Here is a 72,089-nt window from a genome sequence, read left to right on the forward strand (position 1 = left end):
GGATAATGGTACGTTTGACAGACAGCGCAATCAAGGCATGAGCCTGCGCATCTCTACCATCCCAACGAATCTGCTCTGCTGAAAGTGGTGGTTCCCGAACAGCTGCTACAGCACTTGTGCCTGCACCATCATCAACAGTACCTGTTTCTGATGTGTTTGCAGCATTCCCAGCCACAATAGGACGTGCATCAATACCCTGCACAATATTCCATAACCCCTTTGCTACCAATACATGTCGCATCATATATGCCCACAATGGATAGTTGGTGCCATCCAACTTATCCTCAGCAGCCAACATGCGGAATACATCATTGTTGTCAGCCATGGCCAATGACTGTACTACTAGATGTAAATGCTGTCTGCAAGAGGTAAACCTGTATAAAATCGACCTGTGCTATATAGCACAGCCCAAAACAGACGAATGGGCACCTGTCCTGCAGATTTTAATCTTGACAGAAAATCTGCACAGTAGGACGATTTTGCCTGCGCAGTACTTGGAATGCAAAAACGGAGGGCGAAATGACTTCAGATCAAAATTCTGAAACCTGCAGACGCTCGTGAAACCTCGTTGCAATCGGAGGAGATGAAGCGGCAGGTGCCGGTGATGCTGCCCGGGAGGAGGAAGCCTATTCTGATACCAATTGTTGGAATTAGGGTTGCAGGAATGCACACACAACTTCAAGAAGATGAGGAAGCTTGAGCACAACACAGTAGTGTATTATGAGTGCCAAAAATGAAAGATTACTAGCCCTAGAAGATAATGGGCGTATATACAATGCACGGGGGAAAAAACCTCCTAGTGAGGGAAAAAGTGCCCCGGCGGTCCTAAGTGTGTTCACACACATCACTACTATAATATGGTAACATCATGATAGGGTGCCACACATCTATCCTCTCAATGCTCGCATTTACCATTTGGACTCCTATATAGATATGTGTATATACATCAACCCTCTTTGCCTCAAAAGCCTTGAAAGTCCATGTTAATGACTATGATTGTGCTATCAGCACCTTGGCATATTGTTATGTGACCCTTAATAATCATGCACAAACACACCCCCCCCCAGTGTAGGTCTTCACACGACCTTTGCTTTGTTAGAGTGGAGACAAAGGTAGGTTGTAACCACGTCAATGATGGAATCACCAGGCTTTGTAAATGTCTGGATTATCCACCTATCAAAACACGACCATATAAAGATTAATAAAAGGGCTTCACGAACACCAAAAAATCTCCTTCATTATGTGAGTATAGAGTACTATCTTGTAGAGAACCTTATATGTGTAGATACTCTGACCTCTCTACCCCTTGCGTATATATCTATCCCCCACTTTTGTCTATTCCTCAGCATGTTTATGATTGTACTCCATGTGCAAAGATGTAACCAAAACAATTAGGAAGATAAAGAAATATATACCACCCCTCATCCATGGGGAAGTCAAACCATGACACCACCTTAGACACTGGGATAGTGATTATATTCCACTTTGGACATCATGTGCTACTACTATCTTTGATCTCTGCCAAACCTACGGGAAAATTTGCATAAACAAATTTTACCACAGTAGGACATATTGTAGTCGATGTATATTGCAATGGAGGTCTTGAATGGCTTGTACTCTTTGCTAAGCCCATTCAATCAGACACTCACTAAATCATTATCTTCCACCAATACATTGATAAACCCAAGGGATTCAATAATTCCCTTGATCTTTAAAGCATAAAAATTTATAGACATGCTTTTCTTTTCCACTATATGCAGCTCTTCTTTTAGCTATAGTTTCCTTGCCTTTGTTTTAGTTTGGAACATCTGCACCAGGTTCTTCCATGTAACTGCTAGAGTGTTGGCATCATGTATCATTGTGTCTCTGACACTGATCAAAAGCCAATTTATGACTTTCCTTGCACCCTGATTCTAGTCCTTGAATGCCTTTATAGTAGCTGCTGGAGTGGCATTCTCTTCAGACAACTCTGGAGGCTCCTCATTGTCTCCTTCTTCAACATAGTCCCAAAATCCTTTACCCATTAGAAAATTGGTCATTCAAAACTTCCAAGCATGAAAGTTTTTCTTGTCTAGATTCTCACTTACAATCTGATTGATTCTATCAGAATGTTTACCTACAGCAATCATAAACCTACAAATATACATTTTTTGTATGCAACCTGTAACATAGCAGTATCATCTGTAACTGTTGCAACAGTACTTTAGTACAACATGTATGTCACCAGATCTGACCAAAGTACATGTATATACACCCAATATCAACAATACATGTGCAAACACTGTCGGTACTCCCAAAACGCACTATTACACTACAATAACCAAATTTTGACTAGAGAGATCTCTACCTGAACTTCTCGAAACTGCCAAAAATACCTTTCAGTGACTAAACGAAAACCAAAACACTCTCGAAAACCAAAACACTCTCGAAACGCAAATATAAACGTTAAACTTTAGTATAAATTACTACGTACCACATGTATGTCACCCGATCTGACCAAAGTACATGTGTGTACACCCAATATCAACAATGCATGTGTGTACACCCAATATCAACAATACATGTGTGTACACCCAATATCAACAATACATGTGCAAATATTGTCGGCACTCCCAAAACGCACTACTACACTACAATAACCAAATTTCGACCAGAGACAGATCTCTACCTGAACTTCTCGAAACTACCAAAAATATTGTTCAATGACTGAACAAAAACCAAAACGCAAATATAGGCGCTAAAATTTAGTATAAATTACTACGTACCACATAGGCACTTCCAAGTCTGTGAAAACTCCTCAATCGAAGATGTGTAGCTCCCAGAGCTACCGAGGGGATGTTGTACCTAAACAAGAAGAGAAGAGAATCTAATAATGATGCTCTTACCCACATACTAGTTCCTTCCTTTCTTGTTCTTGCCTTTTGCTTGCCTCCTTAGGTCTCACACAAACCGGAGCTCTGATACCATAAAGAGAATGCAGGGGAGAGAGATATCTTGAGTTCCTTGCAAGCACACACACACACACACACACACACACACACACACAAAGAGAGTGCAAGAAGACACAAGAGAGAGAGAGAGAGAGATGGCTGAATTTTCTTCTATCTTCTTCTCTTCTCTACAACCATATAACTAAAACATAAGAGTACATACATAAAATGGAAAGTGCTCTCCTATAATAACATACAATGGTTGGTCTATAGTGTGAAGCTGCCTATATTAGCTGGCGCTATAACTATGCTATAACTCTAATACTCCAAAGTGACTGTCACACATCACGTCATCCCCCACTAGTGGCATATCAACCATAATCTCACCAACCATGCCAGTGGTATAAGTACGAAAGCTATCACCTAGGTGGGTCATCAATATCTGCCCCGCAGCACTAGTTGAGCTCGATATCCCAACACCCTCCACAATTTCTCTTTTGTCGTACAATGCCAAGGAACTTTACATGGGTGTAGAAATGCCCATAATAACCATTTGAGGACCCCTCCAAAATTTATCTTTCATACAACGCTAAGAAACTTCACATGGGTCTCCATAGGTTTAGTCCAAAAATGCATGTCTCCAAACATTGGCAACTTATCTATAGTACCAATGCATGGAAGTTCAATTGCTATAATTATGTTGTACAACTCCTCGATTTCAAGAAGCTTTTCCACATTTATGTAACCCATTACCATTTGTCTATTATATACTTGTTTATCTCTTATGTAACAACCATTCACATATTCTCTTCTACAATTGTTGTAGGAGGTGGTATACTTGTATCAATAGTAAGATCTATTATGTCAAAACCATTTCACATATACTATTCTCTTCTATTGTAGAAGCTATTGTACTTGCGTTAATAGGAAGATTAGTATAGTCTTTTCTATGGTTAGCCTTCTTAATGCTTCTCCCTCTTTAATGGAAATGAGTGCCAAGTAAAATGTTGAAACATCTTTGTCCAACACTATTTGGATCTAGCCATATCAAACATAACAATGCGGTGATCTTTACCCACCATTGACTTTTTCCACACCTACAATATCTTTTAACTCAAATACTTTGACAACCAAAATTTGGCCTTTGGCGCTAATCTTCCATGGTGTTAATGTTCAAATCATAATGGGTTTTCTCCATGGTGATGTGTGTGTGTGTGTGTGTGTGTGTGTGTGTGTGTGTGCACGGGCGTGCGCGTGCACGTGCGTGTGTGTGTATATATGTATGTATATATAGATGTATAACATACATACCTATGTATATATATATGTATTTATGTGTGTGTGTGTGTGTGTGTGTGTGTGTGTGCGTGTGTGTGTGTGTGTAACGTACATACATACATATGTGTGTGTGTGTTTTTGTGTGTGTTTTTGTGTGTGTATGTGTGTGTGTGTGTGTGTGTGTGTGTGTGTGTGTGTGTGTGTAACATACATACACACATGTGTGTGTGTGTGTGTTTTTGTGTGTTTTTGTGTGTGTGTGTGTGTGTGTGTGTGTGTGTGTGTTTAAAACATATACAATATCCACAGATGAATAGAAAAAACTATTCATGAAGCCATACCATCTTGATTTAAAGAAATGTTATACATGAAACAAGTTCAACTATGAGTCATGTATATTTTCGGGTTAATAATGACAAGTTGCATCTAGTGGAAATAAAATTAAAATAGCAGGGGAAGCTTGTTTAAAATTAACCACAAGAGAAGAGAAGGTAAGTCATGTTACCTGGGCAGAAGGTAGGTCCTATTACCCCATGTAGAGGCAAGGGTGAGGTAGTGGTAGTGGTCAGCTGAGAGTAAGTTGGGGTTAGTTTAGGTCAGTAGGTTATCAGAGAAGGTCGGCTGAGGAGGAGATAGGGTTGAAGACCAGGGTTGTTTAGAGTCATGTCTGACCTAAGAAGACATTTTAGAGAATCAACTGATTCAAGTTGAGAAGGGTAAGGTGTCGGATTATATCAACAGAGATTCAGAAGATAGCTAAAGGTCAACTAAAGTGAGGTAAGAGACTCTAATGTTCAATCTTTGTAGGATCTGAAGTGTTTGAAGTTATGTGAGTGCCAAAGGACACGGACGTAAGGAGATCTGAAACAGCTGAATGATCAGAAACAGTTTAGTGAGACGACCTGAGTCAAATAAGAGTCAGTAGAGGACAACTGACATATTCAGTAGTGTCCTACAGCCAAAGATTTGAGGATTGCAGATTGCTGGTTCTTGAGAAAAATTTGAGGTTCTGGAGGACAAGAATCTGACAGAGGTCAGCACCAGCTAGTTGAATCAGATTACAGTCAGGTAGTTGTCAGCTGAGAGTCAACTGGAGTCAATTTAGGTTAGTAGGTTGTTAGAGAAGGTCAACTGAGGAGATAGGGTTGAAGATTAGGGTTGTTTAGAGTCACATCTAACCTCACAAGATATTTTAAGAGGATGAGCTGATTCAAGTTGAGGAGAGTAAGGGTCGAACTGTATCAGCGACACTCTTTCATTTTTACCATGTAGAACAGTTAAAACAAAGCTTTGATCCAGCAATATTCAGAGCTAAAACATATAATGATGCCCATGAACATAGTTCCATAGATTAGTTTAATTATTTACAAAATCTCAACTTATTTAGGTATGAAAAAAATACAGTTATTATTCGTAAGTACTTGTGTACCTGGGCAGAAGGATCCCCTACAAAGGCAAGGATGAGAGACATCGTGTAATGCTCAATATAAGAAAGCAGACAGGTACTTGTGTACCTGGGCAGAAGGATCCCCTACTACAAAGGCAAGGATGAGAGACATCGTGTAATGCTCAATATAAGAAAGTAGACAAGCTAAGTGAGTAAAAGAACCCACCTCCATTCTAATATATGGGTCACGACTGAGGCAAAGCGGAGGAATCTTCCATCTTCATCATAGCAACAGGTGCCGCAAGAACGTTACTACTCACCACCATCCCTTGTAATATTATGATGAACAATCATGTACAGAGGCGCAGCATAGTCGTAACAACCCATAGGCAGCAAGTGTCACAAAAACGTAACTGCCCACCACCATCCCTTGTAGGGTTATGATGAACATTTGTGTACAAAGGCGCGACAGAGTCACAACCCCCCATAGGTGCAATGTGAAAGAGTTGCAGAAGTAAAGAACCCTAGTAAAGTAGGGTATCAAGCAATTTGTGCCATTACATGTGTCATATGAACACAAATGGAGTAAGTGAGTATAACAAAAAGTTTCTTAGTAATTCTAGTTACCTTCGACATGGCATCATCTTCATGAGTCTATCCATCTCCTACGTATATACATACATACATACATATGTGCGTGTAACAAAAAGTTTCTTTGTAATTCGACTTACCCGTGGCATGGCATCACAGTCATCGGTCTATTTGTCTCCTGCATATGCTCCTTCCCATTGCGAGGACCCGTATCGTTTGGAGCAATAGACAGCTTCTCGATGGGCGGCTCTGGGCAGCACCTCTTGCTGCCTACCTCTGGTGATCGGCCTGTCATGCATAGAACTCCATAAACTATCAAATTTGATCATGCAGATTTGAGAGTTTATTGAGTCGAGTACTAGACTGGTAGTAAATGCACTCCTTTTTTTATTAGTAAAAGTCTAAGGTTTATTATTGTTTATAGTGTCGCTAAGCGACACATAAATATTGCTAATTGACACCAGTAAGTTTTGTCACTAAGGTTGTGCCTTTGATCATGTATTAATTTAGTTTACTGCCATCAATTAGTGCTCACAAGTGAGCACTAATTAATTAATTGATAATTAATTGATAAGGCTAAGGTTAACGGTGGTTATATATATATATATATATATATATATATATATATATATATATATATATATGAAACTTATTGATGTAGTTGGCATAACGGCATGTAAGGAACCCAATTTCCCGTTCTACCATCCAAGCTCGTCAAACATCTCTTCTTTTAAGAAGCAATATCTATTATTCCTCCTTAAAATCAATATCTATTTTTCCCTCAAATTTATTATCTAAGCTCCCATAATTTGTGGTCTAAGCTGGGCATACAACCACAAGCAGCTGTCTGTGATATACACTTTAGTGGTGGTAAACACGCTCTATTTTTAATCTTCTTCTTTTATGCAATCCAAGCATCACCTTGTGTCTGGAAAGATCCTTTGTTTGTGTAGCAAAAACTTGCTTTATATCACACTATTTTTATAAAGCAATAACCTATATTTGAGAACTTGTATGAAAGCTTTTGAAGCTTTTTGCTTACATGGGTGCTTTTTTAAGATTTGGACCTTTGATATTTATCACACTATGTTTATATGCATCATAATTATGACTTCCATAAATCCTTGCACACATGACAACCTAGAGAAAGGAAATCCTGACAGAGAGCTTGCTCTACAACAGTGTGCAAGCAGTACAATAAGAACCCCACTAATGGACGACGACTAGACATCGTGCCTAGAGTAACATATCATTTGGCTTTTTAATGCATAAATAATTTTTTGAAAATATTTGCCCGTTTATGATTTTTCCTTTTTCATGAGTTGTTTTTGAGCATGCTAGAGTTGGAATTTTGGAGAACTTTATAAGAGAGAGGTCTAAACCTTTAACAACTCCTCCTTGGTGTTTCGAATATAATACTCTTGCAGGTCCAATGTGAAAGAACAAATGAAGGAACTCACACCATGTGCGTGAGGAACAAGTTTTTAGAGTTTTCAACTCCTAGACAAGACCATTTCCTCATCCTTCTCTCTCCAAAAGTGGACTTTTGGATGTATGTGCATGGACACACGTTAATCAGGTAGACCGTCCAAAGAATGTAAATTTACAGATTTTTGTCCATGAGGTAAATGTTGATAGTTGGGGGTTTGTTCTTAATCATGATTAGCAAATTTGATTAGGGATTGGGCGTGACTTTTGGATATTTGTAATCAAAATCAAACCTTTGCAAAGAGGAGATCATGCAAGTCATGTGATTTAATTGTGATTCGAGAGTGAGTGACATGCTCGGGGTGGCCAGGGGGATCAAGCTCCACCAGGAGCATCTTGGTGTTTTCTGCAATATTTGTGATATTATGCAATGTCTGCAATTGTGGTAAGATGATTTGAGGCCCCATGGATGTAATCTTTGTTATCTAGAGGATTTCATGTCTTATTGTGCACGTGGGTGAACAGCGGCCTTGCATCATATGCAACCACTCTGCTTTTTAATAGCTACCAAAACCTGGAGGGAAGAAAAATAAGCTGCATGGTGTCCTTATCTTGTGCCAAAAAGGAATGCTGTCCATTGCAGGCAAATCTCTGCCCAGGCTCAGAAACTACCTTCTTCACATATTCTTTGTTATTAGCAGCAGTCGTCACAAGAACATGCCCCATCCTGAAACCCGATGTAGGCGATCTGCATCTGATACTAAGATTTCTCGCATTTCAATATGGATACAGATTTCATACACATGGCAATCAGCACACCTTCACAGGTTCCTTGCCATTTGTAAAGTTGCACATCGCGGTGTAATGGATAATCCAAAAAGCTATGGCCTGTTTCCCAGAATGTCCACACAAAGCATCCGCCTTGCTCTGTTCAGAAAGTGAACCCAGTACTAAATCCAAGTGTGGTATAAATTTCTTGTACTGTGGCTGGACTTTGACTCCTGCAATAGAAGTCATGCACTTTTGGCTGTCTACTTCAATCACAGTCTTCTTCCAACCATTTGCATACCTTCTAAACTGTTCTATTTGCTCTGCATCTCTGCACAGGCTCAGAAAACTGCCGTTAGGCAGGTTCTTTTCTGTTATTAGTAGTGATCGTCACAAGAACATGCCCCATCCTGAAACCGATGTATGCGATATGCATCTATTACTATAATTTCTCGCATTTCAATTTGGGATAAGGATTTTGTGAACAAGTGGCAATCAGCACACATTCGAAGGTTCTTCGCTACTCGTAAAGTTGCACCTCGTGGCGTGCGGATAAGCCCGAAAGCTATGGCCAGTTTCTCAGAATGTCCACACAAAACTTCTGCCTTGTTCTCCTCAGAAAGTGAACCCAGAACTAGATCCAGACGTGGCTTATACCCCTTAAGCTTCATTTCCCTGCTTAATGAGTTGAGCTTGCTAAAAATTTCTTTACTCTGTGGGTGGACTTCGTCTCCTACAATAAAGTCATGCACTTGGGTGTCTACTTCAATAAAAGCCTTGCCTGGCTTCTTCCAACCATTTGCATACCTTCTCAACTGTTCTATTTGCTCTGCATCATCCTGCATGCCAGCATGTGTGTACATATTTGACAAAAGCACATATGCAGCAGAACCTCCTTGATAGAAGACCTGGTTGAAGCATCGTCTTCCTAGCTCTAAATTCATGTGGCCTCTGCAAGAGCTGAGCAAAGATGTCCACCCCACAACATTATGGCCAAATGGTATTGTTTCGAGCAAATCTTCTGCTTCATTCAAGCAATCCACATGGCGGAAAAGATCGACCAGTGAGTTATAGTGTTCACATGTTGGTGGAATGCCATGTTCCTCCATCATCGATTTCAAGGCCAAGCATCCCTCTTGCACCAAACCCATGCGACTGCACGCAGTAAGCAGACACAAAAAAGTAACATCATCTGGCTTCAAACCTGCTTCTTGCATTCCCTTGAAATGATGCAATGCTGATGGGTAATCACCATCCTGGCCAAAACCCGCAATCAATGCACTCCATGTAACAACATCTCTTCTAGGAATTCTTTCAAAGACTGCAAATGCATCTTCCAAAGATGCCATCTTACTATACATGTCTATAAGGGCACTGCCAACAAAGGAATCGGATTCTAAGCCTTTTTGGATAATGAGGGCATGAATACACCTTCCCTGCTCCAGAGCTGCCATGTTGGAGCACGCTTTTAGTACATATGCAAATGTAACCTCATCTGCTTCAATGCCCTTTTCTCGCATTCTCTTGAAGAGTTGGAGAGCCTCCTGACCATTTCCATGCTGGGCGTACCCTCCAATCAGTGCACTCCAAGCTACGATGTTTTTCCTTGGCAATCTATCAAATACTGCATGTGCATCATCAAGGCTCTCGCATTTCACATACATGTCAATGAGGGAACTGCCCACGAACAAGTCCAATGCAAACCCACTTTTAATGAAGTAGCCATAAATATATCTACCCTTCTCTAGGCATCTGACGCTGGAACATGCTTTGAGGATGCTAGCAAATGTGATAGGGTTTGGATTCATCCCCTCCTTTTGCATTTGCTCAAACAGCTTCAGAGCCTCCTGGACAAGCCCTTGCCGTACATATCCTGAAATTAGCGCACTCCACATCACTACGTTTTGATCAGGCAACCTGTCAAACACCACGTTTGCAATGTCAAATTTCCCATATTTTGCATACATGTCAATCAAGGTGCCACCAACTAACATGTCAGATTCAAAACCACTTTCAACAGCTAGGCAATGAACCTGCCAGCTTTGCTCTAAATCTGCCATGCTGGAGCATGCTTTCAACATGGAAATGAAAGTCACCTGATCGGGCTCAACCCCTGCCTCCTGCATTTGATCAAAAAGGAGAAGCACCTCTTGAGCGGGCCACCTTGATATCAACACATTCCAAGACACAAGATCTTGTTCAAGTGATCGATTGAATACCAGTTGAGCATCCTCGAAGCTCCCACATTTCGCATACATGTCAATGAGAGTGTTGGCAACAAACAAGGCCCACTCCAGGCCATTAATCAACATGTAGGCATGAATCCACCTTCCCAGATTTATGGCCTGTATAGAAGAGCATGCTTTTAGCATGCATAAAAGAGTAACACGGTTTGGATTGATTTCCTCATGAAGCATTTGTGAAAAAATATTAAAAGCCTCCAAACTACTGCCCTGCTTGATATGGCCTGCAATCAACTTATTCCATGTCATCACATTCCGGTCTAATGATTTCCCAAGCACTACGTGTGCATTGTCAACACTGTGATTTTTAATGTGTGTGTTAAAACGCTTGGTGCTGGGCAGTAGGCCCTGCTCAATCTTCCCATGCTTGGCATGTTCTTGAATGATGGCATTCAAATCAGAGACTATTTGCTTGTCCAGTTCATCCACAGTTGGCAATGCCTTGATAAGCTGTGGTACACCCCTTGAGCAAATAGGGGTCGTAAAATACTGTCCATCCTGCACAAATAAAAACTAGGAAAAGAGTGACTGTGTGTACTAGACATCCTAAGACTAAAGCTACATATGTTGTTAGAAAAGTTCACATGGAAACGATCAAAACCTCATGCTTAGAAGGAGACCTTCGAAAGTTCGAATTGGATCCTGCAAAGTCAGAAGTAAAATGTACTAGCTCCTTGGTTCCCTGATCTGAAGCTGGTAGCTCTGACACTATCCATAGAGGGCTCCAAATATCACTATCCATTAAGCCATCCTTTGAACTGCTATTCACAAAGCTTAGATTTCTTGTGTTTCTCTGCAATAGCCAACAAGTGTTAAGAGAAGACCTAGTCCTTTCAATAATTTATCGCAACAATCACAACGCTTCAGTAAGAATGGCATTCTCATCTACAACCACATGAAAATTGGCACGATTGCACAATGGTTCAAGGACCAATGTTCAATTGCCCCCCAAGTGCCTCATCCAGAATAAAGTGAAACACAAATAGCATCATGGTTAACTCTAGACGCCATCATATGCATGAAAACCAAGTAACGACCACGCCTAAAACAAGTCATATGCACATTTTCAATGTCCAAGCATCATGCAAAAACAACATAAACCAAGGAAAATAATTTAAGGTTTGCTAGGGATAAACTAGATTCGCATAGGTCAAATATTTCTATATTCTTCACAAAAAGGACAAGGGATTACACATCCTTATGAGCAACCATTTGTGCATTTATGCCCTTAATTAATAAAGCAATTCTAAGAGGTTCTCTTACTAAAATTTGCATAATTACTATTCTAGCTTGCTAATTAAAAATCAACTATTCTAAAGCCATTCTAAGAGTCTCATCCTTGCACCTTTTTATGCATACAAAAAAGGCTATGAGGCTAAATTGTACATGTGTACTAATCCTAGGTTTATTTGTTAATTAATTTTCCATGTCTTAATCATTTTAGACCTTTGGAATCTTTGTTTGGGAATTTGTACATAAATCTAAATTAGTCTATTCTTCCCCAAATAAATAATAAAATATCATAGCTTTACTAAGTTTAATTTAAATTGACATCCCTCAAGGAAAAAGAGATCTAAATAAGTTAATTGGACCTTGCAGGTCTTTAAAAAATTCTATGCTAAGGTAATATTAGCCTCTGTCTAGGATACTGTGCAGTAATTTAACAAAAAATTATTCATTTATATATATATACCTAGATGAATCCAAGAACATGCCCAAACTCATCTTTTAAGAACGTGCATGTCATATACTCATGGTAGTCAACCCACAAGACTATACAACTATCAACTCCATTATGCATAGTATGGACTAGATACTACGACATCCCCACTAACATCATCAGTGCCCAATAGTGGGTGTAGAACTCTCTATCAAGATATGCTCTCACACACGCACTCCACACACACACACACACACACAAGAGCATATATTCACACAAAGCCCTTCGTATTGCACACAAAGCCCTTCGTATTGAGTTTCCATCAAACCTCCAGAGATGCAAAACAGACTCAGTCATAATGAAGCCAAGCACTAAGAGAAGTAGCAAATAGAAAGAATTAGTACATATTTAACTCAAAAGAAAATGATTTAAACCATTGATTTACAATCACAAACAAGAAAATGCATAAATTTGAATATTTGTACACGTTGTACCTTTATGGCCTAGCTTTGGGATTGATGGAGATGCTAAAATAGTTTATGGTAATACTCCCTTGCTCTCAAAAAAAAACACACATTTTTTAGCTCTCTAGTGTGTAGCAACAATCCCCAAGTGCACAGATAATGATGTAGATGAAGTACCTTATGGACACTCTATGCACTAGACTTATACGAAACCTAGTCTACACACTAATTTTGATGCAAAATATACTCTCTAGTCCTCGAAAAAAAACTCGTTGGAAAAATGGAGTAGAGGCCTTTTTATAGCTCAATAATAATGGCTAGGTACTAACAATAGACCCCCACTTAACTAATGCATTTAGCCCATAATATCTAGTGCAACTAGACCTTATTCTACATGTAGCCAACCAATTTTCATGCAACTAACCAATTCCTCATGTAACTAGATCTTACACCAGTCGACTCCCTCTCTCATGCACAATCTGAGTTTACAAGCTTATCTCTTATTTTGATATTTATTTCATCCCAAAAAAATTGGGCTTTGCACCCTTATCCATTCAACCTCTACACTCTCCCATTTACAAGTGCCAAGGTGTAACATGCAGCAAAATTATGCGTAGATGAAGGATCCTGTCACACAAAGTCTCACACCGCCTTCTTTATCCTGAGTTTCACAAGTCTTTAGCAATCCACTTTATCACTTCACAATTTAAGAGATGAGAGAAAGAGAGATTCACCTTATTGGGTCCCAAATTACCCACTGAAAGGCCCCCTCCTATTGCTAGGAGTATTTGCTTTTATTACTTTAAAGAGAATGATTATATGACTCACTTTGGACTGTAAATAAACCAAAGACAAAACCTTAGAAAGACCAAGAGTCGGGCTGAACTGTACACGGTTGTAGAAGCACCAACGATGACCGATCTCAATGCCAATGCACACTTCCAAGGGAATGTAGTAAGGCTGCAAACTGAGGTTGAGAGATGGGCTGCTTTGAGACTCTTCTCGCTGAGAATACGCACTATGAATGAATGAACATACTCTGTTTACCTTCACCTTGATGGCTAGAGCGAACAATGAGATGGATGAATGCTAAAATCTGCTGTAGGCTGAAAAACGCAAGGGCTGAAGCGCTTTCCTCCTTGGCTGATTGTAGATGAAGCGTTTGTTGATGATGAATGCCTATATGCTCAAGCGATGATGCTCCCAAGTGATGAGGACTGAATTGCTTATCTTTGAATGATGAGATATGATGGAATGACGTAAAGTGATACTATTTATATGGGTTAGATGTTGGTCGGCTGGCTACAAAGCTGGTTGACTGCATCATAAATGCTACACAACTTGTTATCATGCGATAAATCCTAGAATAATGATAATAATGCTGAAATGTTGTGTATAAAATGCTAGAAAATATGGTAAAAATGTGAAATAATGCTGAATAATATTCTAATTTCTAATGCTTCTGCGATGGTCTATATACATATGGGATGAATGCCATGCAAATGCATCCATGCTCTGATGCAAACCCTAGGGCTTCTACTAACTCTACATGCATGAATGATTCTTTCCAAGTGGGTTAAGGGACTTGACTGACTGATTGACACTCTAAGGCTGAGGAATGACCTACGTGACTCGTGCCTGACATATCCTGGACTGAGGATTACAATGGGGCCACGGCATATGACAATATCATATCCTAAAGGGTCCTACTATTGTACAATGAAGCACTGACGATGAGCCATCTTGTCACCATGCACTACAGTGCAGAGTGCATGTGACACAAGGCTAATGCTTTTACACCTAAGCACATGCTTAATTTGAATTTGTAACGGGATTACTTTTATTAATTATTTTTCTTGGATTTACTCATTTATTTATGTCACCTAAGCACATGCTTAATTTAAATTTGTAACGGGATTACTTTTATTAATTATTTTTCTTGGATTTACTCATTTATTTATGTCACAATATTTAGTAATGGCATTTTCCTCTTTCTAACCCTAATATGTGCTGGAAGATGCACATGTGCACATGGAGGGTCACTAGCTTGGTCCAATTTGCATAAAAATAACCTAAATTATTTATTTGATTTTATTTTCTTAAGCTATCAAGTTTTTCTCATTAAATGCATACCTTTTCTTTTTAAATTTGTATTCAAACTAGAATGTGTTCCTTAGAAGTTAGAAAACAATATATAACTAATTGGCCCTCCTAGCTTCATTTCACATGATGGAACCCATGCCCAAACACCAGACACGTGAAAGAAGACATGCCAACACGGACCATAAGGTTTGTTCAAGAAAAAGCACCAGTCTTAGTCAAAAAGCAAGAAAAAGCAGAAAGTCAAACTGGGTTGACCACCAACCAAGGACACCATTGGAAAGAGGAGATTGATCCGGACCAAAAAGCTAAAAGCCGCTTTTCCAAAAAGCAACTCCCTCCATCCTTCTGCAAACTGCTCGTCGTCTTCTATTTTGCTGTGCGTTTTGCTTCCATAGTTTCTCCGGCTGCAGATCAGCATATGCAATGGCTGCGTTTCACTGCCTCGCTGCGTTTTCTGGTCCAGCCAGCCCTCTTGCTGCTGTCAGCCAGCCCTACAGGCTGCGCTTTGCTCTTCAGAAGCAAGTTGTGGAGTTATTGGCTGCGTTTTCTAGTTCAGCATCAGTTGTGGTGAGCTTGTGCATGTGGTGTGGCCAGACAAGTGGTTGTACATCTTCTTCCTCCACAAGTCCCTACCCTTCCTGTAGGAGGTTCCCGGTGGTTTTGTGAATTGTTTTGCGGAACACTATGGACAGCCATACAGTGAATGTTGGAGATGCGAACACAAGAGGCGAGGACAATGAAAATTGCATGCCTCCAATGCTTTACAGGATGAACGAACTCATGTGGTGCACAATAGGGAACATGAATATGTGGGACAGCCTTCCCGTGGCAAAGAGAAGATGCAGGAAGAAGAGTCCATAGTCTTGAGGGCTGAACTTCCTCGTATACAGGCTCTTCTCCATGCACAACAAGAAGAATTGAATCTCTACCGCCATGGATCCATTGGTACATGACCGTTTGAAAGCCAAGAAAGCTGAATCTTATATGGATCATGCAATGGCAATGATTGCTCAAGAGTTGCACATGCAACCAAGGGATACAGCACGTGCATACTTGGCTCGTACTGAGGATGCCTATGCAGAAAAGGCAACCATCCCGCATGTCTTGGAATCCCCACAGGTGCCCGAACAAGAACCTTTTTTTTTTTCCCGACAAAAGATCCTTTCATTAGTTATATAAAAACGCCCGTAGGGCTACAAAAGATCTCTCCTGCTCATAAGAGAAACAGAGCAGTGAAAACAGCATGGCAGCCCGGGAGACTCTCCCTAGGTGCTGCAAAATACATGCATCAGTACAAAGGACTGAGAGGCTAAATCATACAATAGGGGGGGGGGGGGGGGGGGGGGGGGGAAGAGCCAAACAGGTGGCCTGTAGTGCCAACGGGGAGATCCCGTGTGTAAGGTGTAGAAGGGGCCACAACGCCAAGTGGTGTGAAAGGCCTGGCGCCGCAAGATCGCCTCATCCGAGTCTCCCCGGATGCGGTCGTACTGTCCTCGCAGGGTGTGGATCAAATCCTGCCAAATTCCCCGTACAGTCTCTGCTGGTGGCTCCAATCTCCCCTCAAAGGCCGTAAAGCACCGGGCCCTCCAGGTGAACCAGATGGTGAGGCTGCTGAGGAGCTCCCATCGTAAATCCCGCTCCTGTGTCCAGCTGGCGGACGAGAAATCCGGTGCCGGAACCAGGCGAGGCTGGCCCCTAATAAATCTGATGGCCTGACTGCCCTGCTCCATCTCATAGCCCATAGCAGGTCCTGACGAAGTCGACCAAGCAGCGGCACCCCACGTAAACATACCCTCTGGAGAGGGGGGAGCCAGAATATGCAGCATCCGCAGCCAAATCTGCTGCGCCTGAGGGCAATCCCAAAGGCAGTGTCTCTGTGTCTCCATAGGGTGGCCGCATCGGACGCAGGCCGCCGGAAGACCGCTGTAAACAAGCCAAGTGCCAACTGCTGAGCCCCTGTGGGCGACCAGCCACTGAAAAGTCGAGATCCTGCGGGCCTGTCGACTAGCCCAGAGCCGAGCCCAAAAATCCTCCAGGAACTCCTGTGAGAGTCCCTGTAGCCGCCAATGCCCCGCTGCCGCTGGAGAGACCGTCCTCCTCGCCGTCAAAATATGCCGTCCCAGCCGAACAGTATACTGGAAAAAGGTAATCTCTGTGGCCTCAAGGGATGCATAAGGATCATGCCACTTATACTCCCCGGGGTCCCACTGTAGCCGGGCCAAGGGGCGCGCTGCATATGCCCATATGCGCCAATCCGGGAGCACATCAGCAGGATCGGGGTCTATATGCCACTTCCGAGAAGCGGCGGCCACTACCCGAATCCTCTAAAAGGTGCACTCTGCAACCAAAGGCGACTCCACCTCCACTCGCTGGAGTCTGCCCTCATCCTGAATCTCATAGTAGAGGCAACTGCCATCCTCAGTGCAAGCTCTGACAGCAATCAGGATCTCCAACTGTGTAAAGGCTCCCATCCACCGTGGGGTCACTGGCTCGAGAGGCATGAACCACTCCTCTGTGAGTGCCTCCTGAATATCATCTCTCATAATCAACCCCTCTCTGAAGTGACTCAGCCTCTCCACCTGGATCTCCTCTGGGAGACTGCAGAAGGCGTGCCAGTCTCCAAAACTACGAGCTGGGCCTGCCGCTAAAGGCCCCCAGGCTAAACGAGGCCGAGAACCCAGCATATGACCTTGCTCTGTGCGAACCGCTGGGCTCCAGATGAGCGGCTGTCTGGCCCGCTCCTCAACACAAGAAGGAGGTCGCTGAGAGAGCCCCGGTCTCAGCAGCTCCCAAGCTCTCAGGATACTCAAAGCAAATATGTCCTCCCATCCTCTACTGAGGCCTGTCCTCCTCATCTCTATGAAGATCCAGCGAATCTCTGGTGCCCAAGTGCCCCCTGCTAGGGGCGCCCGAGCCTGCAGCCGCTGCAAGAGGAGCTCTTTCCAAGGCTCAGCGCTTGGAAGCAACCCCCGAACAATAAGCTTCCCCAATAAGGCTCTGCTCTGATCGACTGGATCTATAATGCCCAAACCTCCCTGAGCCAGCGGAAGTGTAATAACTGCCCATGCAACCTTTGCCCGAGCTGGCTGACCACCCGCCCAGACCACAGAAAGTTCCTGATCAGCCTCTGTACTTGGCTGATGCAAGAGCTCGAGAAGATCCAGCAAGACGTAATGTACCACATGGTCGCTAACAGCACCTGATTTGCCACCACCACCCTCCCAGCCAAGGATAGTCGAGCTGTACTCCAATACAAAAGCTTCTTCCGAATGCTCAGAAGAAGCGGGCAATCTGCTGCTCAGGTGACAAATCTAGGCCAATCTGGCATCCCAAATACCGCACTGCTGTGCCTGGAGGAATCCATCTAAAACCGGGGTCCGGGCTCCATGCCGGAGTGGGAGCACTACTGATCCAAAAGGCCACTGTCTTGCGCCAATTGATCAATGCTCCCGAAGCTGCACAAAAAACCTGGAGCGACTGCTCTGCCCGAAGAAGATTGGCCTCTTGGCCATGCAAAAATAAGCCTGTGTCGTCTGCAAACTCAGCATCAAGCAAGTCCTCCCCCCGGACTGGGAGCTAAAGTCCTCTCAAACCAACCTCCTCTGCCGTCAAATACATGCTCATAGCCTCCGCAAAGAAGAGAAAAAGAAAGGGAGCGAGGGGACACCCCTGACGGACTGATCTGGTCAGCTCAAAACTCGGCCCCCGTCCTCCTGCAATCAACACCTGGCTGCGAGCTGTGGAATACAGAGCCGCCACCCCTCTGATCCATCCTGGCTCAAAGCCCAGGCGAAGCATAGTGCCCTCTAAGAAACCCCAATCAACTCTATCGTATGCCTTCTCAAAATCGAGAAGCATCACGACCAAGTCCTCGCCAAGAAATCTAGCTCTGGCCATCGCCTCCCAGAAAGTAAAGATGTTGTCAAGGATACTGCGCTCCTTGACAAATCCTGTCTGAGTAGCATGAATCAACTCCCCCAGGAAGGGCTGGATCCTCAAACTCAAGGCCTTTGCTAAGACCTTGTAGACAGTATTGAGGATCGTAATAGGCCTCCAATGCCGAATATCATCTGATACTCCCTCCCCCTTGGGGATAAGATAGATCAAGCCCTCTGAAAAGCTCTGCGGCATCACCCCAGTATCCAAAACATGCTGAAAGCCCCTGCGGAGGCCTGGCCCCAAAAGGTCCCAATAGCGCATAAAAAAGACCGGCTTCAGTTTGGGCAACTATGTCGCGGCAGGACCCTCAAGGCCTCGGCAAGCTCAATCTCTGAAAGAGGCGCACCAAGAACTGAACGCATACGATCTGTGACCCTCCTCTGCACATGGGCCCACACAGTCTGTCTGCAAGCATCTCTATCCTCAGTGGCTGGCTCCGCTGAAAGCAGGTCTCTATAAAATGCAGTGGCAATGGCTCTGATCTCCCCGGGCTCAGTAGCTACCGAACCATCCGGTCTACCAAGCTGACGGACTCTTGCCGGAGCATGGCGGGGTCCAGTGATCTCAAAAAACTCACCAGTCACTCTATCACCAAGCTGCGTCCACTGAGAGGCCTGACGACGATAGTAAAACTCATGCCTCTGCTCCTCTGCCTCTCTAACCTCCTGGCGTGCCTGGCTCAGCTGGGACGCCAACCACTCACATGCCGGCTGCTGCTCCTGGAGGCGCTGTAACGAGGCAAGGCTGCGTCTCAGCCGATGCTCCCTCTCGCGAATCTCTCCCAGCCGTGTCAAAGCTGCAGCGTGCAGAAAAGAGCTAAGCTCGATGAGTCCCTGGGCACACTGGCCTGCTGCATCCTGGTCAGAGCACTGACTATCATGCCAGATACTCTCAATGTCCTCGGCGAGACTGGGATCTGTAAGTACCCTCTCTGGGATCCTCAACTGCAAGCTGGGCTCCCGTGTCCTCTCCTCCCATGTCAGGATAACTGGCGCATGATCTGAAAATGAGGTGCCAGCGACGGAGCCCCCTCGCTCCCCTAACCAGTCGCCCACATAAAAGCGATCAATCCGTGATAGATTAGTCCCTCCCTGTCGGCGATCCGACCGAGAGAAACTAAGACTGTCCTGAGAACGAGAGAAGGCCCCATGCTGCCATGCATCAGTGATCCTCAGTGTCATGCAAAACCGGTCCCAAGCTGCAAGCTCCGTGCCGTGCACTGTAACATGACTGCCTCCCACCCTATCGGCCGGGTCCTCAAGCATGTTGAAATCTCCCCCGACACACCAATGTGCGGCCTCTGGCAATGCATCCGTAACCTGGGTCCAGAACTCTGCTCTGGCGCTAGCATGATTAGGCGCATAGACGTTGAGCACGCCCAATAGCTCATCATGCATCCTCAGAATGACATACTGTGCTCTACCAGGCACAATGATCCCTCGATCCACAATGGCCTGCCGCCATACATCTGCAATGACCATGCAAACTCCTCCCTGTCCACCCAAAGGACCAAACCCTGCAGACCAAAAGGTATCCCATCTACCAGGCATCACCGAACCATATCTCTGGATCCTGCTCTCACCCAAGTGGTGCTCCTGCATCATCAAAATATCAATGCTGCCACCAACCAGGCATCTCTGAAGCTCCTGCCTCAAGCAACCTCGATAGCGTATAAAATGTGCTCCGCCCAGGCCCTGTACATTCCATGAGATGATCCTCATGGATGACCTGCTGAGGTAGATGCTGTCTCAACCGTGTGGCGGGCCTTCGCAAGCGGCTTGGATGGAGAGTAGTCCCCATCCGAGCGGCTGCGAATCTGCCCACCCGGTGTACTGCAAGAATCCCGGATCAGGCGCCAGTGGCTGTGGCCCATGGCGACTGCCTCCCGCTCTGACAGAGCAACCTCGTGTATACATACATATCCAGGGTCGCGTGCTAAGTCTGCCACTATACGCACGACCAAATGACGAATCCCTGAGGCATCCACACTCCCGGGATCCAAGAAAAAATGAGCCAACTCCCAGAGCCGGCCTATCACATCTGTCATCTCCAGGTCGCTCACATGATGAGAAAACTCAACTGCCTGAGTCTTCAAAGTGCTAATAGCGAGCTCTAGAGTCCACTCCCGGTCGCAAGGGCCACAGAGAGGGAACGAGAAGGCCACTGCTGAATCAAGTGCCTCCTCCCCGCGGGCCGGAGGTATCACTACATGAACTCGGATGGGTGCTGGCTCATGGGGGCCCTCTGCTCCAAAAAGCCGAGTGAAGGCGTAACCGAAAGCCTCCGATCGCTGTCTAACACCGAGGCGACTCAGCCGACTGCGGATAGATGATATCCGTGAAGCCCGGATCGGCATGGTAGGTCTCCTCTGTGGTGCTCGAGCGAGGTCGGTGCTCAGCGCCCTCCGGACTGCGGGCGAGCGCTAGGGGACTGCCAAGGTCTCCCGGGACGGCGAGGCGGGTGGGGGGGGAGGGGAGGGGCGAGGGCAGCGGAGAGGGAGCCGCTGCCGAGACCGGAGCGGGGGCGGGAGGAGGCGAAGGTGGAAGCGAGGCAGTGGGAGGGGATGGGGGTGGGGGTGGGGGTGGGGGGGGTGAAGGAGGGGGTGCTGGCATCTCCTGGTCCTCAGTCGCTGCAGGGGTCTCCTCCTGGAGGGAAGCAAAACTGTTCCTCACGGGAACCCAGTGAGGCTGAGACTGTGGCTGCTGCTGCAGCGGTCTCTGTGCGTGCTGCTGTGACTGTCTCCCTCGGCGGCGCCCCTGTCCAGGCTGCCACTCCGAGGTCTCTATGGCCTAAGCAGGTGTCCCGGAGGCAGCCTGCCGTGCCGCATCTGTGGGCGGGCCATCAGGGGCCTGCTACTGTGGTGAGGGTCGAGGTCTCCTGCAAGGGCAGGCCTTGGCCAGATGGCCGACCTGCCTGCATATGAAGCACTGGTTCGGGAGCCTCGAGAACTCCACTCTCTGATCAATCCATCCCCCCCCTATCCTAGGTAGCTGAATGACCTTAGGAAGGGAGGAGATGTCAGACACCAAAACTCTGACGGAGGGTAGCCCAGCTGCTCTGGCCACCACTGAAGCTGCTGTGGGGCCAGTCTCGAGTACCGAGCCCACCAATGCTCCTAGCCGAGAGAGAAGCGGAAGATACTCCCGGCGGAGTCCAGGGAAGCAGACTGTAACGTGAAAAAGGCGCTCTCCTTGCTCAGCCGCTACTGGATCAAAGCCATGCTGCCAAGGTCTGAAGAAAGCCCGAGCACCCCTGATGTCAAGGGGACTCATGGCAAGGACCTTGGCCACACTCTGGGCGGTCTCAAACTCGATCTGATAATGTCCCCGGCCCAGAAGCTGTACGTCCAGGATCTTGCCCACATCTGCAAGAAGGCGGGCCTGGAGAAGATCCCGGATCTCCCCTCTACTGGGGCGAGTGCCGACTATACGGCAGATGGTGGAATGGGCCTGAAGGCGTTCCACCTCTGCGGTGAGGCTCGCTTCCTCTTCGGGCGAAAGAGAAAGCCTGATGGGGGTGTCCTCGGGGGCGGGCGAGGGGGCTGCGCATGAGTCCCTCTGAGGCGAGGCGGGAGGAGTCTCCATCAGAGTCTGAAGCTCAGGCGTAGGCGAGGCGAAAGCGGAAATCCTGCAAGAAACGGGCTGCACACAGAGAGGCGGAAGATCGGAGGAAAAAAGAAAAGCAAAACCCCCTGGGGGGCGGAAGTCAGCACGAAAAGGGAGGGGGGGGGGCGGCAGCTGCGCGAATGAGGGGCGGGGAGGAGAAAGCAGGCGGAGGGGGGGTCGGGGCGATGCAGAGGTGAGATGGGCGCGAAGAAGGGGATGGGGCGAGAAGGCGAGGAGGGAGGGGGCGAGAGGGCGAGGAGGGTGTGTAGCAGCGAGGGATGGGGGACGCAGCAGCGAAGCAAGCGAAGGGGGGGAATATAGAAAGGCGGCGGGCAAAGCAACGAGGGAGGGGGGCGCAGAAACTACGGGGGGGGGGGGGGGGGCGCTAGTGTGCAGGTCGCGCAGGCAGGGACGGGGCGCAGCTTCAGCGAGCACGATGTATCCTCGCCCGAACAAGAACTTATGTCTAAGAGGATGAATCTCCATGCTATGAAAGAGGAACAATCGACGACTTCACGCCATGCAGGAATACCTTATGTAGCCCGTGAAGGATACAATGTTTATGGCAGTGGTCAAAATGTATGTCAAATGCCATTGCCAGTTGAAAATGTGTATGCACAACACATGCAACATGGGCTGCAATTTTCTGTTGGTGCAGGTATTCCGTGTATCTCTCATGCCTTTGAGTGTGCTCGTGAGGGAGAAGCTATGGCTGAAAATGTACCAATGCATGTTGAGAAGCCAACCATGCTGTCAAATCCCCATAGGATCTCCTCACGGAATGCTCCTAGTACAAGACTCGAAACCTGCAAACAAACCAAACAAACAAGACGACTCACCTCCCAACCTTGACAGCCGTGGGCAAGCCCACAAGACTTGGCTGTCCCCACCGAGCCACGAGCTGAGCTAACTAGATGGACATACCGACCAATCTCTACCTCGTGACGTCCCATACCGCCACAAAGCTACCCTTGCGGGCTTCGAGACTGCTGCCGGCCTCGGCTGCATGAAGCAGGTGCACATCTGCACTAGATCCAAGCTCCAGACCATAGAGCTCTCACAAAGTCACGCGAGACTCTATATGACTAATGGGCAACCCTTTTATAGGCTCTTGGCCGGTCATCGAGCGTCCACACTTTGGCGCCCGCCCATCCATACTTGGGTGCCCGCCCATTAGCCTATCCCTAACTCAGCTCGCCAATCAACCTGCCTAGCTCCAAGCTTCCCCAAACCTCAAAGCTAGTCTTGTGTGCGTGTAGCACACGGTAGATACACACTATGCACATGACACATGCCTCATGCTTAGAGGACACATGTATCTAGGCCTTATGCATCACCTTTTGCTCCTAAAATGATGCCAGTCACACGGGCTGTCCCAATAGACAAACATGGGAGAAAACATGTTGAGATGTAGGCACATGCAGCAAAGTCTCGTGACTTCAAAGCCAAAGACAAATCTGTGAAGTTCGACGCATATCATGGAAAATATGATGCATCAAAGGCACTTGCTTTTATTGCCCAGTTTGATATTGTTTTCAGTGATCAGGATTTCACTCAGAAATCCATGATCCAGCATGTAAGCATGTTCATGAAAGGCACTGCTGCCCATTGGTGGCTCACGGAGAAGCTCTCACCAAATCCTGTTAGATCATGGGAAGAGTTCAAGGAGAGGTTCTATGCTCAATTCTTGCCTCCCAACGCCTTGAATGAGATAACAATAAAGTGGGATTGGATGAAGTAAAATGAGGAGGAAACAGTGAATGCATATGTACAAAAGTTTTGGAAAGTGCTTTTAGAGGTGCCTCCTACAAAATAATGGACAACCACCTAAAAAGGATCAAAACAAAGATAAAAATGGTCCAAAGGCTGAAAATAACACTACCAAGAAACGTCCCTTCAAAGTGAGAGACTATGGTCTCACTCAGGAGCAGAAAAAGCAATATACGAACGAGGGAAAATGCTTTACTTGTGGTAGCACCAAGCATATTGCAAAGGCATGCCCAAACAAGAAGAAGCGTGATAATGCAAATGCATCAAAGCCTAATGTGCATATGGTTCTGGATGTGCAGGAGGGTAACACTTCACATGATAGCAAAGACAGGGTTGTATGTAAAGCTTGGGGACAGCTTAAGGATTAGCCCACTTTGTTCATGTTTGATGATTATGCAACTGAGAACTTCATATCTACACAAATGGCAACTGCTTTGGGTATTGAAGTGGAGGACATGGGTCCTCAAATTGAAGCAAGGGCTGCCTTTGTTGGTAGAATTGGCAAGTTGCGCATACACATTCAAGGCTATGTGGATCATGAGGATTTTCTTGTGGCGCCTTTGAAAGGATGTGATGTATTGCTTAGAAAGCCTTGGCATACACGTATTGATCCATGCAAGGCTTACAAGACCAACAGGATCACCTTCATGCATAAAGGCCGAGAGCATGTAATTGATGCTGGTGAAGAGGATGATACCATTCCCCTTGTATCTCATGTACAAATTAAGAAAGTAATGAAAAAGAGTGTTTTTGTGTACTTGATTTTTGTCCGGGATCATGTTGAGAAAAATAATGTACATGTAAACACTCTTAGTAATGATAGGCTGAAATTCTTGCAAGAGTACAATGATTGTTTTGCTGATGAGTTACCAAATGAGTTGCCACCCGTACGACCAGAAGATCATCGCATTGATCTTGTGCCGGGTAGCTCACCACCTAATAGGCCAGCCTATCGTGTAAGTGCATCCCAAAAAGAGGAGATCATGAAGCAGGTGAATGAGCTTCTTGAGAAGGGTTTGGTTCAACCAAGCTCTTCCCCACATTGTTCACCCGTCCTCTTGGTTCAAAAGAAGGATGGATCCTTTCGTATGTGTGTGGATTATAGAGCTTTGAATAAGCTTACCATCAAGAATCGGTTTTCGATTCCACGCATAGACAACATCTTTGACAAGTTGGATGGATCGGCATGCTTTAGCCGAATTGATCTCAAGAGTGGGTATCATCAAGTGCATGTAGTGCCTTAGGATGTACATAAAACTGCTTTCAGGACAGCATTTAGACTTTATGAGTATCTTGTTATGCCTTTTGGTCTTACGAATGTCTCGGCTACATTCAATAGAATGATGAATCGCATATTCCGTGGGTACAGGAAATTTACAGATATCTTCTTTGATGACATCCTAGTCTTCTCGAAGACCGAAGAAGCATAAAGCTCATTTGGCTATTGTTTTTGAAGAACTCCGTAAGCATAAACTCTTCATAAATGCAAAGAAGAGTGTGTTCTTCTTGTCAAAGATACATTATCTTGGACATATTGTGTCCAAAGATGGAGTGCGGATGGATCCTGCAAAGATTAATGCAATTCGGAATTGGCTTGAATTGAGTTCGGTGTATGAGATCTGTAGTTTTCTTGGATTATGCTCTTACTTTGCATGGATTACTTCTCCTTTGCATGATTTGACAAAGAAGACCACATTCAAATGGACTAATGTAGAGAGGGATGCATTCCTCAAATACAACTACTCATGGTCTAGTGTTGATCATTCCGGATTTGCAAAAGCCTTTTAGTGTGGAGTGTGATGCATCTGGAAATTGCATAGGAGCTATCCTAAATCAAGAGGGACATGCCGTGGCTTATGAGAACCGTAGATTGTATGCTGCAGAGCTATCTCTTGGCATTTATGAGAAAGAGCTCTTGGCTGTAATTCATGCACTTACTATATGGAAACATTACCTTCTTGGAGCTGATTTCACTATGAAAACAGATCACCAGAGTTTGAGGTATTTTCTTACCCAAACTAAGTTGTCAGAGAAGCTCTATGTTTCATTTTCAGATCTTACACACCCCAGGAAAGAAGAATGTAATGGCAAATGCATTGTCACGAAAGCCATATGTAGCAGCTATCTCGGCTGCCTCTCATGGGGACTTGTTTGCCATGTGTGATTTGTATCACACGGATGCTGATTTTGCCACTATTTGGGTTGATTTGTGGACAGGTTCAGCAAGGAAGCTCACTTCTTGCCGATCAAAAAGACCATCAAAGCTGAGCATATGGTTAAAATATATCTTGCACAAGTGTTCAAGCATCATGGAATGCCGAAGTCCATTGTGGGGGGAATAGAGATCCCAGGACTACAAGTCTCTTTTGGCTAGCCTTATTTGATAACATGGACACCAAATTGGACTTCTCATCAGCTTATCACCCTCAAACGGATGGGCAAAGTGAGGCTGCAAATTCAACCGTGTTGGATCTCTTGAAATGTTATGTGGAGGATCAAAAGTCTTCTTGGGAGAAGTACTTACCGCTTGTGGAATTTGCATACAACAACACAGTGCATGCATCTACAGGAAAGGCTCCGTTTGAGATTGTCTATGGTAAGATGGTTTTACTACCCATCCTTCACACAAAGGATGAGATATTTGCAACTAATGAGTATGTAAGAGATTTGGATATTGCTTTTGCTTAGGTGCGGACAGCCATTGCAAGATCACAGGACAAGCATAAAAAGGCTGCCGACAAGCATAGAAGAAGGCAATTGGATGTTAAAGATAATGATTGGGTATTGCTGAAATTTGAGAAAACAAGACTTGCAAAGAGGCCTGGCAAAGAGGATGCATATCCTAAGCTTGCAACCAGCTACTATGGGCCTTTTCAAGTGATCAAGAAGATCAATAAAGTGGCTTTCAAATTGGCATTACCTAGTCATTGGCACATGATAGTTGTATGTGACGGGGATTGATGCCACTCATGTGATACTGTGGACTTGGCTTTCCGTTGGGACTTGTGCCTCTATGTACATGCCCGGAAATGCCTGGTGGATTGGTGTTCCATTGGGTCTGGTACTTCATGTAATTGCTTGGAGGACATCTATTTTGGTATAGTCTCATGAACGGGGATTGTCCATACCAATGCTACATTGCATAGCATCTTTATGTGCTTGCTTGCAATTGAAATTGCATGTTGTTTTCATGCTTGCGTGACCAAAGTTCCAGGAAAGGGGACGCCCGCCCGTGAACCGTGCGTGTGAAACTGTCTGCTGACATGGTTATGTGGCATGTGACAGGTGGTAAGTATTGGTCATAAACCTAGCCTAAGGAGTTAACACTAATTTATAAGTGAGTGTGTACACACTTCATTAAATTTTGGACGACCAAAACTCACTTATAAATTATGACCAACCCAGTGTTCACACACTGATGTCTCGAGGTGGACAAAACCCAATGTGCACCGCCCAAACCTTATCCCCTTTGTACAAAGGGAGTAACTAGCCATGTGTCCTCTCTAGCTTGCTCCACAAAGCACTTGCCTGCCACCCAAAGTGGACAACTCACCACCTCACTCCTCCTCCTTTGCGCCTCCTTCACGAGGGCATTTGGACTGTATTTTCTACACTTTCTCCTTCCCAACTCCATATCCAAGCTTGCTAAGGAGTTTCCCAAGCTTCCAAAAGTGTTTCCGGGTGCTAATCACTCTCCTACACACTCCCAATGACTGAAATTCAGTAAAACAACTCTCTTTATTGCTGTAATTTCTGGTCTTTTTGCTGAAAACCCTAATTTCAACCCTCCTTTCTCAAGTTGAACCATAGGGAAAGCTTTGCATTCTCCTAGTAGTAGAGCTCCATCCCCTTCACCACTCATTGTACTTATTGCACACCCAGATTCAGCTTTTTAGTTCAGTACTTTTTCATTTTGTTGGGATGACAGAGGATACCCCATACAGGTACACCGATTTGTCTCATAGGCCGAGTTCGGTCTTTTAAAAGACGTTAATAAAATCTCTCTCTCTCTCTCTCTCTCTCTCTCTCTCTCTCTCTCTCTCTCTCTCTCTCTCTCTCTCTCTCTCTCTCTCTCTCTTCGCCCGCCCCGCCTGCTGACCCGCCTGCTGCCCTCTCTCTCTCTCTTCGAACCTATGTCGCCTCCAACTCCCGCCTACTGCCCCGCTTGCTCTCTCTCTCTCTCTCTCTCTCTCTCTCTCTCTCTCTCTCTCTCTCTCTCTCTCTCTGTGTGTGCTGTTCGCGCCTGGGCTGGCCCCGTCCCTCTGCCTTCCTATTCCCACCCACCCTTCCTCTCTCTCTCTCTCTCTCTCTTCGCTGTTCGCCCGCCTCGCCTGCTGCCCTTTCTCTCTTTGAACCTGTGTCGCCTCCCTCTCCCGCCTACTGCTCCGCTTGCTTCTCTCTCTCTCTCTCTCTCTCTCTCTCTCTCTCTCTCTCTCTCTCTCTCTCTCTCTCTCTCGCGCCTGGGCTGGCTCCGTCCCTCTGCCTCCCTATTCCCACCCACCCACCCTCTCTTCGCGCCTGGGCTGGCTCGGTCCCTTTGCCCCCCTATTCCCACCCACCCACCCACCCCCCCCTCTCTCTCTCTCTCTCTCTCTCTCTCTCTCTCTCTCTCTCTCTCTCTCTCTCTCTCTCTCTCTCTCTTCGTTGTTCGCGCTAGGGCTGGCTCCGTCCCTCTGCCCCCCTATTCCCACCCACCCTTCCTTCCTCCCTCAGGCCCCCAAGGCAACAACATAACTCTCTCTCTACTGAATCTCTTCTCTTTTCTCTACATGGCTTGACCCACCCCCCCCCCTCTGCTGCTGTTTCGCGCTGCGCGCAGGTGTCATGGATTAATTTCTAGTCCATTGGCTGTGGGAAGTACTGCAAAAGGTCATGGCCAAGACCAGAGTTAAAGAGGAGCTCGTGAAGGTGGACAAGCTCAGCACAATTATCAAAGAAAACAAGAAGATGGTCGACTCTTTCGTTACCGCAATCATAAACCGCCTCTCCAAACTCGAGAAGGGATTTGACAAAATCCAAGAGCTCGAAGAGAGAACATCCAAGCAAGAGGCTGAGATTTCAGCCTTAAAGGAGGAACTAGTGGAGGCCAAATTGCATGCTAAAAGTCAAGCGGCTGAAATCTCAGCCCTCAAAAAGGAGTTGGAAGCCACTTCACAAGGCAAGCTTGAGGATGGAAAATTTCAGCCCTCCTTTATTGAAGAGCTGAATACCATCAAGGAACAAATGAGGATCATTCGAGAGGAGGAGGAGCAACATAAAGAGAGGACATCTTCATGGGTGGAGGTGATCACAGAGACACAAAAGAAGATGGACGAGGCGGAGAAATGGATCAAGGTCGCCAAGAAAGGGAAAGGTAAAGAATCGCAACCCATCCCCACTCCCACCATCATCAACATGACCCTTGAAGAGGAGCAAAGGAGGAAGACCCGGGCCTTACATGTACGAGTGTCCGGTCTAAAAGACCGTGATGATGCGGAAGGGGAAACCAAGGAGCTCTTCTCTATGATGGGCATTGAAGCCATGCACACAAAGGCATGGAGAGTGGGAAAGAAGAGAGAAGGTAGTGGCGAATCTTCTAATTCGTTTCCCCTCCATGGAAGCGAAGAAGGACTTCTTGAAGAGACGTCGTACACTCAAGATTTCTTGGAGATGACCTCACACTCTCGCAACTTGCCCACATGAAAGAAGTTATGCCCGAGATAAGGGCAGCCCGAGAGAAAGGGAAAGTGGCCTTCTATAGAGATGTGGTAAGAGTGGTGATTATGGAGAGGCGCTCTTCATGACAGCGCGAGACCTATGGGACTACACTCAAAGTTGCTACTTGGAATTGTAATGGATCTCTACGCCTTGATGTAAGGCTTTTGAGGATAGTTTCACTGGGAGGGACATCATCTTCTACTGTGAGACGCATCAGGCTCCTGGACAGTCCATGCCACATGTTAGTGGATACCGATGGGAGACAGCTTGTAGACAAGAGACTCGTTCAGAGCATAGAGGACGGGGCTCGGGAGGAGTGGCAGTATTGTTTAGAGAGGAGCTGAAGCCACTGATACATATAGTCCGCAGAGATGAGCAAGCTAGGTACATGTGGGTTAGACTGAGGGCAGAGACGGGCAGATATCTCTACATTGCTATATGCTATTTTGCTCCTAGTACATTAGTGTATGCATCACCTAGCAGACAGTCTCCCTTTTCTATTTTGGATGATGACATTTGGGAGTTCTCCAGGGATGGTGACATCATTCTCCTGGGGGACTTCAATGCTAGGACCGCCCATAACCAGACAGTATTTTATGATACCTCAGAGGAGATGTTGAGGGAGCTTGATGTTAGAGATATGGGCCTATCTAGACTCTCACAGGATGAGGAACATACTGTGTATGGGCGGTATTTGATAGACATGGGGACTGCACATGGATTGGCCATCCTGAATGGCCTACAGAGATTCCCGACAGCGGGCGGTTTCACTAGCTTTCCACATCGGCATGGTGCTAGTACAGTGGACTATGTTATGGCTCAGCCCAGTCTCATTCCCTCTTTTCAGGATTTTATGGTAGGCACTAGGCCAGTTGGAGTAGCAGTGGATCATGCTATCTTGTCCTCCACTCTCACATTTCAGTTCAGCACAGCTCCATTGGGACAGGTCTCCACACACACTCGTTATACCTTTACGAGGGAGACTGACACCGTGTACACGGATGAGATATACAGACGCTTATGTGCCGAGGAGCCGGGACGGCCATTAGATGAGCTCACTCAAATATTGATAGAGACGCTTCATGCTGCAGCATCACAGGCATATCCCCATAGTCAGCCTACACGGAGACGATCTGGGAACATGCCCCAGAACAGCTGGTATGATGAGGAGTGCAGAGAGATGAGGATCAGATTACAGAGAGGTGCTCATGGGTGTTACCACTCACAGACAGTCACGGATTACCTTCCAGCGCCTAGTGCGACGGAAGAAGAGGGCTTATCTCGCTCAGTTAGAGAGGGATTTGTATCAGTTATTTATGAGTCAGGACTCAGGCGAGGCATGGAGACTATTCCATGAGCATTCACCATCACCAGCCATTACCTCCACACAGATTTGGGGTGAGTATGCAGCATCCCTATACACAACACCAGGACAGCCGCCCCTGCCAGACCCATCGAGCCATGCCCAGAAACATGTGCTCTCTCTTTAGTGCTGAGATGGTAAGGAAAGCTATTGACACGATGAGGACTGGGAGAGCATATGATCATGATGGTTTGGTAGCAGAGCACTTTATTCATGCCAGAGATATGCTTGCAGAGCTTATTGCTATGATGTTTAACCGAGCCATGTGTGAGGGTTTTCCTGAGACTTGGAATATGTCCACGATTGTGCCTATCTTCAAGTCAGGGGATCCCATGCTTCCTCGAAATTATCGTACCATCATGATTGGTCACACATTGGCTAGATTATATGCATCTATTCTTTAGCCGGAGTTGAGTAGATGGGCAGAGAGAGAGGGCATACGTGCATCAGGGCAGGTAGGGTTCAGGAGAGATTTCTCCACTCTTGACCATATCTTGACACTCAGAGCTATTATTGAGGAGGGCAAATTATATGGCAGGAGGATTTATTGTTGCTTTGTGGATTTCCGCAAAGCTTTTGACACGAGAGCCAGACAGATGCGCTGACTACAGGAAATGGCAGTGCCCACAGAGCTGATTTGGGGAATCATGGCTTTATATAGGACAGTTGTGGGGCAAGTACGTACTACTCAGGGTATATCTGAGATGGTTCACTCCACTATTGGGGTGAAGCAGGGCTGCCCCCTTTCTCCCACCTTATTTGGGATGTATGTGGATGAGGTTTCGGACTATGTAGAGCGGGAGGGTGACAGAGGAGCACAGCTAGCAGGGACATGGATTCCGTTGTTATTGTATGCTGATGATATTGTGCTGATCTCAGATTCTCCAAAGGGGATGCAGCGTCATTTGGATGCATTGCACACGTTTGCACAGGACAGTGGATTGTCTGTTAACCTTGGTAAAACCAAGGTGATGGTGTTTAACACCACAGCAAAGTGGGTTAGGAGGTCAATACCCACCTTTACATATGGTCACGAGACAGTGGAGTATCCAAATGCATATACTTACCTTGGTGTGGTTTTTAGTGGCCCACTATTTTCCTAAAGGAGAGCAGCGGAGACCAGATTGACCAGAGCTTATGCAGCATTGGGGAGACTAGAGAGAATGTGTTCGCAGGTTCAGCTTCAGTAACCTCGAACAAAGCTCGGGCTCTTTGACACTTTGGTCACTTCAGCCATGCTGTATGGAGTGGAGATATGGGGACCCTCAGTGGATCACCATAGCCGAGCTGGTAGCACTGATGGATGGAGATGGATGGAGAGGCCCTTGGTTTCTATGATTTCCCGGATGATTAGGGCCAAGGCCTCCGTACCACATGATATTATCCATGCAGAGATGGCTGCCCCCCCATTGGTAGTAGAGGCACTCACTCGATCAGTCTCCTTTATACATAGCACTTGGGCTCTCCCTAGAGACAGATATGCTCGCTTAGCCCTGGAGTCTTCACGACAGTTGGCATAACAGGGAGACGGATCATGTTCGTATGCACAGATGACAGCTTGGTTCCAACTGCATGGCTTTAGTATGGACAGGCTACCTCCATTTCAGTACTCCCTGGATGCACCCTCCCTCTCTCTCACACGGGCAGAGATTACCAGACTTATCAGGCAGGACTTAACTCAGCTGGACACTAGGAGGACATGCATACAGCCGACACACGAGCTTGGTACGAAGATGGCTTTCTATTGAGATCATCTTCTCCAGCTCACGGAGGATGGGTTTGTGATTAGACCCAGCTACATGGATACTCATCTTTCTCATGGGGTACGGTGTGCTATTGGTCAGATGCGCACATCCTCACACCAGCTAGAGATTGAGACTGGTAGATTCAAAGGAGTACCAGCTCAAGCCAGGATTTGTCAATTGTGCCAGATGGAGCCAGAGACATAGTTACATTACATATGTCACGGTCCAGTATATTATGAGATACGAGGCCATTTTCACTGTCTGTTCAGAGAGGGTTTCGGACCACTTTCCAGAGTCATGCGATACCAGGATCAGAGATGCCTCGGATTATACTTGTTGGAGCTGCGTAGACATAGAGAGGGTCTCTTGAGAGGGAGGGAATCAGAGAGGGAGAGACACCTACAGAGGCAGATTACAGACTTCTTTCGACCAGAAATTGAGCAGTCAGGCCAGTAGGCATTGCAGCTAGCCCCAGAGTATAGCCGCACCAGAGGTACACTGATTGATCGGGCTATAGAGCTGGGGCGGTCCAGGCGCCCCAAGATGGGAGGCCCATCTTGACACCGGCGGAGACTGCAAGAGAGGATCAGGACCATACTAGCACGGCATGGGAGACGTCCACTTAGAGTACTTACCATGGAGGACATTGAGGATATCCGCCATCGACCGATGAGACATCTTTGGATAGTGATGTATATGATGCTTACCTTTGTTGCTGGAGTTTTCCTCCCCAAATGTTATCCATTAGGAGCTCCTAGTACCTTACTTTTCCTCATAGTTATTGTTTCAATTTCAGTTAGTTGTTTAGTTGTTTTAGCTTTTCTTACACAGACATTGTATCAGATCCACCAATTGTTGTAACCTTTTTGGTCTCATAGGTCATTTTGGCCTTTTGAGGACGTTAATATATCATTTCATTTCTCTCTCTCTCTCTCTCTCTCTCTCTCCCACAAGGCTCTCTCTCTCTCTCTCTCTCTCTCTCTCTCTCTCTCTCCCCCCCCCACAAGGCTCTCTCTGTTGCACCTCCCCATACCCTTACACACAGGCTGAGAGCATAGATCGGAGGGTTACACGTGCTCGATCACGAGCTATGAGTATTCTAGATGCTGATGCTCATGGAGCTCTACTAGCAGTCTAGGTGGTCGGTGCCGTCGTGGTGGGCGAGGTCGAGGACGAGGCCGTGCTCAGATAGCTCAGCAGCAGCAGCAGCAGTCTCTTGCACATGATGATGATGATGATGATGATCCCTTAGATGAGGGACCCATAGATACAAGTGACACCATTCCTGCAGTGCCGGAGGTCAGAGAGCCTAACTATGACTCCGATGGCAACATGTTGACGGATGGAGATGTTTCTTCAGAGTCCTCATCTGGTTTAGATGAGTAGCTAGATGCTACTATAGTTTATAGTTACTAGTTTTTTTTTTTTGGTGACTAGCCTCTAGGAATTATCATTCATGTATCATTGTATGACATAGGTCTACAATCTTATGATTTCAGATTTATCATTTATCCATGATCCATCTCACTTTCATTTATGTTCATTGTTTAATTATTTTATTTGATTATTGATATTTGCATTTGCCATTGTCACTTGTGACTCGTAAGTTACTAAGTTGTAAGTTGTGCAAAATTGAAATTAAAGGTTGTATAGTATTAGTAAGTGCTTTAATGTTCATTGATGAATCTTCAAACTTCATATTTCAAAAGTTTATAAGTATATATATCGAGGGGCAACGTTCACTACGTTTGGAATCTTTCCAACACGTTTTCCAAATGTACTGAACGTATCGTTCACTACGTTTGGAACCACCTTGCATGGTTCGTGGGATTCGCACCTTTGCCGCATGGTTCGTGGGATTCGAGCCTTAGCCTCTGGCTTGGTGGAGGTTTGCAAAGCAAACCTGCAGTTGGTGGTGAGCTAGCATGCACCCCTTTTAGGGGGTTTGTACTAATCACTCGTGTTTTGCGTTTAGGAGATCCCTCGGGTTGTAACACTTGGTATCAAAGTGGCCTAAACGCAGAAGGTATCGCAATGCCCGGGGTGAAGGTTTCGGTAAGCTTTTCCTATTTGCTTTTGATGGTTCCTTCTAGAGACATGATGGCTCTTTCCTAAAACAATTTCAAGCATGCCAACATTGCACTTTGTCATGGCCAGACTTCCTGTTTGCATAGCACAAATATTCTCGGGCAAGAAGCTGGCCAATGGAAACACACCAGGGATTCTAGGGCACTCGAAATCTGTGGAGAAGGACAAATGTTTTACTAGCCTAAGATGAAGGTGTATGAAAGTCTATGTGGTAAAGTGTCCTCAATGTCAAGGGCATAAGGTTGAACTGAATCCCAAGAAGTTGGCTTTTCACTATCTTCTTCAGGAAGGGGATATTGTCCTTGATGCACGGGGCATGTATCAAGTAAAGCTCGATCTGGGGTTGGCTGAACCTCATCGGTCATTGGTTGTTGAGGAAGCTTCCAGATATTCTTCCCATTCAAGGTGGAGACAAGCATTCTTTTAGAGAGGCGATGGCTCGGAAGATGGCTCACAAGGAGCACAATGAACGAAAGATGCAAGCTCCTCCGGTGGAGGATGGACCAACCAAGGTTGCATTTAAAACCCGTTTTTTATTATCTAGTACTTTTTGGACTTCCGAACGTTTCTAAACATTTCAAACTTAAAAAACGTTTGTGTTTTGGTTTCTTTCCCCGTGTCCTTTTTTCTATTTATTATGTTCGGCGATTGCTTTGTATAGCCCATTTGCGCTCACGACATCAGACAGATGTGACATTGTCATTTGATTTTGATTTATCATTTGTTTCTACTATCTACTTGAATTGTCAAATTCCAATCATGGTGTATTTGATAGAATGTGCAGCGGAAGAAGGGAAAGTGGAAAACACAGGAGAGAGTGTGAGAGAGAGAGAGATGGAGAGGAAACACAAGTGAGAACCTGCTCTCAATGAAACCGGCCTCTGGTAGAAACCAAAGTGCGGTAGACTAGCAGTCACCCGTCCACTTGTAGTCTAGATATGAAAACCAATTTGATTGGAGCTAGAGTGCCCCAAATCTGAAAATAAATCGACACCTGTTGGCCCCAAAGTTTGGCACCCCTTGCGGTATTTCTTTATTCAATTTCAAAAATATGAAAGGCTGAGTACAACAAAATCAGCCAAGAGAATACACCTGTATGTCCAATCTGACAGCCCACAATACCTCTTAGCACAGAGGATTCACACACACAGATCTGTGTCTCAAAGCAACACTCTGTGCCTCCCTCTGATCAGCCAAGACCATTTAGCACGGCGGCCATGAGCATACATCTGGCATATCTCATGCACATGATTCAACACCTTAGCACAAACATACATTCACTATTCAATCTCTGTCTCCACCCTTTTCAATCTGCCATACCCCTCCTCTCACAAGGGGCCAGATAGCTCAAATCTGCAATAGACATAAGGCAATAGAAAGAGAGATAGATGAACATATTCAGAGCTTACCAAAATCAGCTCGTGGATCTGCACCGGAGGAAGCGGTTGTACCAGTCTATACTTGCACACTTGTTTCAACGACCCTGCTTCACACGTGTGGGTGTCCCTGTCTGTACCTGCCTCTCTGCATCCACCTCAGTAACGTACTTGACTACACAGACCTTAAAGTCTGCACTGTACCAGTCCGTACAGCCTCTGCACACGTGTCTGAATCTGTCCGTACAGAACTGTACAGACAGTTCTGCTGTCGCCTGAGGGTACTGATGCGCTTGCTCCTGCTGTACCCGACTGTACCTGCTGTACAGTTTTGTACCTGCAGTACAGCCACCTGATAGCAGTCGTACGATTGTACCTGCTATACGGCTTCTGTCAGAACCCACAGCTCCTGTGCCTGCAGAGCCGTACAACGCCGCCTGTACCCACGGAAGAATCTGCAGCAGCACCCACAGCGCCGCCTGTACCAGTAAAGCTTGCAGCAGAGAAGACAGCCGTACTGTACTTGCAGTCGTACAGGGCTGTACGGGCTGCACACGTGGACTGTACGGCTGGTTTGCACAAAAAAACAGCAGCAAAAACAGTATTCAGCAGTCCCCCACGATGCTTCTCCTCTCCTCCACGCCTAGACTTGCACGATTGCCCAAAAGCTAGAGAGAGAGTGAAGAGAGAGAGGCATGCACTCCAAAAGTGGAGTTGCCCCCTCCCCATATTAATCCTAGGGCCCCAACTTTAATAATTATTAAAGTTCCCTAGGGGCCACTAAGGCCTAGGGGCAACCATACATAAAACATTAAAATATTAATGTTCTAGTTCCCCCCTTCACACCTAGGGATGTCCACACATCATTATCTCTGTCCACGCACCTCACATGTGAATCATTCAATATTTTGACTCAGCAACCATCATGCCCACACTTGTGCTGTTCCATTTTCACAAGGCCATGACATACCCCCCTCTTGAAAAATGGCAAGCGTCCTCGATTGCATTCTGGTGATACAGCAAAATATCCAATGTGAAATATACAATATAGCAAGATCAGCGTCCCAATCTCTCTAAGCCATGCACATGTATCAACATTCACTGCAAACCAATGGCGTAGTAATAGTCCAAGTTGTATACCACTGTGAACCATACATAACCACAACATCCCATGTGACTAGTACACATATATCATAGAAGTCCCATAAACAGATGTACTGTCAGCCATCAGTACCTTCGGGTGAGATAAAAACTGCACCAAGCAACCTCTAGATGTCATCTGAGCCTGTCTGTATCAAGGGAGTGGTGGTGCTACCCCCCTCTTGAGCATCAGGTAATGCTCCAAACCCATGCTCTGCTGAACCTGAATGAGCCACAACAAGAGTCGGCTCTAACTCAAAGGCATCGAGATAAAGCTGCAAAACCTGAGGTGAATCTGTTAAGTCACCTTCCTCCATCCACTTCGCATCCATCGGTGAATAGTTCTTGAACTTCACAAGATAGCGACGGGAAACTTTACCTCGTACCTTTCTATCCTTATGTGCCAGTATCTGCTCTGGAATCAGAACCTCATCAAGTTCCTCAACTTCCGGCTGAGCCTCATCTGATACATCCTCAGGCACATCCCCACGGAAAGGTCTAAGGAGACTCACGTGAAAAGCATTGTGAATCTTCTAGTGATCTGGTAGCTTCAAACGATAGGCTACCACACCAATCTTTTCCAATACCTGAAAAGGCCCATAATAACGCATGCTCAACTTAGGGAATAAGCGCTCTTTACCCTTCATCTTCTTGAGTCTAGCCTTTTCAAAGCGTAAAAGAACCCAATCACCCAATGCAAACTCTAAAACACGTCTGTGACGGTCTGCGGCTTTCTTTTGCTTCTGCTGAGTTTTCTGGAGTGCCAACTTAACTCTCCGATAAGCATCCATACTCTGCACATACTGATCAGCCTCAAAGATCTTATCCTTTGTATGCAAAATGGGTGGTACCTTCTTCCCTCCTTCCACAATCTCAAAAGGCGCCTTGCCTGTCGAGGTATGAACAGTGTTGTTATATGCAAACTCCACCAAAGGAAGATACTTTTCCCATTGTTGTTTGTGCTCTGACACATAACACTTGAGGAGATCCAACACTGTAGAGTTAGCCTCTTCTGACTGACAATCTATTTGTGGATGAAATGACGATGAAAACTTGAGAGTTGTACCCATGTTGTCAAACAACCCTCTCCAAAACAAACTCGTCATCCGTGGATCACGGTCACTAATGATAGACGTAGGCAAGCCATGATACTTGAAGATGTTCGCCATGAACAACTTCACCATATGATCCACTTTGATCGTCTTACGCACGGGAATGAAATGGGTCTGCTTACTGAACCTGCATATGATAGTCCAAATGCCATCATTGCCCGTTTGTGTCCGTGGAAGATCAAATATAAAATCCATGGCAATGCTCTCCCAAGGTCTATCAGGAATAGGTAAAGGCTGTAGTAACCTTGGTGTCTTTTGACGGTCAAACTTTACCTTCTGACATACGATGCATTGCCTCACAAAGGCATCAACATCTCTTCTCAAGGTTGGCCAATAAAAGAAAGTCTCCACTGCTTTTACCGTGGCGTCAATACCTCTATGACCTGCATACGGTGGAGCATGACTTTCAATCATAACCTTGAGTAGCAATGGCCTGGTAACACACAGTCTGCCATGCATCAATAAAAATCCATCTCTGAGAGTATAATGCTCATGCCGCTGACCCTCAGACATCTGATCATATAACCTTTCAAAGTCCTCATCATGGGCATACTGCTCTTTCATTTCATCAAGCTCATGATGATAAGCAAGTGAAACTGCAGAGACCTGTGGCTTGCGTGACAAAGCATCTGCCACTACATTCTTTTTGCCTTCCACATGCACAATCTGAAAGTGAAACATAGACAAAAAGTTTGCCCAACGCATATGCTTCTCTGAAAGCTTAGTTTGCATGAGGAAATAACGCAAGGTCTGATGATCTGTCTGGACAGTGAAATCAGCCCCAAGCAAGTAATGTTTCCATGTAGAAAGAGCGTGAATTACAACCAACATCTCTTTCTCATAAACCTATAAATGCTTCTCGGCATCTTGCAATATTCTACTCTCATAGGCTATGACATGTCCCTCTTGCATGAGAACTGCACCAATGCTACTTCCGCATGCATCACACTGGACAATAAAAGCCTTTCGAAGGTCCGGTAGCACCAATACTGGATCCGAAGTAAGCTTTTCTTTGAGCTTTTTGAATGCTGTAATTTCCCGATCAGCCCATCTAAACGGAAAGCATGAAGAGACGAAGCAATTTCAGCAAAGTACCGTATGTACCGCCTGTAATAGGAACACAATCCTAGAAAGCTGCGTACATCATGCACGGTCCTCAAATCTGGCCAATTAAGAATTGCTTCCACCTTTGTTGGATCCATACGGACTCCATGCTTAGATACAATATGCCCCAAGAAATGTATCTCTTGCAAAAAGAACTCACTCTTCTTGCCATTAACAACCAGCCTATGGTTTCTGAGTTCTGCAAACACAATGGCCAACTGCCTTCTATGCTCTTCCTCAGTTTGTGAATGCACAATCTTATCATCAAAGAATGTGCCCACAAACGCTCTATGAGGCCTGAAAATCCTGTCCATCATTCTGTTAAATGTGGCAGGTGCATTTGTCAAACCAAAGGGCATAACCAAAAACTCATACAACCCAAACGTGGTTCGGAATGCTGTCTTATGCACATCCTCGGGTCTAATTCGTATCTGATGATACCCGCTTTTCAAGTCAATACAACTAAAGACTGTGGAGCCCTGTAAGCGGTCCAAAATGTCATCGATCCTCGGTATGGGAAATCGATTCTTGATGGTATTCTTGTTCAGCGCCCTGTAATCAATACACATGCGCCAAGAACCATCCTTCTTTTGCACTAAGAGTACAGGGGAGCAAAAGGGTGAAGAGCTAGGCTGTATCAACCCTTTATTCAAAAGCTCCTGCACCTGACTCATAATCTCTTCCTGTTGGGCTGCACTAACACGGTACGGCGGTCTATTCGGTGGAGTACTACCAGGAATTAGATCAATGGCCTGATCTTCTGGCCTCTCAAGAGGAAGTTCTCCTGACAATGACTCGGAAAAACAATCTTGGAACCCACATAAGAAATCAGTCCTATCCTTATCTAACATAGACAAATTAGACTTAGACTCATCATCTTTTGCATCCTTTACATAAATCAAGTACGCGGAAAGATGCTTTTTCATTACTGATGAAATTGCCGAAGCGGATACAATAGCAACAGATTCTCCTTTAAGTTTTACATCCAAAACATGTTCTTTCCCTCTATGAGTCAGAGTGATTTTTCTATTGTATGTATCCACCACCGCATGTACTCTGTGGCACCATGGCATACCCAACAAAACATCACAGCCATCCAGAGGCATGATGAAAAACTCTTCGTTGTCCACATAACCCTGCAAATGAAGCCAGAGCTTCCCAATGATAGGAGTAACGGGTTCTGCATACCCTGGACAAGCCATGTTAGCCTCATGTAACGGCCCCATCTCCTCTGCACGGATCCCCAATCGGCCAGCCAAACCTGGTGAAATGAAGTTGGCTCTAGCACCTATGTCAAAGAATATCAAGGCATTCTGATCTCTCACTTTGCCCCATGCCCTGCACAACTCTGTCTCCTCACCACCTGGCTGTTCCCCCACAAGATCAGGAACTAACCCTGCAGAAGGTTTTGGCTTCTTTGACTTGGGCTCTCCTTTATTGTCAGAGTCCTTTTGGGACTTTCTCTTGGGACAATTAAATGACATATGTCCCTCTTCTGTACAGTAAAAACACTTCCGAGCATCTCTCAAAGCCTGTCTTTCCTCAGAAGTTCTCTTGGGCATTGGCAACTTCTTGTATCTCGTCTCTGAAGACCCTTTAGCATCACGAGAAGCATGCCCAGATTTTTCAGCTTTCTTGCTCGAGTTCTTACTTCCTTTAAACCCAGATGATCCTCCAGTGAGTAATGCATTAGCTGTCATAGCATTTTCAATCATCTGTGACATGTTCGTTACTCGAGTCTTAATACAATAATCTCGCACCTCTTTGGGCAGCCCACAACAATACTTCTCTACCTGCTCAGACAAAGGTACTGCACGGTAAGAAGTCACTGGGAGTAAAGCTTCCCAAAACTTCTTGTTATAATCTTCCAAATTTTCACATTTTGAAGCATCCAGCTTGTGCCATGCAGTCATAACATCCACCTCAAATGTAGATGTGAGCCATACGGAAGAGAAAACCTGTTTAAATTGTACCCAAGTAGTGGATGCTATACCCTGCAAAGAAGAGTAGACCACCACTGCAAAGCATTGCCTTTGAGAAAAGTGGCAGCTTTCCTCACCTTAGAGGACTCTGTGTAATTCCCACCAGAAAAAGCAACATCAAACTGCTGTAAAAAGGTGAGTGCTTTAAGTTTATCTTTGGCCCCACTGAATGTATCAAACTTCACAGCAGCTCCCCCTTCCTTATAATCTTTCGCCTTACCCATAGGCGTTAGATTATCATATGGAAGTGGCTTCGCAAGATTGCTGCCCCCAACATTCATGCCCATCATTGGGTCAACATTACCCATTCCCACACCTGGCATACCATACATTCCAGCCATGTTTCCAAACATTCCGTTATGCATACCTGGCTGCATGCCACCATACATATTTGCTTGCATTCCAGGTTGCATGCCCCCAAACATATTTCCTTGCATACCGGACTGCATACCACCATACATATTCCCCTGCATACCAAGCTGAAAATTTGCTCCAAAAGGCCCTGGCATACCCATGCCTCCCTGAGGGTAACCCCCAGTCATGGATTGGAACACAAAGCCACCACCAAAATAACCTGGATGCATGTTCTGTTGAGGAATGGATGGCTGTCCAAAGAAGGAACTTTGAGAGTTAGCACCATAAGCATGCTGCATGTTCGAAAACTAGCCAAAAGATGGATCCTGTGGGATGGCACCACTATGACCTTGAGGAAGGTTCTTAGATCGCACCTTCTTCTTCTTCTTTTCAGGCTCTGTACGGGATCTCATAAATTCAGCGAACTTCTCACTTTGTGTGAGCTGCATAAATACATCCATAACACCAGCCAAACGATCTTTAAACCGAGCATCATCATCCTCTTTACCAGATACATCTTCTGGCTGTGTTACATCCTCATATTGCTCAACATCTGCAACCTGTTCTCCTGCAAGATTATCCTCAGATACATCTCTCTCAGGAGAGGTCTCTTGCTCTTCCTCCTCATGATAGAAGTACTCATCTTCTGTATCAGACATGTTGCTGAATTTTTCAGCAATGGCTTTCTTCGAGTCAACCACGAGCTCACCCCCTTAAGAAAGTTGATGATTGGTCCTGGCAACGAAACCTTGAAACCGGCCTCTGGTAGAAACCAAAGTGCGGTAGACTAGCAATCACCCGTCCACTTGTAGTCTAGATATGAAAACCAATTTGATTGGAGCTAGAGTGCCCCAAATCTGAAAATAAATCGACACCTGTTGGCCCCAAAGTTTGGCACCCCTTGCGGTATTTCTTTATTCAATTTCAAAAATATGAAAGGTTGAGTACAACAAAATCAGCCAAGAGAATACACCTGTATGTCCAATCTGACAGCCCACAATACCTCTTAGCACAGAGGATTCACACACACAGATCTGTGTTTCAAAGCAACACTCTGTGCCTCCCTCTGATTAGCCAAGACCATTTAGCACGGCAGCCATGAGCATACATCTGGCATATCTCATGCACATGATTCAACACCTCAGCACAAACATACATTCACTATCCAATCTCTGTCTCCACCCTTTTCAATCTGCCATACCCCTCCTCTCACAAGGGGCCTGCAACAGACATAAGGCAATAGAAAGAGAGATAGATGAACATATTCAGAGCTTACCAAAATCAGCTCGTGGATCTGCACCGGAGGAAGCGGTTGTACCAGTCTGTACTTGCACACTTGTTTCAACGACTCTACTTCACACGTGTGGGTGTCCCTGTCTGTACCTTCCTCTCCGCATCCACCTCAGTAACGTACTTGACTACACAGACCTTAAAGTCTGCACTGTACCAGTCCGTACAGCCTCTGCACACGTGTCTGAATATGTCCGTACAGAACTCTACAGACAGTTCTGCTGTCGCCTGAGGGTACTGATGCGCCTGCTCCTGCTGTACCCGACTGTACCTGCTGTGCAGTTTTGTACCTGCAGTACAGCCACCTGACAGCAGTCGTACGATTGTACTTGCTGTACGGCTTCTGTCAAAACCCACAGCTCCTGTGCCTGCAGCCGTACAACACCGCCTGTACCCACAGAAGAATCTACAGCAGCACCCACAGCGCCGCCTGTACCAGTAAAGCTTGCAGCAGAGAAGACAGTCGTACTGTACTTGCAGTTGTACAGGACTGTACGGGCTGCACACGTGGACTGTACGGCTGGTTTGCACAAAAAAACAGCAGCAAAAACAGTATTCAGCAGTCCCCCACGATGCTTCTCCTCTCCTTCACGCCTAGACTTGCACGATTGCCCAAAAGCTAGAGAGAGAGTGAAGAGAGAGAGGCATGCACTCCAAAAGTGGAGTTGCCCCCTCCCCATATTAATCCTAGGGCCCCAACTTTAATAATTATTAAAGTTCCCTAGGGGCCACTAAGGCCTAGGGACAACCATACATAAAACATTAAAATATTAATGTTCTAGTTCCCCCCTTCACACCTAGGGATGTCCACACATCATTATCTCTGTCCGGGCACCCCACATGTGAATCATTCAATATTTTGACTCAACACCCACCATGCCCACACTTGTGCTATTCCATTTTCACAAGGCCATGACACTCAATATCATCATCAAAAGGAATACATGTCCCGAGCAAGAGGGAAGAAAACCTCATATGTGGGACTGCAGCAAACAATGCTAAGCAAGCAGTGAAGAATGAGGGAGGCAAGCTAGCTATATAAATGTCCATATGAAGGCAACAGACTAGGGAAGTCTTTAAATAGGCATGAGTGCAAAGGTTTAAAAGATGATTAACAAGTAATCTTCTCTCATAATCTTTCCTAGATTTGAGTGAGCACCACCAAAAGAGCACCCTTTTCTTGTGCATGAAATATCCTTCTCCCACTAGCTATCCATGAGTTCTTCTAGCTGATGTAGAGGGCTGAATAGACCATAATAACCTTTGCTAGTCTTGGCTTTTGACTTTAGAACATATTGCCCTAGACATCAACATCTCCTCAGAGCATTAGATAGCTTGAGCATCCACCAAAAGCCTCTACACTCGAGTACTACAAGCCTCTCCTTAGCGAGCCAGATTGTGGTGCCAACCGCGATGTGGTACATCAATTGATGTTGGTCCTTCTCAAGATCTTGCATCGGCCAGGTTCAATGGCTCATCCAAAACTTCCTTTGGGGAGGAACTCGCGATCAAACTACCCAAACTTTATACCAGCTTGGCTCCCGCACCCACGTTCATTGGGGTCACCTAAAGTCTGACCCAGCTAAGTCTCTTGGACCTTGACTTCAGTTCTCCCAACTTCCCCGGGCACTACAGATGGAGTGCCCAGACAGGATGCCAATGGGAGACACTCCCGAGGATAATGTAGACTTGGCCAATTCCACCACTTTGCCTCCTTCAAGTTGTTGCAAATTTGGCACCCAAGGATCTACTTCCTAGATTTCTTCCTACTGGAATCCCTGTTTTGAAGATGGACATGCACACAATAATAGTTGTAGGTAGAAACCCAGCTGAGAAAGTGAACTCGAGGTGCCTCTTTGTTCCTTTTCATGCGCAAGAAGTGATTGAGTCCTAAGATCTGATAGGAGACTCTTGGAAATAACGACTGATGTAAGAAGATGCATGTGCACCAGCACACATGCACACCATGACTCCACAAGGAAAAACACACTGCATGAAGCTGTACAATATGTGCTAAATGGGGTTCTATGGGATGCATTGCACCAGCACACATGCACACCACAACACCACAAGTGAAAACACACTGCATGAAGCTGTGTTGTATGTGCTAAATGGGTTTCGATGGGATGCATTGCATCTGTTTGCAAAAAAAAAAAAAAACAAGCTGGCTGCAGGGCAGACACTATGAGCTCTCTGCTGTCACAAAAAAGCACACACAAACATGCATATATATTTATATTTATTTATACATGCATAAACGCATAAACACTCACACATACACACACATGCATACATAGGCCGCATACATACATACAGAAAAAGCACACACAGATACAGTTTTCTCTTATCTGCTGGTGCCAAGTCATGATTGCAATGAGCTAAACTTATACCGCTGAACTTTTCTAATCCGAGTAACATATAGACTCCAAGGTAAAATAAACCCATTATAGTGCACTCAAAAGATGCAAATGACAGGATTAAACTTTAGTGTTATGCAAACCCTAATGGAAACCCTGGTATTAGAGGCACGAAGAGATACCTTTCTTCTGAGATTGTATTGGTGCCAGTCTAAGCGATAGTGCGACTTCTGGGCAGTCTCGTCGAAGAACTCTGTGTTGCAGGCGTTGCACACCAAGCTCGGCATGGGAACTTCACCCGCACAGCAATCAAATCTAGGTCTATGGTTATGTGATACCTGACCCGAATAACTGCTTAACTACAGCTTCGCCTACTCAAGCAGAGAAGAACTGAACCGAAGTCGAACTATACTATCTATTACATCATGGACAACCAAGGCACAAGGAGAGGAGAAAAAAGAAATCCTGGATTTTTTTATGAAGAATAAAGTATTTATATTAACTATTCAAAGTCAAACCAACATCATATATCACCCCACATCTTACTATTTAACTCTGTCCTATATCACCCACATCCACACTACTCTATTCTTTTTTTATCTCATTTAAAATTTTACAAAAAAAATCCCATTTTTCATCTTCACATAAGAGAAAAAATCCTCTCTCTCTCTCACACACACACACACACATGTAGCAAGCCTAATAAGGGAAGATAGGATGTAGTAGAGGAGGAACAGGTAACCTTGGAAGGTGTAGGTCGAGGGGGGAAGGTGGGGGCCCATGGGGAGGCAATCTATTGGCAGGGCGATTTAAATTTTGTTGTATTAAGTAAATGCCACATCACGTCAGTGGCATTTAATTGATACATGTTTGATACACCACTTTTTAGCATCCATTTGTATCCAAACCAATACATGGTTTTAATGTGTTTGCAAGTTTTTTAAGGTGATACAATGCTTACTCTATCCATTGAGTCTTAAAGTTATATGTAAAAGCCCCTTAGTAAGCTACAAATATTAATTGTTTCAAAATGTCAAAACTGCACACAACAGAAATTCTGGATTTAGATTCTTGAGTCATACGCATTACATTCCTTAGTAAACTTGCAACATTTTGTCTGTATAGAATAATTCCGCTAAGGTACATTGTACAAACATAATTTGGGCACCTAAAACCTTTGTTTCATGGTTGTTGAGAGAGAATTTAGAAATTTTGAAAAATGTAGCACGATTGAAAAACTAAGATAGCGCTCAAGTAGCAAGATTTACTTGAGCTTGGGACCCCGAAAAATATGTATTAACTTGGTTTTGAACTATATAATCATTTCCGATTGCCAATTTGCACTAACATAACCCTAGTTTTATGGAAGTACCTTTGGAAGGCCAAAATTTTCCTCTTTTTCAGCATCTTGGTAATTATGAGATTTTTGTTATAGTTCACAAGTAGCTTAGGAACTAGGACCTAAAGGAGATTGTGTTGTTTTGAAACCCCAAGTTCTACCAATTGACTTTTACAAACATGAAAAACATGATTTATTCAAGAAGTTATAGGCATTTTATGGGATTTTTGACAAAACAATTTCAAATTTCAATGAAAATTTCAAGTTAGAGTTTTTTTGTCAAATTTCTAATATAGCTTGTGTTTTGACATCATGAAAAATCCCTTTTATTTTTTGACTTTTAACCGACCTATGGTTGAAACAAGGTGTAGAAATGTTGTTTCTAGGTTCCCCCAAAAATTCCAAAGTTTTGGTGAGAAACAGGACACTAAAGTGTCCTCAGGACACTTTAGTGTTCAATTACAGAACTAATGTTAAGGCTTCTTCTCTGAGAGCTCTAAAGAGTCCTTTTTCATATTAAACATTACCTTTAATTGTTCCAGCTCTCACCTAAGGAGTCCATCTAACACAAAGCTTTAAGGCTTCTTCTAAGAGCTCAAAAAAGTCATGTTTCATATCAAACATTACCTTTAATTGTTCGAGGTCTCTCCAACCACAGAGAGGACCATCCCATAAATAATACAGTTTCATGATACCTTTGTTATAAGGATACCTAGCCATTCTAATATTCTTTATAGCTAAAGGAGAGTCAAACCAAGGAGCCCACCAAATAGACCACTGAAGCAAACTATCCCCATGTACATGTGTGATTCTTTCCACTGAAGAGTTCCTAGCACAGACCTGCATCTTTTGATAAGCTTATGAATAAACCCAGCTTTACCACAAGACACAACTAGCTAAGACAAAAATTTATCCTACTCCTCCATACTCAACCATTTCCCCCTTCAGAATAGACCTTGGAGTCATTTACCACCTTTATACACATTTTAGCCCAAACCTGCTCCCCTTTACAAATGGAGGCTACTAGTTTAGAGTGCAAAGCTAAAGCTAACTTTTCCAAATTGATCATTCTAAGACCCCCTATTTTTTTGGAGAACAAACAAGCTCCCACTTACACCAAGCCATGAATCTAACACTTTGACTCAAGTTTCTTTACAAAAGAAACTTTTAATAAGCTTTAAAACTTCTTTCCAATGGCATTTGTTTAAACTTAGCACTAACAAATAGAACAAGAAATATAGGGCATTAGAATGGAGTTGATCACCCTAATTTTTCCTTAGTAGCAGCATCCTCATCAAGAGCTAAGAGGAAGGGATGAGTGACAATGGCAAAAAGTAAAGGTGCAAGAGGACAACCTTGCCTCTTATACCTCTTCAAAGTAAAACCACCCACTATCAAAGGCTTTATTCATATCCAACTAACATGATGCATATCCACTATCAAAGGCTTTATTCATATCCAACTAACATGATGCATTTTTTAGCAAAAATGTTAGCATACCCAACACTGTAAGAATATTATCAAAAAAACCTCATCAAGAGCTAAGAGGAAGGGATGAGTGACAATGGCAAAAAGTAAAGGTGCAAGAGGACAACCTTGCCTCTTATACCTCTTCAAAGTAAAACCACCCACTATCAAAGGCTTTATTCATATCCAACTAACATGATGCATTTTTTAGCAAAAATGTTAGCATACCCAACACTATAAGAATATTATCAAAAATAGATCTCCCCTTAATGAACCCATGCCGACGATGAGTAGATATAACCTAATTAAGAACTGGATTAAGTATGTTAGCAATTACTTTGGCAAACACACCACAATAAGCATAGTGATGGGCCTCCATTGTTTGGGTTGAGTGCAAACATGCAGTTTGGGAATAAGCTTGATTAAACCCAATTTTAGGCTTGCCTCAGCTTCCCCTTCCCCAAATAGCCTATTAGCTAAAAGGGTGACAGCAAAAGATAACTGGGACCAAAGCATTGCATGAACTCAACAATGATGCCATCCCAGCCCAGGAAATTTATCTTTACCCATGGAGAACAGAGCCTCTCTACATTCCTCAGTAGAAATTTTCCTATCTAACCACTCAGCTATTACAAGATCTATAGATTTTCTAATCAGCGTTAGCATCCTATTTTGAGCCTCCTAAACCTGTTTATAATTGAAATTCCTCAGAGCTGATAATTTTGCCCAAAAAATTCAACATGATTTGTGCCTTTAGATTAGGGTCAAATGTGGTTCTACCAACCTTATCTTCTATATGAGAGATCAAATCACTTCTTTACTTTTCTTTAAGGGCATTAAAAAAGAACTTGGGATCACAATCATTAATTTTAAAGAAGTGTTTCCTGGCCAAGAGTATGGCTTTCTTAACCCGCAACAAAAGAAGATCCTCTTGCCTTTTCCTTAGTTCCAACCATTTCTCATGATCCCTTTTAGAGGTAGTTCCCAAGACTTTCCTTTCATTCAAAGCAAAGAGATCTCTTTCACATTCTGAGAGGGATAATTTCCTATCCTGAGCAAGCTTCTTTCCACAAAATCTGAGGGAATCCTAGACCTTGTTCACAAAAGTATCCCAAGGGTTTTTTATGCCTTTCAATCAAATTGCAATTTACCATATAGATATGTTGAGTGACTCTGTTTTTAAATTCAACATCCTTGAGAAGCTCATTATTGATAATGAGGGTTTTGCTTCTTATAGTAGGGAAAACATAAAAGAGAATGTGGGAGAGAGGGAGAGCTTTGAACCCTAGCAAGCAAACACAGACACACAAGAGAGCAATACACAAGAGAGAGATGGATAGCTAAATTTTCTTCTATCTTCTTCTTCTCTACTCAACCAACATAACATAAAGATAAGAGTACACACTATATGGGTTAGTACTCAACTACTACAACATACAAGGGTCGGTCCATAATGTGAACCCCACTAAATGAGCTGGCGCTATAACTATGCCAGTCTCTAGTAATCCAAAATGGCTGTCACACACAGCCTGTCATCCCACTAGCCGCATAATCTCACCAACCATGCCAGTGGTGTAGATGTGGAAGCTATCACCCAGGCGGGTCATCAATGTTCGCCTGTAGCACTAGTTGAGCTCAATATCTCAACACTCCCCCTCGAGCTCAACTTCACACACTGCACTCTGCTATAGCTCACACTAACTCTCCTTGAAACACATCCAAAAAGAGATTACTTGGTGAACCGCAACTGCCGTGAGAATCTTTCCAATGGCCGAGCTCATAACCCTTGAGGTCTCCAAGCTCTACAACTCCTTGAGAAGCAATTCCACCGCATCTCCGGCGACCGTTGTCACACCGCCGCGTTGCACTATAGGTCCTCATCCCTCACTTCACTCACACACACTCACACTATGCATTAGGGAGAGAGATTAGCAAGAGCAAGACTCAATTGCACGATGGGAGAGTATGTTGTATTATGAGAGAAATTCACTTATATACATGGCCATAAGTGTTCACACTCACTTAAACTGTGGACGGTCAGGCACTTTAGGCTCATAAGAGGCCTAATGCTGTTACAATGACTATTCTCATAAGAGGCCTAATGCTATTACAATGACTATTCTCATAAGAGGCCTAATGCTGTTACAATGACTATTCTCATAATATATCCATGAAGTACATCACTTATTAGGACTTTATCCTATCTTGCTGCCACATGCTCTTGAGGCGAGAATTGCCATAAATACTCCGTGACACCATTACGGGCGCCTGTCCAAGTTGTAGCTTTGGACACTATGGCTTCATATCTTGAATGTATGACCCTTTCGTGTATCTACCGTGACTCCTTGATGTAAGATAATGGTAGTAGCTCTTGTTAACCCTAGAATTAGGTTAACATTTCCCCCTTCCTACTAATGGCGATCGTGTCCGCGTGATCGCATTGAAGATCGTTGTGTGGGGAGAATGAATAAGCTTTGTCGATGGTGTTGATGTTGAGTGACGTTCAATGGTCTTTGTTCCTCTGAAAGGAATAAGAAAAGCTAGTTAATGAATGAATAGGTTAGTGGTGTATTGGGAATTCCTAACGGGGTGGGGGGTGGATTTTTTTGCGAATGATTGCATTTTTATATTTGTGTGAGCCCTTTTTTGGCTCAATTTGTTTTTGCAATCATCAGCAAGGTTACATGTGATTTTTGTTAGTGGGGACACTAAGAGATGTTAATAATCGGAGAGAAGAGAGGGAAGGATTCCGGAGGAACGTAGACTTAATCATCAGAACGAGATGGTGATTCTCAGTTCCTCATTTGATTCATTGAAGTGACATTCATCATTTGAAGTAATTGGCTTTTGATGATGTCCCTTTGTGCGGCAGGATTCTTGTCAAATGTTGTTGAGAAGGACCTATACTTGTCTTCTTCTGCCCATGTGCTTTTTATGTTTTAATGTATATTTAAGTGCTCTTATGAAGTAGATTTACATGAAGTACAAGAATTAAGTCATATAGACTCTTATTGAACTGCTCTTTGTGTTGAAGTAGCTACTTGTTGGTGAGGATTGAAAGAATTACTTTGACTTGCGAGGCTAATATAGATAGCTTCACTAAGGATTGAAGATCATTGATTTGTGAAGATGGTGGCTTTGTTTAGAGAGGTTTATAATTTGAAGGAAAATTCCAGGCACGATGGGTTGTACCATTGACCAGGCTTTCGCCCACCATGGCCCCCCATCTTTAGATGTATTTGGAAGTTGTCGATGGTGAGGCTTTGGTGTAAATGTTCTCCAGTCCATGAGTATGGATAGGTATTCATGGAGTAGCTGCTACATTAATTTAGCCAAAATAATAGTAAGCAAGAAGCTTAATAAATATATAATGGCTATTGAAGATCGCTGGGAATGTGGTAATGCATGATATGGCTTAATTTGTGATGAGGCTTAAATCGTGAAAGTGCAAGTGCTTAAACCGTGAGATTGAATTTCTTGAGAAATGTGAACTCGTGAGATTGCAAGTTTTGACCCCGATAGTTTTTTTAAAAAAATATATAAATTTTATGGGTCAGCTAGGTCATGACTTGCAAGCAACAGCATCCTATGCACTTATTTCTCACATCCAGAGGGGTGAGAGGGGTGACAAGAGCATTGTTATTTTGTCCTTGATGCATTGATAAGTCTCCGTTTGTTGCAGATGTGGGTATCGATTCTTGAATTTGTTGCTTAGATGTTGTCGAGGCAGTAGGGAAGACTGCTGATTGTTTGCTTGAACACACAAGCTCTTGTGTTGGTACTGAATGCACGAGAGTTGTTGAGTGATTTGACTCTCGTTGCTTGGGCCTCCATTCTTGTCGAACTTTAGGTGAAGTTGTTGGGGTTGAATTCGGTGGTGAGGTTTTCTTCACATTGTTCGATTTTGGCAACCATATAATGGAATTACCATCATAGTATCCTTGTTGTTGAAGCATAGGCACAGGCACCCATCTTTGATGAGCACTGTAAACTGGTGGCGAACGATGTGCTTGGTGTTGAGGCTTTCTTCTTTGTGCAAGCTTATGGGACTTTGTGATGCACTTGGGGACCCAAGATTTGGTATTTCTTTGGTAGTACCCTTGTGCGTGCAACAGTGTTTTTGGTACCCACACTTTGTTGCATTGGTGGTGTTCTTTGAAGAACTCGCATAGGCTTTTGTGGATGGTGTTGTGGAGGAGTACTCTTCTTCTTCCTTGGCCTCCGGAGTGCTGCGTTGAGGAATAGATTTTGATTATCGAGGCGCCCAAATTTGATTGGCACCTTTATAGTAGCTTTGAGCTACAAGTAGCTGCTTTTCTACCAACATTTTGATACTAATAAGATACCTTGATCGTGGTTGTCGTGGTGGAGTTTTCTTTTGGGTTGATGTGGAAGTTTGGGGCCCTTCTTGATTTTGGTTAGCGCTGAGGCTACAGGTTTGAGACTCATGGGCATTATTGACAATGATGAGGCTAGAGTCTCTTGTGGAGTGGCTCTCGACGACAAGGTCTTTGAGCATGTGGTTGTCTCCTTTGGTGAGGTTTGTCGGTCAAGATGCATAGGCTCCGAGGTCTTTCCTTTGAGTTCCTTGTTAGAGATAGATGGTTTGGCTGTGGGAACTTCTTCAGGAATAGATGTTGATTGCCAGGTTTTGGCATTGAACTTCATAGGTGAGGATGGGGTTGAAGGAGTAGCTGCTTTATCGGAGTCGGTCGTTGACGCAGATGGTAGGTCATTGTGTAGAGGGGCTTTTGTGGAAGAGGCTTGTATCCTTTTGCGTTCAGCATCATAGATATCCATTAAAGTTGGATATTCTTCCTTGCAGTATGGTATTGTCAACTTTTTGTCTTTGACCATCATGATGCCTCTATTGCTAGCAAAGCACAGTGGTGCTTGGGTAGCAATAGTCCATTTATGCCCCAAGATCAAATATGCTGCTAACACATACTCAACCACAAAAAACTTGTAAGTGAGGGGGCTAGTTTCAATATACATTGTATGTTTAAAGAACCCCAGACATGGCATGTTCAAGTCTTGTGTAAAGTATATTCTTTCAGGATGTGTCGTGAGTGCTGGTTGACCTAACAAATCCCATAGCTCAAGCTTGGGTCATGAGATTGTGTTCTCGTGTTGAATAAAGTTGTGCTTGAGCTATGGTGATTTTAGTTGCAATTTTCAATCCAAACAGAATCTTGTGGATCTTTTCAGTAAGATATGTTGGTAGTTCCAACTCTTGCAAGGTTTCTTCCTTCCGTAAAAAAGCAATTGTACATTACCTGTAGGAGTGTTCAAGGAAACTATTTGCATGGATTCATCTAGTGAATACAACGATTCACCTATCAAAGTTCTGCCAAGGACGACATCATACTCAAGGGAATCTAGGGTAACATGGAATGTAAATTCCATATCGCCATTGATTGTTTGAGTAGTGTATCTAAAGTAACCTGGAACTTCAATGTTTTGTCCATTTTCTTCTTTTGCAAGACTATTGATTGTAGGGATGAGTTTAGGTTGTCCCAATGACACCCAAGTGTCTTGTCACGATGTTATGACTAGCTCGAGGGCTAATCAATGCGCATTTGCGCTTAACATCATTGCATGTAGGGAAATCCAACCATACCATGATAGAATCTTCCAAAGGAACTATGGGTGTTTTGGTTATTGTTTCAGCTTCAGATCTTGTTTCTGTTTCATATTCCCATTCACTTTCATCCTCTGTTTGGGTCTCAGCTTTTTCAAGAGTACCCAATGCATACACTGGCACACTTGGCCCTCTTACAATTCTTAATGAGGGCTATTTGGAAACTTGTGAATCTTCACAGTCCTATTTTATGGAGTTCGTTATGTCCTTGCATAACTTAGGTTGAGCCCTTAAAGGTGCAAGTGTGCTGATGTGATGCTGGCTTTATCATGAGAGAAGAGCATTTCTCCAAATGAGGTTTTGAGAGATTGTTTTAATCTTGTAAGGGAATTATCGAATTTCTCATGTGCTTTCTCAAGCGTATAGTTCGTACAATCTGTTTCAAATGACTCTTCTATGTCTTCCTCTTGAAAGGAAAAGCAGTACTCCTCTAGGCTTTGTATCTTGGTTGCTGTTTTAAGTTTGGCATTATGAGTCTCAGTCACAACCAGTGACCTTGTAAGACATTCAACCAAGCTAAGCATGCTCTCCTAAGCTTGCCTTTTGCGTTCTACATATGTCATGTGATCATTATTATCCATTTAGGGTGGTTGGGTGGGTTCTAGTTTCTTGTGGTGCACTGAGTGAAGAGTAAGAACTTGTTTCATCCTCACTTAGTGATGTACTAGAACTTGTTTCATTCTTTAGCTTTCTTTGGTTTGTCAGTTTTTCATTATGTTTACCCATGCAACGAGATCAAATTTTCTTTTGATCCTGTGTCGCACATATGGGTATTAGAGGTTTGTGTGGTGGTCTTTGAGGTGGATGCTTCTGCATCATGTATAGCTTTTGGCTCTTTCGTATTTATGTCCCCTTTTGGGTTTATGCCCTCTATAGGCTCCTTTTCCTTGTCTTTTAATTCAGCCTTGGTTTCGACAGTTTGTTGTCCTTTGTTTTTCTTGGTTGTAGAAGGTTTTGCTCCTTCTTTTGGGTTCTGTTTTGAAGCATGTTCTTCTACCCATGTTGAGGTATTGTCTTTTGCGTTCCTTTTTTGACTTTTTCTCGTGCCTTGGCTTGTGAACGTGTAAGCACATTCAAGGGCACCGTGGACAATTGCCCATTTTGTACACTTAAGATGTTAAGAGTTATGTTTTGTGAGACAAGTTGCATTGAAGCAACTCGTCTTGGGCAATCTTGGAACATGTTATCAATGCCACATCGTTCACACATGGGTCGCAAGGTGTCAGTGACTATGGGCATGGAAGTATTCCAAACTATGCAGTTGGCCACCTCTTGTGAGGTCCACAATAGAAACACTTAAGTGTCCGATTAACTGCTTCCTGAGCAGTTTCTACCCTTTGGACTGTTTCTATTTGGTGCACGAGAGATGGAGGTTTTGAGTCCATTGTGGATGAAGCGGGACATTTTTTAGTATCATGGTCAAAGGTTTTACAATATATGCAGTATAGAAGAACAGGTGCCTTGTATACACAATGAGGATTGGGATGGTCGTAGTGATTACATTCAACACAAGGCATTTCATTCCTCACTTTTAAAGGCATTAAGGATGTCTGGTTTTGAAGGTTTTCATCCTCTCTTAGAGATGTTGGATGTAAGGTTTTAAGCAAGGCTACATAAAATTCTGAGAATATCAATTCCGAGATCTATCTTTCTTTTGCCATTGCTTCACTTGGTTTAGATGAGGAACACCTAGTAGCATGATCATCTTCTAACATGTTGTCATCTAAACGTATTCCTTCTTTACAACATTGATTGAATGTTTCCGGATTGGTTACAATGATCAAGTTGTGTAAGCTGTTATTCTTTAAGCCCATCATGAAACATCTCTTCAATTGAACATCATTTAATTTTTTCTATGACTCACAATGTGAGTCCAAGAGTTTTATCCTAAGGATAAAATCTCTAATGGATTCATTTGGTTGACGCTCAATTGAATAGAGTTCTGTCACTACACTCCACCGATCACCTTGATCGTATTTCTGTAGTATGAGTCACTGAGGCCGTATGTGACTGCTCTTGTTGAAAGAGACTCAGTGAGTCCTTGGGCCACCCCCCTTCCTAGACTAGTCAGTATGTCCAAGGTGTGGGCATCCAGGAAAGGGTTGGTACTTATAGGATTTGCAAGAATGTTAGGCAAGGGGCCAAAGCCCAGTGGGATGGAAGTGATAGGGGGTGTAAAACCTGATGACACGCTTGTTATAGACATGGCCAATGGCATTGGGAGGTGAATTTGTTACATAGACCTCAATGGCTCGAACGGACTGATGAAAGTCAACACACAAGGGAAAGTGATCAGATAGCACCTACCATATTGAGCACTTAAGGGAATGATGAATCTAGACTGCGCCATGAGAAAAATAACATCTGTCCAATTTTGAGGTAGTGTTGGCATATTAAAGACTAAAATACGTGTGGCCCACCTCAAAAGCCCAAGGCCCTAAAGACCAGGCATCCTTGAGCTGCCATTCATCACAAAAGGTAGACCATAATCTCTTCTTAGAGCGAACTACCACAGAGTTGGGACCTTGCCTATCTTTTCTATCATATACCATGTTAAAGCTCCCAATGACACAAAAATATGTTGAAAATTCCATGTCCAAAATATCCTTCCATAAAGAGGATCTTCTTTGTAATCATTAAACCCATAAATAGAAATAGGCAAAATCACCTAGCCCTACTAGGAACACTAATCCCTAAAATCCTACCCGATTGATGAGAGAATGCCAAAGATGGTTTAAGACTCTTGTCCACTAGCATCAAGACTCTAGACTCCCCATTTAGACAATCAGCATAAAAGCAGTTGAATCTCCCAAAGCTGACCTTCCTATTATCCTTTGCAGACACAATGATGTTCTTGAATGGCCCAAACATCAACTGGATTCTTTTGGCTAACCACATTCTAGAATGATTGCCCCTTGTCATAAAGAGACTTAATGCCCTTTACATTCCAAGACACAATCTTAAATTTAATCATTGGGTGAATTCAAAGAACTATAAGAATATGGCACAACAGAAAGAGATAGCAAGACAAGGCACAATAGACAATGCAATAGATACACAATGGAGAGAATTTAAAATTCTGATTATACTAAAGAGGTACAAGCGATAGTGTTGTCCACTCATTTGCTCTAGACAGACTCTGGATGGAGTATGTACAAAGTGGAGAAGGGGGTGGATACTCACAAGCATTGGATGCCTTAGCTCATGGCAACCATGTCCATATATAGTACTATACAATGAGGGCAGTTACACTACATAGACACGATCACCGCCCATGTATCAAGAACGTTGCCCAACGACCACCGCCCACTAATGATGGACCTGGTATTCAAGGGAATATTCTATGGAATATTCCTCATACCGATGCCTCGAGGGCTTCGCCCCCCCTAAACCCCCGCTAGGGGGGCTAGTAGCCTCCCTGGGACCCCCCAGCAGGCTGAGGCGATGCCCCAGACCCTAGCTAACGCTCGTACCCCTGACCATCTCCTAACCATTATCAATGGTCACAATAATGACCCCATTGGTGTCTAAGCTGGGGTTCCCACTAAAGACATATGCACCATGGCTACTCCTCATAATGGGGGCCTAACAAATGTGCATTATACATCAAAGTGAGATACATGCTGAGAGAGGCGAGCATTGAGTGTATACTAACAAGAACACTTACTCATCAACATTTTGACAACTGCTATCACTAAGGCAACCCTCAGAGCTCTCATGAGATGAAGAAACAACTCGTCTTTCTAAAGGGAAAGAGTTTAAGGAGGGGGAAGCTAGCATAGTGTTCATGTGTTTAAGCCTAGCATTCTCCCAATTACCCTAGCTTTCAGCTTGCCTCCTATCTGTATCAAACTCAATCATAGCATCCCCTCTAAAAGAATCCTCAAACTTTTTCAATAGGGTAGGGTTTCTTTTCACAAATAGGGTTTCCAAACATTTTTTTGTTCTATCTATGGCAAGAAGGGGAAAAAATCTCTCTCTCTCTCTCTCTCTCTCTCTCTCTCTCTCTCTCTCTCTCTCTCTCTCTCTCTCTCTCTCTCTCTCTCTCTCTCAAATGCAGGAGAGCTACAGACACTACAGATTGAGACGAATGACCATAACTAGAGTAAGAGAGACTCCAAGAGTGTTATAAACTAGGGTTTCCAAACATTTTTTTGTTCTATCTATGGCAAGAAGAGGAAAATCTCTCTCTCTCAAATGCGGGAGAGCTACAGACACTACAGATTGAGACAAATGACCATAACTAGAGTAAGAGAGACTCCAAGAGTGTTATAAACTAGAAAAATAAGGTTGCATAGCATAATTTTACATCCCATACCATTACCAATACTAAGATATGGGTCACAAATGGTAATTACATCACCAATGATGTGATGACTATGGTAGGAAGACCTATAACTAGAGCCCCATGAGTAAGAGTTGCTCCTATGATACCATCATATGTATCACAAGCTTAACCAACACCCTCAGCTGTAGTCCCAATTGTAGTGTATATGTTGAGATTAATACACAAAAGAGGAAAGGGGTGTTGAGAGAGTTGGAAGAGGAGGAAGACGAAGCTCATATCAAGTTAGCTCAAGCGGCTAAATATGCATACATTTTAAGAACAAATTGATCCTTGATAGCATCTGGAGATTGTTGCATAAATTTGTCACATTTGGTAAACAATTGGGACACATTTGGATAACCTAAAATTGTCTTACATTGGATGGGAGAGCATATGAGTTGTTTAAACCTCTGAAGGTTGAGGATAGAAACCTTGAAAGTGGCATTCATGGTTGGATTTGCTTGAAGTAAAGCAAATTGGAGGGCACCCATAAAATGAATGTGCAAGTGAACCACTTCAACTAAAAAATAATGAAAATGTGTGCCCATTCATAGCTCACCATGAAACATTTGAAAATGAGATATGAAGATAGGGAAAGATTGAGTGATGACCAATTGTTGTCACTATTTTCTATGGGCTTGTTACATGATCATGAAATTTCTAGTGGATTACAAATCTATGATGCCTCTTGTCGTCTAGCCATTTGACTGGATGATAATATGAAAGATAGGGTTGGGAAGGATTCAACAACAAGTTTCTTAAGGAACCCAGGCAAATAATCTCACTCCCAAAGAACAACCTAGTACCTTGATGTCAGTTGATGCAACATCGTTGGAATATTTGAGATCAAAGCTTAAAATTGAAGATGCTCAAGATTACGTTCATTTGTATCCATGTAGAGATCTAGTGTGGTGTGCCCTATTAGGAATCATGCAAGTACCAAATGTCCTCAATCAAGACAAAGACTAGCATTATATTATGCACTATATACAATGGTTACCCTATTGTATGGAAAATTTGAGATCAAAGCTTAAAATTGAAGACGCTCAAGATTATGTTCATTTGTATCCATGTAGAGATCTAGTGTGATGTGCCCTAAATCATGCAAGTACCGAATGTCCTCACTCAAGACAAAGACCAGCATTATATTGTGCATTGTATACAATGGTTACCCTATTGTATGGGGTAACCATGATACAAATGAGAATTTCCATTCTTCTAGAAATGAGCATCCAAGTGAGACTTTTTGGAGGAAGGATATTTTTTACACTATCTCAATTGGCTACTTGCAAGAACATTCATGAGCTTTCATCAAGTTTGAGAGAATTTCAAGGCATGCTTTTCTTTCAAATTGGTTGAGGGAGTTGGCACACGTGCACAGGGGTGGGGGCATAATTTTAAAGTAAAACTTTCTATCAAGTTGGTCAAGGTAGAGGGTGGGTGGGATGGAGACTCAAATTTTTGGAGGAAATCATATAAATTTAAGCTTCCTTCCACCCCTTACATCCCACCCCCCAAAAAAAGCTCATTCATTGTTGAAAAAAAATATTTTTTATGTTTTATATTGATTTTATTAACATCAAATATCCAAGAATTTTAAATACACACACACACACACACACACACACACAATCACGTTATCCTAATTTAATATTTTTAACCATTTTCCACTCACCTAATAATTATTTAATCCTTTTTATCACAAATTTTAAATCTTTTCGTTTACATTCGTCTACTTTTACAATGTAGTAAGGTGTTAAGAATAGCCCATATAGGTTCCCTTTATTAATTTTTAATACATCCAATGTAGTAAGGTGTAAAGAATAACCCATATAGGTTCCCTTTTTTCATTTTTTATGCATCGAATGTAGTAAGGTGTTGAGAACAACCCACATATGTTCGCCTCATGCATTTTTCTATTTTTATTTTAAAGAGTGGCCTAGACCCACTAGAGGCGGGTCTCGACCACTTTTAGGCTCGCCTTTGGGTCGATTGCTACATGCTTGTTTATATCTAGGACACATGTACATGTACATAGAACACATACACACACATGACATGCATGTGCACATGCACATAGAATATATATGTACATGGCATATGTATGCACACATGCATGCATGCATATGTTCATGCACAATGGGTGAGTGTGTGTGCATATACCATTTTTTTGAGGTCTTACACATGCAAGCAAAGAGTTGCCACATTATAGATGCATCAAATGTTTTATGCTACATTAGACAAAAAGTTATCACCATCATACAAAAATAACATATTAAACACCACATATTTTGGATAGAAATCTTAATAAGATATATATACCTGTGCACATGGATTTCTTTTGCATTTTAAAAGTAACCCTATGACTTTTTCATTGGTGACCCACATACCAATGTGGTATAATTGTGTATGACATATTTTCAACTCTTACTTATTAACCTCACACCTTTAAGAAAGACATTTATATACAACTAGTTCTGCACCTATGCATTGCTATGGCATTGCCCCCAGCTATGCACAGTCTACCCCTTTGTACATTGTTGCCACGTGGCTGCAAGAGGAGAGGAGATGGTTTTAGAGGAGATGCTCGAGAGAGTGACATGTGGTAGGGAAAAAACTTGTTCGTAAAAGAATATATTATGAATTCAACACACTCACCCCCCCTTTCCTTCTCTCTCTCTCTCTCTCTCTCTCTCTCTCTAAAAACATGTACGTGCCAACATCTTGTGTAAAAATAATGATAAACAACATCTTTAAACCAAGCTCATGATGTGATCTTTGTATTACAAATAAAAGAGCTAAGTAGACAATGTTCTAACTTATGAAAGGACCAATCTAATTACTAGTAGCATAATGTAGTTTACACTTTTGAGAGTACTCCACTATGGGTAATACATACTTTAAAGCCAAAAAAAAATTCAGTAGTCTAAAAAATGAAAGAGGTAAATAGTCAATGTTCTAAGTCATAAAAGTATTAATCTAACTAATCTAGTTTATGCTTTCAAGAGCACTCAACTAAGGGCAATGCATCACGTCCAACCACATAAGATGGTGATGCATCTCCATTACATTCAACTGGTAATGTAGAAGACTTTTTCTTTCTTCAAATTTTCTATTGCAACCTACACAAAAACAGATAAGTATTAATAAAAAGGCATAACAAAAACATCAAGGAACATATACGATGATTAACCTTACCACAAACAAAAGAAGACATTATCAACGGTCGACAAAAGTGCTATGTGAAACATATAATAAAACCCAAAGCTTATGTATGAGCTATGTCGGATCTAATCATAAGGAATTGAGTACCCCTCAAAAGAGGCAGCACATGCCTCATGACCACCAATAGTCCCTTGAATGAACTTCTTTCTAAATAAGTAGACACCATACTTAACCTCAAGAAAAACAACCCCATAGAACTGAATGGCCTCAGTCTCCTAAATGAACTCCTTTCTAAATAAGTAGCCACAATACTTAACCTCAGGAAAAACGATCCCATATAGTTGAATGGCCTCATCAACGACTTTTACCATAAAGGTATCACCAATGGTAAAATCCTAAAATAAAATAAAATGAAGCTATATAACAAAATGTAGAAACATTCATATAGTCACATGACTTATATATAGTTTACCTACCCATCTTTATGTCACTCAATCATGATGTCAATGATATGTGTGTAAGGTAAAGGTGCACACCAAAGTGGTCACTCCATTAGAAAATCAAGTTATATAATGCATGTTTCAAAGGCAATTTTAGTTTTGAATAAATAAAAATGTAAATACAAAAAAATAAAGTGAAATGTTACACTCGTATATCCAACATGATTATAATATCAGACATAATTCTTCCTAAATTGTAATGACAAATTAGTAAACATTGACACAAACGAAATAGACCCATAACCACACACATCCACATCAATACAAACACACACACACACTCATATGTAGACATGCACATGCACACATAGAACAATCCATACAATGAGAGTCATTAGCACATATTATGATTCTAGATATCTCTCTCTAGATATCATAGCATGGATAGTCTCAAATGTTAACACAAAAGAAATAGACTTAAAACCACACACATCCACATTGATAAACACACACACACACACACACACACACACACACAAACATACCTATTCCAATTGCATTGTTGCACCCTAAAAATAGAGATAAAATTACGTGTTGCTAGCCCAATAACACAAATAATGCATATGGCATAGGTGGTACACCAATTGTTGATTAGACACATTGAATAATGTGAGACGGGCAGGGAGCGATGGCTTGGTAGTCAAGAAACTCAAGTAACTTAGCTAGCATGGGGCTAAAGTGTGGCATGATTGGTTAGAGGTGGGGGTGTTGCATTGTGCTGAATGGTGAATGTACTGTAGGCAGGTTTCTTTTGGGTGTGTAAAACTCAAGGTCTCCTCTACCACCAGTAGAGTAGCTAGCACACTATTAAATAATAGCGTGGAGCACTAGAAGAGCTATGTGTATGTAGATTTATATATGATTTTAGGCCCTTTATGAGAACATGGGAATGGGGCTTAACATTGGTTATAAGCATTAGCAAAAAAAAAGCACTATCTATTGCAGTGTGTGTGTGTGTGTGTAAGAGAGAGAGAGAGAGAGAGAGAGAGAGAGAGAGAGAGAGAGAGAGAGAGAGAGAGAGAGAGAGAGAGAAAAGAGTAAATTTTGGTAAATTTACTTTTATACAAAAAGAGGAATTCCCATGATATTTGAGATCCAAGTAATTAAATGGTAAAAGAGAAATGTTTGATAAATTTATTTTTATGCAAAAAGAGAAATTCCCATGATATTTGAGATCAAAGTAATTAAATGGTAAAAGAGGAATTTTTGGCATAGTTCAAATTATGAGTATTTATCAAAAGTGAAATTTTGAGCATTATTAATTTTATTGGGAAATATGGGTAGAATTGATTTTTGTAAATCCCATGAATCTTTTGCTAAAAAAGAAGAATATTGAATATATTTCACTTGAGAAATTTGAGAAAGAATATGAAAATATCCATTGAGAAAAAGTACCCTTAACTAGGCCAAGCAATTGGCAGAAACTTAGAAAAGTCCCATCGGTATCGAAAGTAGAAAACGGTACTAGATGTGAATGTGATGAGAGTAGATGTGAATGCGATGAGAGTAGATGTGAATGCGATGTGAATGCAATGTGAGTGGATGTGAATGTAAATACATATGAATGCAATGTGAGTGGATGTGATGTAAATACATGTGAATGCAATGTGAGTGGATGTGATGTAAATAGATGTGGATGCAATGTGAGTGGATGTGATGTAAATAGATGTGGATGTGAATGTGATGAGATGTGACTAAGATGTGATGATATGTGAAAGGATGTGATGTGATGTGATGTAAATACATGTGGATGTGAATGTGATGATATGTGAAGAAGATGTGATGATATGTGAAAGGATGTGATGTGATGTAAATGAATGAGAATGAGATGTGATGATATGTGAAAGGATGTGATGTGATGTAAATGGATGAGAATGAGATGTGATGTGATAGATATGCATGTAAATGAATGGATGGATGTGGATAGATGTGCATGTGAATGAATGGATGCATGTGGATAGATGTGAATGTGAATGAATGGATGGATGTGGATAAATGTGATGAGATGTGAATGGATGTGATGAGATATGGATAGATGTGGATGTGATGTAATGTGGATGGAATGAATGAGATGTGATGTGGATAGATGTGGATGTGATGTAATGTGGATGGAATGAATGTGATGTGATATGGATGGAATGAATGTGATGTGATAAGGATAGATGTGGATGGAATGTATGTGATGGATGTGAATGAGTGTGATGGATGTGAATGGGTGTGATGAGATATGAATGGATGTGATGAGATGTGAATGGATGCGCTGAGATGTGAATGGATGTGAATGTGATGTGATGATATCTAAATGTATGCGATGAGATGTGAATGGATGTGTGTGATATGATGATATCTGAATGGATGTGATATAATGTGAATGGATGGATGAGATATAAGGTGGATGAATGTGGATCTAGGTAGATGTGAATGGACGAGATGTGATGTGATGTGATGTGGATCTAGGTAGATGTGAATGGATGAGATGTGATGTGAATGGATGTCATGTGATGTGATATGGATTAGGGTAGATGTGAATGGATGAGATGTGATGTGAATAGATGTGATGTGATGTGGATATGGGTAGATGTGAATGGATGAGATGTGATGAGGATGGATGTGACGTGATGTGATGAGGATCTGAATAGATGTAATTGGATGTGATGAGATGTGATGTGGATGAATGTGATGTGATGTGGATAGATGTGATGAGATGTAATATGATATGATTGGATGAGAGATGAAGGATGATGGGAATAGATATGACTGGATGTGAAATAAGCAAAGTAGGAATCTCTGACTTGCTTGAGGCCTAGATATGATGGTATTTACCTTATAGCTCCAAGGACCGTGACTACCCGTATATGCCGTGGGTATATCTATAGCTCTTTACTGATAATATATACGAGGTAATCTAAGACCTTGAAATTATAAGCAAAAATGCTATCCAGATGATGAATTCGAATGCTGGTTGATATGATTTTAGAATTCTGGTTGAGAATTGATGAGTTGATTTGGATCTGATTGAAAGATGATGATTCCTGAATTCTGGTTGAAAGAAGATAATTTGAGCAAAGCCACAATGAGGATGAACGGGACAAATCCCAGTGATGATGTTAGTAACTGGAATGATGATTATGACTTCAGCAAATCACTATGAGATTAGTGGACTGTGCTGACAGATTGCTGTTGTTAACCTTTGACTCAGTGGATCTAAATAAGGAATGACAAATTGAGAACTTACATAACTAAAAATTCTGTGGAGAATGTTCAGATGGAATTTTCGATCTGATGGACCATTATTGTGTTAAGGATATGAATGTCTGTATGTTTTGAATGAATTGCTCTGATAATGAGTTCTGTATGTTCTTCTTGTAGAAGGGATATTTATCCCAGGATTCTGTGTGGGTTGACCAGACTATAAGGAACCTCATAATCAATTGGATCTTAAGGTGAAAGAGTTTATCCTCCTCCAGTTGCGAGATGAGGACATCTCGTGTTTTTTAAGTGGGGTAGGATGTAAGATTCCTCCCTCCAGCTTTTGAGGAGTAAAGGTATAAGAACCTCTCCTTCTGTTCTTGAAATTATTCCCCTCTTTGAAATAGGAGAAAGATCTTGTTTTACCCTGTTTTAGTCTAGAGAGAGAAAATATCTAGAGAGAGATAATCTAAAATTTAGATATCTTTGGATATAAAAATCCTCCTAGTGTCTAAAATGGATTCTCCTGAGACAGAAGTTCAAAATGAACTTTCCAAGGTGCATTAGGAATTAATTAAAAATGTGTATAAGGGACCTTAGTCTAAGGGTCTACATTTTCAAAAAAATTTGGATTATGGTCCAATTAAGTTCCAATGGGCCAATTGGATTAATCCAAATGTTGGGATGAGATAAATCCAAAAGAATAAGGTCACCTGCGAAGCATCCTAGAGGGTGCTGACCATACGGTGCTCGGGCTTTGGGTCGTCCTCCAGGATACCCACGCATGCATCGAGAAAGAAATGGAACATTGAGTTGGAGTTATTTTCTAAACGCGAGCCTAGATCTGGTTGGTTGACCTTGCTGGTCTTCAACGAATGAGTCCATGGCTCCTTTTTGGTAAACTGGATCTTGTTGGTTGATCTAGCTGATTTTTAAAACAGAGAGTCCTTATGGATTTTATGGATAAAAGAGATCACACTCCTGGGGTACTATGAGTTAGGAACCATGAAATGGCCCCTGAATGAAGTACTAGGTGAACCTAGAGGGATTGACCAGGTGGTGGATGCTTTGGTTTTGCCAATGATGCCATAGGTACGCTGAGGAAGGTATGAATGGAATTTGGATTTTATGATTGGAAATTGGAAAAGTTGGAACTTGGACCTTGGAACTAGAATACTGAGGATTATGATGGAAACACTGTGGTTTTATTGCAATTCTATCTTGAAAATAGTTGAATCTGAGAAAAGGCAATTTCATATTGGGTGCGTAAGTGGTGTGTCTATTTAATATTTTCGCATGAGTGCCCTAGGGGGCGGAACTCTTTTCCCTTGTACCCGAGACAAAACACAACCAAATTTTTATAAAGAAGGATCCCACCAATACAGTGGTTGGGCGGTTGGCTAACCCATGGGCCGGTTGGGGTAGGCTGGATCAGTGGATTCCTACAATAAAGTTCAATTCTGTTCAGAGTTATGATAGTTGAAGTTAGTCATGGGATAATTCTTGTTCTATGGGAAAGAATCAACGGCTGTGCCTCACTTGAGGGGAAAAAAGCGTTGAACCAAGTGCAAGTTCCTCCTTTGTTTGGCCATGTGACCCGTAGGTTCGGTCGGAATACAAAGGATAGTTAAGGCTCTTGATTACGTTAGAAAGATTCGAAAAGAAATTACTTGGAGAAATCGCCTATGTTTTCCCAGCAAGAAAAAAATTTCCAGGATCGATTTTGGAAAGAACCGAGGGATTAGTCTCTTGCCCGGATAGGGGTCTTACATCTGGTATTAGAGCCTTTGGTTGAAGTTGATAAACCAAGAAGCAAGAAATGTCAAAAATTTATGACTTACCAGTGAAAGATTGTAATTGTGTGTTGAAATTCGTACGAGTTGATATTCAGAATAAAAACTCATAAATTGGAAATTGGGTTTTTAGATGGAAGTACCGCGTTTGTGTGGAATTCCCAACCTTACTTGAGGCCCAAATATGATGGCATTTGCCTTATAGCACCAAGGGCCGTGAAAACCCATATATACCATGGGTATAATTGCAGCTTTATACTGACAATATATGCGAGTGAATCTAAGACCTAGAAGTTATGAGCAGAAATGCAATTCCCAGATGATGATTTCATTTTTCGAATTCTGATTCAAAATTGATGGATTGATTTGGATTTTGATTGAAGGATGATGATTTTTGAATTCTGGTTAAAAGTAGATGAGTTGAACAAGTTATGATGATGTGATGAATGGAGAGAATTCCAGTGATGATGTTAGTCGTGCTGACAGATTGTTCGTAGCTTCTTGATCTTTGGCCCAGTGGACCCAATTGTGGAAGACGAATCAAGAACCTGTATAACTTAAGTTCCCATGGGGAATGTTCAGATGTTAATTGGAAATCACTGGTCTGATGGACCATTATTGTGTTAAGGATATGAATGATCTATTTTTTGATAATGAGTTCTGTATATATTTCTTCCTATAGAAAGGATCTTTATCCCTGGATTTTGAGAGTGTTGACCAAACTTTAAGGAACCCTAGAATCAATTGGATCTAAAGTTTAATTCCTTTTTGGATTTGAATTATAAATAAAGTGGTCTTTTCACCTGAGATTCTTTTGAGAATCTTGGTTAAGTTGGAAAAAGGGAGTTGACAAAGAATTTTTGTATTGACAGAATCATGGATCGAGGTTGTCGTGGTAGAAATGTTTGTTGAAATTTGAACATAATGATGAGCTATGGTGGATCAAACACTAGAATCAACATCATTAACAAAGTGATTAGTAAATAATTAAGACGTAATTAGTGAATAATTAGCAAATAATTAAGACATAATTAGTGAATAATTAGCAAATAGATTAATGTAGGCATGGATACTCAAAAACCAGTAAATTCTCATTAGGGCTATGCCTCAATTTATAGAGTTTATAGGTACTACGTAACATTCATTGATGACCACACGAGGAAAGTGTGGGTGTACTTCATAAAGGAGAAGAGTGAAGTGTTCACTCATTTTAACAATTTTAGAGTTATGACTGAAAAACAGACAGGAAATTATGTGAAGTGTCTAATGTCAGATGGAGGGGAAGAATACTTCTCCAATGAGTTCTTTGAATTCTTGCAAAAGAATGGCATTCAGAGAAAATTTACATTTAGATACACTCCGTAATGGGGTTGCTGAGTGGAAAAACAGGCACATTGCAGAGATAGCATGAGCCATTGATGGTAGAGAAGAATATACTGCATAGCTATTGGGCTGAGGCTGTGTCTATAGCAGTTTATATCATGAACAGGACTCCTACTACAGCCATACATGAAGTAACACCAGAGGAGAGGTTTACTGGTAGGAAACCTGATTTGTCTCACTTGAAAGTTTTTGGATGTATTGCATATGTGCATGTGCCAGATGAGTTACATACCAAGCTGGACTCGAAGGTAAAAAATGTGTGTCTATTGGGTATTCCCTTGAGCAAAAAGGGATATAGATGTTATAATCCTACTACACGTGAATTGAGGCTAAGTAGGGATGTTGTATTTGATGAGATGGCAAAAGTTGTGCAGGCTATAGAACCCACATGTTTTGATGAGGCTATTGGAAATGTGTGTTGGGAGAAAGCTATGGATGAGGAGATGGCTGCATTGTATGGAAATGAGACTTGGGATTTGGTTCCATTGCCTAAAGTCAAGAAAGCTATTGGCTGTAAGTGGGTGTATAAGGTGAAACATAACAGTGATGGTAGCATAAGCAGGTACGAGGCTAGATTGGTAGCCAAAGGATATGCACAGACACATGGGATTGATTATGAGGAGACATTTGCCCCAGTTGCAAAGATGGCAACTATGAGAGTTGTGATTGTGATTGTGATGGCTCCAACTATGAGAGTTGTGATTGTGATGGCTCCAACTAAAGGCTGGTTTTTACATTAGATGGATGTAAAAAATGGGTTCTTGCATGGTGAATTACAAGAAGAGGTGTATAAATAGTTTCAATGACTGATATGTACTTTCTAAATGTGGAAGAAAATACATATTAGATCATTTGCTATTAAGACTTCAATGAAATAACAATGATGCATATATATTTTTTGATTGATCTTCGAAGGATATATGTCACTTATTGTCATTTCACAATGAACCCATAGACCTTAATATATGTATAAATATATTTCAACTCTAAAAATTATTTTCTTTTCAATTTCAAAAGAAGGTTAATGAGTTGTCTGTGACACACACTCATCTTAGTGTTCGTAAATACTCTTTTTTGTATTTCTATTATGAATACTTAATGATATTTATCTGTGATGAATAACTTATCACAATCAAGTGTTGAGAGGGATTATATCTACGACGGATACTCTATTTGGCTTGCTAATTAAATATGCAACTGAGGTCAGTTGTTGCAACCCAAGCAAGAGGGAATGTTATGAATAATAAAATTGATTATTTATCTTGGGTGGCCCAAGCGTGATTTAAGAATTAGTTGTAAGAGTGAATCTAATTAATTCTTGAGAGGGTGACCCAAGTGCGGTATAAGAATTAAGAGAGAATTTAATTGATTCTTTAGAGGGTGACCCAAGTTTGTTTTGTGAGTGAATTTGACCAGTTGTTAGTGAATCTGACCAGTTGTGAGTGAATCTGACCAGTTGTTAGTGAATCTGACCAGTTGTGAGTGAATCTGACCAGTTGTTAGTGAATCTGACCAGTTGTGAGTGAATCTGACCAGTTGTTAGTGAATCTGACCAGTTGTGAGTGAATCTGACCAGTTGTGAGTGAATCTGACCAGTTTGTTGTGAGTGAATCTGACCAGTTTGTTGTGAGTGAATCTGACCAGTTTGTTGTGAGTGAATCTGACCAGTTGTGAGTGAATCTGACCAGTTGTGAGTGAATCTGACCAGTTGTTAGTGAATCTGACCAGTTGTGAGTGAATCTGACCAGTTGTGAGTGAATCTGACCAGTTGTTAGTGAATCTGACCAGTTGTTAGTGAATCTGACCAGTTGTGACATGTGTGACGCATGTAAGGAATGTGTGATTTTGACTGTGAGTGAGTCCGATCCACTCTATGACACATGCGATGCGTGTGAAGACATTGTGGGTGAATCCAATGTGGGAGTGAATCCAATTAATTATGTGAAGTCATTGTGGGTGAATCCAATGTGGGAGTGAATCCGATTAACTATGTGTGATGCATTATGTGTGAAGCATGGTAATGAATGATTTCCATTTGTCAGTATTATTTTTGTGAGTGATTCCAAAGTATATTTTGTGATCTAACATTGTGGACTTTTTTTCATAAGTTTGGGACAACAAAGGTGGACATTGGACGGAATTATCTAGTCATGCATTTGTGTGCAAAATAATTAATTTTGTATGGTTTGGCCCATTGTACATATGGTGGGCAAGGTTTATTTTTTATGAGATGCTTTAAAAGCATTGGACTATGGTTAAATTTTGTAAAAGCCCAATTTTGGAAAATCTATACTATTTATGGCTCCAAGGGCTAAATATATGAAATATGATTTAAATACTATGTGTGGGAGTGGAGCCCCACACGTCGAGGGGAGGATTGCACCCAATCTTGTGCTCTTTGATTTTTATGCTCTTGAGTTATGCTATGGTGTTTATGGTTTATTTTATTTATTAATCAATTTATGGAATATTCAAATCTCCATGTGCCAAAGGTCCTGTAATAATAGGCCTCATCAATATATGCTAGCAATAGCAGTAGTAGCTACTGCTTGAGATCTTTAATCCTTGTGGACTAATCCATTAAATCTCCCTCATCAATACATGCCAGTTGCTCCTTGAGATCTTTATTAATACTTGGTGACTCATCCACTCCCTCATTTATATGCTCAAAGTCTAACTCTCTACATGCCAGGAATCCTTGTAAGAAACTCATCCATTACATCTCCCTCATTCATATGCATGAACTCTAACTCCTTGCATAATTAGGCCACTTGTGCCTTGTTATGCACCTGGTAAAGCATAACAAACACATCCTAAGCATGCTTTATAGTTTTACATGAGAGAATATGAAGAATAATGTTCTTTTTCACTGAAAGTGCCACTAATGCATATGCTTGTGTATCCATGCCATCCCACTTGGCTTTTTGTATTGTGGGAGGTGCAAAGGAGAATGCCATAGTTACATTAAAACTTGTATCACCATCCAAAGTACCTATATTATGTTGTTGTGTACTAGCAAGATAGGGCATGCCTCAATGCCAATAACAACATTCGAAAGCCCTTTAGCAAACGACTAATACATGGTGCATCATATAGGACCACAATGGGTAGTTGGTCCTAACAAGCTTATCCTTAGTAAAAAGCATCCCAAGTACATCATTGCCCTTCTACCTACAACTAACTAATCTCTTACACATAGAATGAAAATATCTCAACTACCTATATGTATTATCAATGCCCACTGAATGTAACCAAAGTAGATCAGTGAGATGATGGAATTCTGCAAAGTGTATGAAAAATGGTAGTGTAGAGTGTGAAAATGATACTACTTAGTAGGAATGCAAAAATTGATGATAATGTTGACGATGTCATTGAAGTTGTTGAAGATAAACTCGAAGATGTAAAGATGACGACAAGCCTATCCGCACACCAAATGATGTTGTTGTTGTATAAAAAACATAAAATTGAACAAAAAACTATTCGACTTGACACTCCCTACTGATGCCTATGA

The 72,089-nt window shown here is 42.9% G+C and overlaps 1 protein-coding gene and 1 pseudogene across 1 annotated transcript; one reads left to right on the plus strand and one right to left on the minus strand.

Moving 5' to 3' along the window:
• Positions 1-7,926: 7,926 nt before the first annotated feature.
• On the minus strand, positions 7,927-46,207 carry LOC147631314 (pentatricopeptide repeat-containing protein At2g03880, mitochondrial-like). Its single transcript, XM_086809697.1, has 3 exons — positions 45,957-46,207; positions 11,227-11,418; positions 7,927-11,123 (listed from the first exon to the last, which is right to left on the minus strand). Exons 1-3 carry the CDS (start codon positions 46,059-46,061, stop codon positions 8,760-8,762), a joined length of 2,661 nt encoding a protein of 886 aa, XP_086665823.1. The 5' UTR covers positions 46,062-46,207; the 3' UTR covers positions 7,927-8,759.
• LOC147631315 (uncharacterized) lies at positions 32,462-33,898 on the plus strand (annotated as a pseudogene).
• Positions 46,208-72,089: the final 25,882 nt, after the last annotated feature.

This window comes from Cibotium barometz, chromosome 15 (genome assembly GCF_041138505.1).
Source record: "Cibotium barometz isolate CiBa-2024 chromosome 15, ASM4113850v1, whole genome shotgun sequence".
NCBI classification, from domain to species: domain Eukaryota; kingdom Viridiplantae; phylum Streptophyta; class Polypodiopsida; order Cyatheales; family Cibotiaceae; genus Cibotium; species Cibotium barometz.

What these genes read in the sequence shown, in the direction of transcription:
- LOC147631314 (XM_086809697.1), bottom strand. Translation starts at nt 46,061, where the DNA reads ATGCCGAGCTTGGTGTGCAACGCCTGCAACACAGAGTTCTTCGACGAG. An exon ending in AATACAATCTCAGAAGAAAG is followed by an intron (nt 11,419 to 45,956) that starts GTATCTCTTCGT and finishes TGGCTATTGCAG; the next exon opens with AGAAACACAAGAAATCTAAG. An exon ending in GGTCTCCTTCTAAGCATGAG is followed by an intron (nt 11,124 to 11,226) that starts GTTTTGATCGTT and finishes TTATTTGTGCAG; the next exon opens with GATGGACAGTATTTTACGAC.